The 72089-nt window shown below is 43.7% G+C and overlaps 3 non-coding genes and 1 pseudogene across 3 annotated transcripts; 1 reads left to right on the forward strand and 3 right to left on the reverse strand.

Moving 5' to 3' along the window:
- Window positions 1–2239: 2239 nt before the first annotated feature.
- On the reverse strand, window positions 2240–2354 carry LOC136752014 (U5 spliceosomal RNA). The gene has a single exon (XR_010817196.1). It is a non-coding gene; the product is annotated as a U5 spliceosomal RNA (small nuclear RNA).
- A 13924-nt stretch (window positions 2355–16278) lies between these two features.
- On the reverse strand, window positions 16279–16385 carry LOC136752073 (uncharacterized; annotated as a pseudogene).
- An 8221-nt stretch (window positions 16386–24606) lies between these two features.
- On the reverse strand, window positions 24607–24721 carry LOC136752123 (U5 spliceosomal RNA). The gene has a single exon (XR_010817286.1). It is a non-coding gene; the product is annotated as a U5 spliceosomal RNA (small nuclear RNA).
- A 17329-nt stretch (window positions 24722–42050) lies between these two features.
- Window positions 42051–42165, forward strand: LOC136752000 (U5 spliceosomal RNA). Its single transcript, XR_010817182.1, has one exon. It is a non-coding gene; the product is annotated as a U5 spliceosomal RNA (small nuclear RNA).
- Window positions 42166–72089: the final 29924 nt, after the last annotated feature.

A 72089-nucleotide genomic window follows, 5' to 3' on the forward strand; every position in this document is an offset into this window, starting at 1 on the left:
TCCCAAATCACCGCACTACAGATCATATTTACACCCTACACACCCTCATAGACAAACACGTCCACTAAGAAAGTAAAGGCAAAATCTTTGCCTGTTTCATTGATTTCAAAATGGCATTCGATTCCATTTGGCACGAGGGACTTTATTACAGAATTCTTCAAAGCGGTGTAGGGAGTAAAGTCTATGATATTATAAATACAATGTACACCGAAAACAAATGTGCAGTAAAAATTGGCAACAAAAGAACAGAATTCTTCACTCAGGGGCGGGGAGTGATGCAGGGCTGCAGTCTGAGCCCAACACTGTTCAACATCTACATCAATGAGTTGGCAACGGTGTTGGAGCAGTCTGATGCCCCTGGCCTCACCCTAAATGACACAGAAGTCAAATTCCTGCTCTATGCGGATGACCTAGTCTTGCTGTCGTCCACAGAACAGGGGCTTCAGCAAAACCTTGCACTGCTAGAGCAGTACTGTTAGTCCTGGGCCCTGGCAGTAAACATGAAGAAGACAAAGATCATGATTTTCCAAAAAAAAATTCCTCAGGGAAACAAATACCACTTCACGCTAGGCAACACTACCCTAGAACACACCTCACACTACACTTACCTGGGCCTGACTATTAGTGCGTCAGGGGGCTTTAACCTGGCAGTGAAGGCACTCAAAGACAAAGCAAGAAGAGCTTTCTACGCAATCAGATTGTGAATGGGATATTAATGTTATAGAATCTTCTTCTGTCTCAAACTAATTGACAGTGTGATCCAGCCCATTGCGCTGTACGGTAATGAAGTATAGGGTCCACTCAGTCAACAGGACTACACTAGGTGGGACAAACATCCAATAGAGACCCTGCATGCTGAACTCTATAAAAACATACTGCTGGTGCACAAAAGCACACCAAACCACGCATGCAGGGCAGAATTAGGCCGCTTCCTTAAACCTCATTAATGTAAAGAAAAGAACACTGAAATTCTGGATGCACCTGAAGAAAAGTGAGTCAGACTCACTCCAGTACAAGGCCCTCCAAACCCAAGAGCTCAGCCCTGAAAAGAGTCCACTGAGTCAGCTGGCCCTGAAGCTCACGGCACTGACCCTAATAATAATACTGCGAACAGAGACCAGCTTCAGGTCAGCACTGCTTACCTGCCCCCAATCAGAGTCAACCAAATCATAAAGATAACCAAAACCTCCTATCTGGAACATTGGAACAATTAAACCAAATCCCAAAGTAAACTGGATTGCTATCGGGCCCTAAACAGAGAATACACCCTGGCAGAATATCTCTTCACTGTCAGAGATATGAAGCAGAGATGGATCCTGACCAAGTACAGGCTCAGTGACCACAGCCTGGCCATAGAGACGGGCCGACACAGGCAGAGCTGGCTGCCCAGAGAGGAGCGGCGCTGTGGTCACTGCGAGACAGGAGAGGTCGAGACGGAGATGCACTTCCTCCTCCGATGCAATAAATATGCCAAATTAAGGGACACGTTCTATAATAAATTCATAAATATTATAAAATCATTCTCTGAATTGATGAATGAAAAAAAAAAAGCTATCCTCCTGGGGGAGGGACACACAGCCCCCCTGGCCGCCCAATATGTAGCCGCCTGCCACAGCCTGAGGGGCTCACTGTGAAAACATGACATACATGAGCACCAGCTGTAACCTGATAACTATAAAGTAAATGTACATGTCTATTAAGATTTAATTTATAAATTATAATGTTACTGTTTCATTTTTTTTGTTTCTTTTTTCTTACCTTTTATTATTTTTCAATGTATGTATATATCAACTGCTTTGGCAACACTACGAATCTGTTTGTCATGCCAATAAAGCAACCTTGAATTGAATTTAATTTAATTGAATTGAGAGACAGAGAGAGACAGACAGACACTAACACAGCCACCCACCCCCTCACACACACTCTATCTCTCTCTCTCTCACACACACACACACACATACACACAACCAGCAAGACACACAGAGCTAGCCAGCTCAGCGATGACATCACAAACCTCTCTCTGAGCTGACTGCTATGACATCACAGAGCACGTTCATTCCGTTGCTTGCCATCTGTCAACTACTCAGTCATTGCCAGCCAGACTGCCTGGCTGGCTGGATGGGGGGGCTGTTTGCTGCTGCTGCGTACCTTAGCAAGCTTATCTGCTTGACCGGCCTTCCTCCTCCTCCGCCCACATGCCCACCTATGCCCAATCTGCTGTTCACCTGGATCACAGCTCCGCGCCAACAAGGCAGAGCCTCCCAAGAATGGTACAAACTCATCCACGTTCCCCTCCATGGAAAGCTTTAGCAAAAGGCAATAGCGTTATAAGTAATGAAGAGGAACCCGAGTCCAAGACGCTTCCGACCAGCCATACATATTTGTGTGTATTAAAGATCACATTTTATTACATTTTGTTTTTCTGTACTATATTACATCTTATTGTGATTTATAATTATATTGTTTATTGCTTTGACAATACAAATGCACTGAATTGAGAGAGAGAGAGACAGAGAGAGAGAGAGAGAGAGAGAGAGAGAGAGAAAGAGAGATAGAAAGAGAAGTGCTAGGGCACATCTGTAACATAAACTAGGGAACATTCGTCACATGCTTAGGGAACATACATATCATACAGGGAACATTTGTAAAATGAATTAGGGAACCTTTGTGACATACTAAAAGGACATATACTGGTAAGATGTTGGGCACATTTGAAACAACAAAAATGGCATTTGGTTATTTATTAGGGACATTAATACTAGTCTGTGCAAATATCTATGCATATTCCAATGTTTGCTGCAGGACTTACAGATTGAGTGAGGGGGTCAATATGTTTGATTCAGAACTAACCACTGATTCCTCAATTTTGTTTTAAACATAATTTAAAAGAAAAGTGGGCTATACATTGGTCTGGAAAAAAGGAGCAGTGGTCCCTAAGACAATTCTTTTAGTTTTTTGACACAATTCCTAAAACCCATTTTCTGTAAAATATGTTATCAACTTGCATTAATAGATCATCCAAAGTACAATCATACTAATCATGAAAATGTTCATATTATTACATTCTAAGGGTTCTAGTCTATTGTGTATTGTATTTATTATCAGGCCCTTCTCTTATGTTTTACAGTTGTTATTATTATTCCGTACAATACAGGGATTAAATTAAGCATTTTAACCACAAAGTATTGGCTACAGTTATGATGCCTACTTCACTGTTCATATGCATACAGTTTCTGAGGTCTGGACCACTGCACAGTAGTCCCTGGAGTTGTAGTCCAGACCACTGCAAAATTCATGCTGAAGTGATCTGGATCACCACACAATGGCCCAAGGACCACTACATACTTGGATTTCATTTTTTTTGTGTAATCCATGTTGCAATAGCACCTACCATGTTCCTTTGTGGTGAGCTGGTTAATTCTGTTCTGGGAAAACCACAATCCTGCAGGTTTAATAAGTCTCTCTACACATCAGTCCCTGAGTACCTTCAACCAATGGTCATTTTGACCAATTAAGCCCAAGAATTTAGTCAATTAAGTTGTCAAGGACTACCCAGTAAAGACGTTAACTCACGACTAGGTCACACTGTGAGCTCTCCAGAGCAGACATTACACTGAGCTCAGTGTGAGCTCACTTAGCGCTTTTCCACCGACATGGTGCCGGTGCTGGAGCCCAAGTTGCAGTTACAAATACAATGCCGAGCACAGCAGTGCAGCGCCACTACTCCTCTCTATCCAGAACACAAAGACGTGCGTCACTCTAACCTGTCCGGCTTTACAACATGCGACTCAAATAATATGTTCTTGGGGGAACAACATAACACATAGCGATTCCTCCCTGCTATAAAGTAAAATAATGTATACGGTGTTTCTAATTTCTTTCACGATACCTTTTCATATATATTTATATTTTTCAATATTAAACTAATGTCACAGTAATACCAATGAGCTTTAACAATGCCGAAAATTTTAATGCGTTTATCTTTAATAGTGAAGATATTGTATAGATGTATATCTTTCATATACACAAATAGAACTGAAACTTTCAGACAATCCATGAAAATGTAATGTAAACATTTACACTTCTTAAAAATTCTATATATCAATTATATTCATAACCCTAACCCTATCACTAACCCTAACATTAAGTTACAATTGTTCCCTAAACACTTTTCCCAATTTTGCAGGATCAATAAAGAACTGTCAAGATTTTTTAAACTTTTACTGACAAACATAGTTAATAGCAATGTGATATAACTTTACGGAAAATAATAATCTGTATATATTTAATTGTTTTGACAATGTTAAGATATAATGCATCTTTCACATAGGGAACATTTGTAACATGATAGGAAAAACAAACAAATGATGTAACTTTGAAAATATTCAATATTACAGCATACAGTATAATCAACACAGAACTTTGTCTATACTGAAAAGCTGTTGACATTTGAAAAGTGACAGAGGTTTGAATTTGAAAGTATCAATTCATAAAAGATACAATGAGCAGGAGCAGGAGCTGTGCGATCCATTACCCAGAGCACCTGAAGAACGCTCAGGCCAGGAAGAGTCTCAAACAACACATACTGAAGGACAACCCAGAGACTCTCAGAGCCGACTTCTCTCAGACTGGAGACCAACAAGTCACCAGCAACCTGGTCTTCTACACCGAGCACACCGACGCCTGGCACGCTGCCATCTGTCAACTGTACAGGCACATTAAAAAGAGAGGCATCAGTAAAAGAAGGCAGGTGTCAATCAGTGAGGAGGACGACCCAGACACCTCCATGCTGACAATCAATCTGTACCACACTGGAACAGTCTTAATACAGGGCAGCGAGGGCAGCCTGGGCACCTTTGAAAATCAGTTCCACTCACTGAAAACGCTGGCTGACAGAGAGAAAAAGGAGAGACGTGTCCAAAAGAGCACAGACGCAGCCACACAGGAGGAGAGTCCAGCCCCACACTGCCCTGCCAACGGAGGGGAGAGCGCCGCGCCAGAGAACAGCGAGGAATCCACACGCATCCCAGCGCAGGACACCCCTCAGACACCAGACACAGTGTCCCAGCTGAGGGAGAACATGTCCCTGCTGGAGGTGGAGCTGATGGAGCTAAAAGAGCTGGTGCTGGCCAAGCTCACAACCTCCAACACCACAGAGCAGCTAACAGACCAGCTCAACAGAGTCCAACACGAGCACAAGGTCACAGTGAGGGAGCTGAGGGAAGAGGTGAGGGAGCTGCAGCAGGACAGGGAGGCCATGAGGAGGGAGCTGACGGCCCTGAGAGAGGAACTGCAACGCAGAGACAAGACAGTGCAGAGCCTGAAGGAGAAGTTATACAAATTCACTGCCCACAACAACTAGCCCTCATGAAACCCAGCAGTGCACAATGTGCAGAGCCCTCCCACCCCAATGTCATCCAGACATACTGACTCTCACACAACACACCACTCACACACTGCATCCAACACACACCCTGAGCCTGACACACACACTGCACCCAACACACACACACAACCCGACCCGAACACACAGAGTGCACCCAGCACACACACACACCCTGAGCACGACACACACAGTGCACCCAACACACACACACACCCTGACTCGGACACACACACTGCACCCAGCACTCACACACACCCTGAGCCCGAAACCACTCACAAAACCTGCGCACCACACACACAGGCTGAACCAAACACAGATGAGACCCCCTCACGCAGAAAGACAACCATGAAGAAGAACACTGAAGTAGCCCTGCTGATAGACTCAAATGGCAAACTCATAAATGAGAGGCGGCTCTTCCCTGATGGCAAGATCTCCAAGGTCTGGTGTCCGACCACAGAGAGGGCCATTCAGCAGCTGTCCGAGAAGAGCCTCGGCTCCCCCAGCCATATTATTATACACACAGGCACAAACGACCTGAGGACCCAGGAGGACAAGGTGGCCAGCTCCATCAGAAGAGTGGCGGAGAGGGCCACCCAGACCTTCCCCCACGCCAAAATCATCATCTCCACCCTGCTGCACAGGAAGGCCTTCCACCCCAACACCATCCACATGATCAACGCTGAGATCTCTCGGGGATGTGCTCTGATACCAAATGTGCACCTGGCACACCACCCCACTCTTGGGGCCCACAGCTTGTTTGACAACGTCAATCTCCACAAACAAGCAGTGAGCGTCTTCGCAAAGACACTCAAAGACATTGCCCTGGGCCGAAACCCAGCCAGCCCCCCACATGGCCACAGAAGGTTCTCCAGCACCCACACCACCCAGAACAACCCCGAGCCAATCAGGAGAGCGGCCCCTGGGAGCCCCCGCCCTCCACCTGCACACCACCTTCCCCAGCCCGGACACCGCAGACCCCAGCCTGGATACGCCCGACCACAGAACAGCAGACCCAGAGTGGAGCCCATCCAGAACATGCACAGAGCAGCCCAGCAGCACAGACAGCGCAACTAAGCAGCAGCGCTCAGCAGAGTGGCCGACACCGACACCGGGGAGCTGCAGGAGATCCGACACCTGCTCAACCTCATCTGCACCCGACTGATAAGATTAGTAACTGTGCATAACAAAGAAACCACTGCAGGAGGTGACTAGCTATTACCACATCCGAAAATCACCGCTGTATAAATGTAGTTATATATTGATATATATGGACATATTTTCAAAAAATGATGTAGATATATGGATGCTTACATATATGTGTATATATGTAGATATATGTGTGTATGCGTATGTATATAGGAGTGTAAGTCAGGAGTTTTTTATTTTTAATTTTTTTAATTTATTCGTTTCCTATTTTTACATATCATCAGTATTACTATTTATTTATATGTTTACTTTCCACCTCACACATTTCCAGATATATCTCATTCCAAAGGAGTATATAAATTGCTTAATTAGAGTAGAAAGAAATGCGATCCCTATCTATCACCATGTGGAACATCCAGGGCCTGGGCTCCTCAGTGTTCGGGCTGAAGAACACAGACCTGGAGTTCAGAGATAGAGTGAGAGACAAGGATGTCATCATCCTGCAAGACACATGGTGTCGGGCAGACGTGTCCAGTCACTGTCCCTCAGGCTACAGAGAGGTCATAGTGCCCTCCCTGAAGAAGCCCTCCGTCAGACACGGCAGGGACTCCGGGGGCATAATAATCTGGTACAAAGCAGAGCTCAGTGACTCCATACAGCCCATCAAAACAGCAGAGTCACACATATGGCTTAAAATAAGCAAATAAATAATTTCTACACAAACCGATGTGTTCCTGTGTGCCGTGTATGTTCCCCCCTCAGAATCCCCATATCACAATGAGGAGATCTTCCCCAACCTCCAGACTGAGGTCTGCCACTTCCAGGTCCAGGGAAGTGTGCTGATCTGTGGGGACCTGAACGCCCGGACAGGCAGCCTGCCTGACTTCACCAGCACACAGGGAGACAGCCACATATTCGGCCACACCCCCTTAAACACCCCCATCAGCTCCCTCAGACACAGCCACGACAGGGGAGTGAATAAAAACGGGCAAAAATTACTGCAGCTCTGTCAGGGACTGGGCCTGTATATCGTGAATGGCAGGATCCGGGGAGACTCTCTGGGAAGATACACCTACAGCTCAGCTCTTGGCAGCAGCACGGTAGACTATGCCATCACAGACCTAGACCCCTTCTCTCTCAGTGCATTCACCTCTATCAGACCACAGCCAAATCACTGTGTTCCTGAAGAGGACAGAGCAAAGCAGCAGCGCTCACACACAGCCCAGCAAGCTGTACAGCCTCGGACACTCCTACAGATGGGCTCCACACAGCACACAAGAGAACCAGAAAGCAATTGGAAATCAATACATCCAATCACTAATACACACCTTTCTGGTCACCCCAAATCAACATAGTAAAGAAGGAATACATCTGGCTATAAAATACTTAAATCATATATTTGAAAAAGCAGCTTTACAGTCAAAATTGAAAATTAAAAAGAACATCCCAACAAAATACAAAGAGGAGAATTGGTTTGATAAGGAGTGCAATAGAATAAGGAAGGAACTGAGGAACGAAGGAACACATAGATCAAAAAGTACAACACACTCGAAAGCAACTGACAATAATCGAAGAGTCCATTAACACAAATTGATTCTGGGAAAACTGGAAAAAATGTAATAACACTTGAAGAATTGGCCATTCAAAATAGAGATTTTTGGAAAAACCACTTTGAAAGACTTTATGAAAACATTCACCACACTGAGAAATCAGCTCAGCATGACATCAGTGTGAAACTAAAAAGAATGGAATTGGCATTTAAAGACACCCAGAATCCCCTGGACTCAACTATTACTGAGCAGGAGTTGCAGGAGAAGCTGCGCGCCCTGCTGCCCAGGAAAGCATGCGGGGCTGATGGCATCTCCAATGAGATGCTGAAACACAGCAGCCCTGAGCTACAGCAGGCCCTGCTACGGCTGTTCAACCTGGTGCTCAGTGTGGGCCACTTCCCTGACAGCTGGCATAAAGGACTGATCACCGCAATTCATAAGAGTAGAGACAAATTGGACCCTAATAACTACCGGGGCATCTGTGTGAGCAGCAACCTGGGGAAGGTGTTCTGCAGAATCATTAACGCCCGGATACTGGCCTTCCTTACCGAGCACAGTGTCCTGAGTAAGAGTCAGATTGGCTTCCTCCCAAAACACCGCACAACTGATTATATTTACACCCTACACACCCTCAATGACAAACACGTCAACCAAAATAAAAATAAAATATTTGCTTGTTTCATAGATTTAAAAAAAGAATTTGATTCATTCCGGCACGAAGGTTGATTTTACAAACTTCTCCAAAGTGGTGTAGGGGGTGAAACATATGACATCATCAAATCAATGTATACAGGAAACGAGTGCGGAGTTAAAATTGGCAATAAAAGAACAGAGTTCTTCACTCAGAGGCGTGAGGTGAGGCAAGGCTGCAGTCTGAGTCCAACGCTATTCAATATTTCATCAATGAATTAGCCACAATGCTGGAGCAATCTGCAGCCCCCGGCCTCACTCTACATGACACAGAAGTCAAGTTCCTGCTCAACGCAGATGACCTGGTGCTGCTGTGGCCCACAGAGCAGGGGCAGTACTGTCAGACCTGGGCCCTGGCAGTAAACATGAAAAAGACAAATACCATGATATTCCAGAAAAAGGCCAGGCCTCAGGGAACTAGGTACCACGTCACTTTAGCAAACAGCACCATCGAACACTGCACCCACTACACATACCTAGGCCTCACACTCAGCTCAACAGGAAGCTTCAACACGGCGGTGAAGACACTGAGAGAGAAAGCACGCAGGGCCTTCTATGCCATAAAGAGACACATTTGCATAAAAATATCTGTACAAATCTGGCTAAAAATATTTGAATCCATAATCCAGCCCATTGCTCTCTATGGCAGTGAGGTGTGGGGTCCTCTCACAGGGCAGGAGTTTGCTCAATGGGACACACACCCAATAGAAACCTTGCATAAAAATATCCTACAGGTGCAAAGGAAAACACCGAACAACGCATGCAGGGCAGAATTAGGCCAATACCCATTATTAATCAACATACACAAAAGGGCAATTAAATTCTGGCTCCATCTAATAAACAGCGACACACACTCCTACCACCACAAGGCCCTGCAATGCCAAGAGCTGAACCCAGAGAGGAGCCCCCTCAGCCAGCTGGTCCGCAGGCTCACTGCGCAGACACACACCGACACCGGCCAGCCTCAGGACAGCAACACACACATGCACACAATCAGAGTCAACCAAATTATCACACAGCACAAAGAAAACTACATCACCCATTGGGAAACACACACACAAGCACAAAGTAAACTGCAGTGCTATCGGGCCCTAAAAAGACACTACACATTGTCAGAAAACCTTAAATTAATAACGAACGAAAAACACAAAAGGATCCTGACCAAATACAGGCTCAGTGAGCACAGCCTGGCCATCGAGACGGGCCGACACAGGCAGACCTGGCTGCCCAGAGAGGACAGGCTGTGTCCCCACTGCCAACGCCGAGAGGTCGAGACAGAGCTGCACTTTATTCTAAAATGTGAAAAATATAAACATTTATGAGCAAAATTTGTCCCCAAAATAGCAGATCTCTATAAGAGATTTCCAGACCTGCCAGACTCGGAGAAAGTGCCAGTCCTTCTGGGAGAGGAGACCAGCTGCATATTACTGGCAGCCCAGTATACAGCTGCCTGCCACAGCCTGAGGGACACAGTGGATACTCAGTCCACACACAGGGGACACCCCTGGACACAGGCAATGACACCTATGCTACACCCAATTTTTACTATCAATATCAGTTTTATGTCTCTCTGAACTATGATTGAATTTTATTAATTGAAATTAATCAGTTACCTGTTTTTAACATACATATTGTGTATTTATGTATGCAAATGTACATATATATGTTCAAAACTGTTGTTTGTCACCATTGCTTTGGCAATACTTCTTTTTGGTCATGCCACTAAAGCATGTTGAATTTGAATTTGAATTTTGAGAGAGAGAGAGAGAGAGAGAGAGAGAGGGAGAGAGAGAGATAGAGTGTGTGTGTGTGTGCGTGTGTGTGTGTGTGTGTGCGTGTGTGTGTGAGAGAGAGAGAGAGATACTGTGTGTGTGTGTGTGTGTGAGTGGGAGAGTGGGTGGCTGTGTTAGTGTCTGTCTGCCTGTCTGTCTGTCTCTCTCTCTCTCTCTCTCTCTCTCTCTGTCTCTCGCTCTGTAGATGCATCATAGGGAACATATGTAACAATCTCTCTTTTTGTTTACCAAAAATGTGAATGAACATATTTCAAGTGGGTTTTGCCTTGGTTGGAAACGTTTTAAGATGATTTATGAAGTGTAAATTGGAAAAGTCTATAATTCTCCGTAGTTTTCAATGTATGTGCCATTCAGTAGCGTTCATGTTTCAGATGTGTCCTATGCAGTGGTAGTGTCAGTAAAATGTCAGTAAATCTTTATTTTAGCAATAATACTGGGGAACAAATGCAAATAGAGGGTCCTCACTTTGTATCTAATTTACCAACAACGTTTAAAATTAGGTCTTGCGAAGCTGCAACAAATGCTGTATAATCGTATGTGTGTTCATTCACCACGTGCTAAAGTCTGATAGCTTTGATTATATATATTTTTTCTCATGAACAACAAATGCTATTTGCTTGATTTTAACAGAGTATGTCATAAATTCCATTATTATGAAGCCTGCCAAATTGTATGCTGTAATATTAAATATATTCAAAGTTACATCATTTGTATGTTTTTCCTATTATGTAACAAATGTTCCCTATGTGATAGATGCATTATATCTTAATAATGTCAAAACAATTAAAGATATACGGATTATTATTTTTGGAAAAGTTATAACACATTGCTATTAACTATGTGTGTCAGTAAAAGTTTAAAAAATCCTTACAGTTTTTTATTGATCATGCAAAATAAGTGTTTAGGGATCATTTGTAACTTAAAGTTAGGGTTAGTGTTAGGGTTAGGGTTATGAATATAATTGATATATAGAATTGTTAAGAAGTGTAAATGTTTACATTCCATTTTTCATGGACTGTCTGAAAGTTTCAGTTCTATATTCGGTTTGGAAACCATTTTTTTCTATTTGTGTATATGATAGATATACATCTATACAATATCTTCACTATTAAAGATAAACAAATTATTATTTTCGGCATTGTGAAAGCACATTGGTATTACCTATGTGTATCTTTAAAAGTTTAAAATTCCTAAAGGTTCTTTATTGATCTTGCAAAATAAGCTTTTAGGGAACATTTGTAACATAGAGTTAGAGTTAGCCACTGGGTAAGGGTTACATCTTACACAAGGGTTACACAAGTGCCGGAATGAGGTCAAGGACTCTGCTGTTTTGACTTCGGTGGTGGAATGACCTGCCCACCAAAATCAAAACAGCAGAGTCCTTGACCTCATTCCGGCGCTTACTCAAGACGCATCTCTTCCGACCGCACTTGTAATATTAGTCCTCTATCCCTGCTAGATAGCACGTCAGCTTATTATGCTCCTCTCGTTCTTGAATGTTTTCCTCCTTGCTCCCTTTCCTGTAGCCCTAGTCTGTAACCCTACATCTTGAGAGCACTTCCGTCCAGGATGTAGGAAGTCTTTTAATGTACTTGTGTAAATTGTAATTGGAATTTTTTAAATGTATTTTGAATTGCGATATTTTTTAACTAAGTTGAATTTGTAATGATTGATGCCTTGTACTTCTCTGTATTTTTGCACTTATGTTGTAAGTCGCCCTGGATAAGGGCGTCTGCCAAGAAATAAAAATAATAAAATAATAATCTTCAACAGTAAGTTTATTCATGTTAATTTTTCTCTTCAATGTTAAAGAACAGAATTAACCAGCTCACCACAAAGGAACATGGTAGTTGCTATTGCAACATGGATTACACAAAAACATTGAAATCCAAGTTTGCAGTGGTCCTTGGGCCATTGCGTGGTGATCCAGATCACTTCAGCACGAATTTTGCAGTGGTCTGGACTACAACTCCAGGGACTACTGTGCAGTGGTCCAGACCTCAGAAACTGTATGCATATGAACACTGAAGTAGGCATCATAACTGTAGCCAATACTTTGTGGTTAAAATGCTTAATTTAATCCCTGTATTGTACGGAATAATAATAAGAACTGTAAAACATAAGAGAAGGGCCTGATAATAAATACAATACACAATAGACTAGAACCCTTAGAATATAATAATATGAACATTTTCATTATTAGTATCATTGTAGTTTGGATGATATATTAATGCAAGTTGATAACATATTTTACAGAAAATGGGTTTAAGTAATTGTGTCAAAAAACTAAAAGAATTGCTTTAGGGACCATTGCTGCATTTTTCCAGACCAATGTATAGCCCACTTTTCTTTTAAATTATGTTTAAAACAAAATTGAGGAAGCAGTGGTTAGTTCTGAATCAAAACATATTGACCCCCTCACTCAATCTGTAAGTCCTGCAGCAAACATTGGAATATGCATAGATATTTGCACAGACTGGTATTAATGTCCCTAATAAATAACCAGTTTTCAATGTATGTGCCATTCAGCCGCGTTCATGTAACAGATGTGTCCTATGTAGTGGTAGGGTCAATAAAATGTCAGTAAAACTTTATTTTAGCAATTATGGAGGAAGAAATAGAAATAGAGGGTCCTCACTAAATATCTAATTGACCAACAATGTTTAAAATTAGGTCTTGCGAAGCTGCAGAAAATGCTGTATAATTGTATGTGTGTTCATACACCAGCTGCTAAAGTCTGATAGCTTTTGAAGACTCTGTATAGGCTTTGGGATCAGTTCTTCTGAACATGTACCGGTGTAGATTGGACTTCAATAGGAGGAAATGACACAATAAAGACATATATGAGCCGTGCAGGCGGACAGTCTTAGTGCCCACGCAGGCTCTTCATTGAGGAAATCATTGACTGAACACATTTTTTTTTTAAATTTGTTTTCCTGAGGTATCTGGGAATCATTATTGAAATCAATTAAAATGCTTATTTTCTAAAAATATATTTTATTAGGAAAATATCTTAACTTATTAACTCAAATAATGGAGCGAAATATGTGTATAAATAGTAATAATACATGTCAATAAATATAACTTGAATTGTCTAGTAAAAAATTAGGAAAAGGAGAAAGAACAGATGTTAGGATACAGAGTGATGTTTTCAGAGGGTCTGAGCGATGTTGATGAAGGTTTGAGGACGTTGACAAGGGGTTTAAGAGTCGATGAGGCTTGGGAAGCTGTAAAAAGGGAGTTTGGTATGTGTGAAAAAAATGTGCTGACACTTTCAGCACAAGAGTTTTGATGGCGATTGAATGGAATATGAGGGAAAATAAGGAAGTTACTTAAGGTATAACTTAATTTTAAATAAATAAATAATTGAATGAGATATAGTTTAAAATCTAAAGTCATGAAAGTGTATGGAAATAATGCTTTCCCAAACAGAAATACCCTATTAATCAGGAAGGGATTCACCCCCCCAAACAAAACAAAAAAAAAAAAAAAAAAAAAAAAAAAAAAGGGGGGTGGGGTTGGGGCAGTGAAAGTGTCTGTGAGGTCAACTATGATCATTTACCTAACAACTATTAACTTTGTTGTTGAAAGAGCTGCTGTAATAATTATTAAAATAGTCTTAGATATATAAGTCAGATAAAAGCAAAGAGATAAGCGCATTGTTTTGAAAGTTTGACAGCTCCACACAAGAAAGAGTATTTACACTAGGTAGTAAAGTTGATTCAGTAACACAGGAGATATGATGCTGCTGACGACAACTGAGTGCTGTACTGAAATAATCTGTGAAAATTTGGGATCAAGATTATTATTATGAATTGTCCCTTTACTGGAAACCTCATAGATTGTGTGAATGTCAACTACTGTCCATGTGATAGAGATGCCTTTTATAAGGAGGATCTCTGATGTTGTGCGAACCACACATTGTGTCTTCAGATGACCGATCTATTCCACATGGCAGATATGCACATTATGAATCGTGTCCTGAAGGAATCGATGTCTGACCCGTGGTGGCAGAGGTGCATATGGAGAAGACGCTGGTGTTCTCATTGAGACACAGTAGGCCGAGGGCGCGGCTTTAAAGACAGCCTCACGGCATCTTGAACAGACCAATGTTGAGGTCCTCAACGCTGAAGTGATGCTTGACTTAATGGAGAAATAAGTTAAAATACTGAAATTAAAGGTTGTCCAGATTATAGGAATCTGCAATACATTGTGAAAACAGCTCAAATGACATCTGCAGTAGCATATATTCTTGTATTGGTAGTTAATTTATAATGTACTTTTGGTGGAGATGTCAAATTACTCAAATGAATAGAATAAGAGTCATGAAGTAAGAATAAGTCCATTGCCCTTCTCTTGAGAGGTATGGAATATACAATGTTTATCAATTAAAAAGCATCAGAAATATATGTGAATGACTGAATTTGTAATAATAACATGTTTGCTGACTTTTGTATTCCTTTAGAAGCAAAACAATGTATGTATTATGTAACTGGGGATTGACCTTTATGACCTGGGGCAGGATGAAATATAATTTGAGATACACAGTAAAGCTCCAGGAAATTGTAGGTGGCCACTGCAATTTCCATAAAAGAGCTCAATATTCAATAAGGTGTAGTTATGACATAATTGTTTGCCCGACCAGGCAAATAAAAATACATTCCTATCCCCTGATTATTTGAATACCTCGCTGTACATACATACACACCTCGTAGGTGGCAGGTTGGGATAAATGGGAGCTGAACACGCAGCACTATACCACCTGCCCCTCCGGAGGAAGAAATTATTGTAACTGACAAACACGATTATTTTGGCTTCATTTTGCTTCATTTCTATTACCAAAAAGGAGGGAATGAAGACTCTGTAAAGGAAGTTGAAGAAAGTGTTTTGTGATAATTATATAATGTTTTATATTAATACTAGCATTAGAAGTAGTTTTGTTTACAGACTGAGCAGATTAGATTCAGCAGGACAAGTAAAGGGTCAACAAGGTTGGTTTGTTAGAAACTCCTGTCAGTAATGAAAGATTACACAGTGCCGAAATAGCCTACAGATGTCTGCTGTTAATTTGTATATGACTTAATCATTTCTCCAGATAGGGAGGAATTGTTTTTGTTAAAGAGCGATTGACAATAGGTAAATGATGACCGTGGGATCGCATCTTCCTAGTGCACATCAAAGACGGACATCTGCTTTGGATCCATCACCTCTTCACGGGAGGACAGATCGTAAACGGAGCCAGACCTGTATCTTCTGATTGGATGAACGGCCATAAGATGTTATGTCATTTTTCCTATAAAGTTGTACTCATGTCTGTAAATATTAAGTCTCACTGAAGGAATTATTCCTGACGTGGGGCTTCCGAGCGGCTCGATTAAAGTACTGTTTGCTTTATCTCAGCGACTTCTCCACTTATTTCTAAGATGGTTCAACACACACAGCCAGCAAGACACACAGAGCCAGCCAGCTCAGCGATGACATCACGAACCTCTCTCTGAGCTGACTGCTATGACATCACAGAGCACGTGCATTCCGTTGCTTGCCGTCTGTCAACCACTCAGTCACTGCCAGCCAGACTGCCTGGCTGGCTGGATGGGGGGGCTGTTTGCTGCTGCTGCGTACCTTAGCAAGCTTATTTGCTTGACCGGCCTTCCTCCTCCTTCGGCAACATGCCCAGCTCTGCTTGATCTGCTGTTCACCTGGATCACAGCTCCGCCCCAACAAGGCAGAGCCTCCCAAGAATGGTACAAACTCATCCACGTTCCCCTCCATGGAAAGCTTTAGCAAAAGGCAAAAGCATTATAAGAGGAACCCGAGTCCAAGACGCTTCCGACCAGCCATACATATTTGTTTGTATTAAAGATCACATTTTATTACATTTTGCTTTTCTGTACTTTATTACATCTTATTGTGATTTATAATTGTATTGTTTATTTTCCATATATATGTATGTATGTATGTATGTATGTTTGCATGTCCAATTGCTTTCACAATACAAATGCACTGAATTGAGAGAGAGAGAGAGAGAATGAGAGAGAGAGAGAATTGTGTGCAAATATCTATGCATATTCCAATGTTTGCTGCAGGACTTACAGATTGAGTGAGGGGGTCAATATGTTTGATTCAGAACTAACCACTGCTTCCTCAATTTTGTATTTGAGTAGAAGTGAAGAAGCACAGCAATAATAATCAGCCCCGAGGAGACTGTGTTTCTAAACCCTATTTAACATCACAATCAAACTCATTCCACGTCTACACACAGCACAGATACATTGAAAAAACAAAAAACACGAAATCACATGTAGAAAACCAGAAACGAACATACAAGTATACGAATATGCTAAGATCAGCCTTTTATTTGTATTTATTTGTATTGATGCATTAAGGGATTTACACCGATTTGCTATTTCAGACACTTTCACTGTATTGACTAAAATACAGGATTAGTTCACATGCATTCGTCACCATGCACACAGTTCACATTTTCATTCATTTTGTGGCGTATCTTTACTTTTATTCTTATTTAAAAAACAATTGGCTAGCCTATTGATTATGGATGCGACTGTTTTGTTGGTTTTTGTGGCACAATTGTGGGCAGATCAATAAACTGTTGGACCATCTCAGGTGATGTTAATGCTTTGATGGGATATTGTGCTTATTGATGAAGTCTGTGATGAAGGTCTAAAATCACTGTTGCATTGTCCCTGTTGCCAGACACACAGCAATGCTCCTATGTTTTGAAAGTCACCCTGGATAAGAGCGTCTGCTAACAAATACATAATAATAATAATAATAATAATAATAATAATAATAATAATAATACATCGTCGGAACTGCTGGCGTGTGATAGCTCGCAAAGCACATCAGTGTAACAGATCTTACTGTGTATTTGATCTTCTCTTACTGTAGAATATGAATGTTTTGTGTAACTCGCCCTGTGCTAAGAAAATGAATTTATTCATGCACAAACCAACCCGGGACACATGACTCGTAGGGGCACTGGATTCAGCGTGACACCGGACCAGATAATGACCATTTCATTAACAAACAACATATCTGTCCAATCTACACTCACCTAAAGGATTATTAGGAACACCATACTAATACTGTGTTTGACCCCCTTTCGCCTTCAGAACTGCCTTAATTCTACGTGGCATTGATTCAACAAGGTGCTGAAAGCATTCTTTAGAAATGTTGGCCCATATTGATAGGATAGCATCTTGCAGTTGATGGAGATTTGTGGGATGCACATCCAGGGCACATCCAGGGGGTGCTAAATATCCTCTATGTAAATTAGATAGTCAACTCAGTCTAATTTACATGGGAACATTTGTGTTGCCCAAAATGGTGCATTATGGAAGTTGCATGCAGTTTCTGTGTTTTTTTTTCCCTCTCTACATAATGGAAAACCTGCATAATTTCTTATTCCAGACTCTTCTCTTTTAAAAATAATTGCTTATTTACAATAATTAGAACAGAAATAACTATTTAGAAGAATTATAGCTTTTTAAATAATTATGTAATAACATACTGTATATATATAATTATCAATTATAAAATTTGGTAAATGTTAAATAGAAGATTTAATGTAAAGGTTTTTAAATGTCCTCTTTACTTAAAGAGGAAACCGATATGAATGTGTGCAGCGCATACTCTTGATAGTACAGTATAGGAGCGTACAGTACAGCAGACTGACGGATAACAGTAATGGCTGTTATGTTTTTTGATTGGATAACAGAATTTATTTAAATATAAGCAATGGACAGTTCGTTTGTAGCCACTGGTAGCCTCTGGTAGCCCCTGGTAACCTTGTCTGTATGTCCAGAAGACCAAAAGGGACCTGTCCTCTTATCGGTTCCTAGCCAAATTCGAAGGGACCCCCACTTCATAATTACATTATCATAAAGCACCCAAGTCATGGTGGTGGCAAAATGCTATTGGTTGGAAGGAAACCTTATAAAAGGGAAAACAAAGAGAATTTGAGTTCTCTTAACTTCTTCATCCTGCAACGAGACACAAGACAGAGCTGGAGAGGAGACAGAGAGAGACACACTGCTTCCTGCCTGACCAGACTGGCCTATAAGCTGTACTGTGAGGAGAAAGAAGAAAATGGGTATTATCTGTTTCTTACTGTAATCCAGCAGAACATCTGTGACTTGACCACATCTTCCCTCTAAAAAGAATCTTAAAAGAGAAACCAATTGACCTATGAGTTTTCAGTTCAACTATTTATTTAGATTGACTGAAAAAACGAGCATTGCTTATTGTTTATTAACAATTATTATTGCTCGGTTATTTGGCTTCACGGCTGTGCTGTCACCACCGTTGTTATTATTGTCTGTGTCTATTTGTGTTTTTAGTTATTATCTTTGATAGCTAATCCGACTCTGTTCCGTCCGCGCTCCGGGGCTCCGGTGTGCTTCGGTTTCGGCTACAAATTGCACACTTTCAAAATAATAGTTCTGTTTATTGTAGCGTAAGGTACACTTATAAATTTCAATTCAAGTAGTGAATTTATAGTATCACCTTATCACGAATCCTGGAATCTTGTAGAACTCAATTTCTGTAATTATTGGACGCAGACTCCAATTCCAAAGATATAAATTGTCAAATTTATTCAAAAACAAAGACTAAATGTAGCACTACACTAATTATACAAAAGGGCAAAACTAATTAACATTCATCTCTAGATCAACAACTCAAAGACAAATCACTTCCTTGACCAAATCAAAGACCATGTGATCGCATATGATAACACAAATCGTTAAACAAAAAAGGTTATAAACACATTGACCACAATACTGGTTAGTAAGACGAAGGTGAGTCTCTCATTAGTATTGTTAGTCAGACATTAAATAACTATGCAGGATAGTATTTATGTCAGGTAACTTCTCGTTATATATATATATCAGTCTCATTTACGTAGGTGCCGAGAAAGATCCTATCATTACTTGTTACCACAATTTCCCTTAACTGATTATTATTCAATGATTAAGGATAGGCAGGGCCACCTATAATCTGGTGTCTATTAACTTGTGTCAATTTCAGACTAAACAGTTAAACAGGAATGAGAAGATATTTCTCGGCATTGACAGATTTTATTTCTAAAATTATCAACAAAACAGTTTAATGCAACACACATTTATATTGAAGAAAACTAAATGATATTACACATTAGAGAGTTATGAATCACAGATTAACATTTCTAATTTATTTCTCAAATGTCATGAATGATGAACTCCAAACTGTTAAACTTATCTGAACTTCGTCGCAGAGAGGCCTCTCTGGCTTCGGGCTCAGATAACAGCACACGGCACGAGGTCCGTGTGGTTTGGAACAAAGGCAGTCCGGTCCGGCTTTGTCCAAGAACTTCCACTCAATCGATGCAACTGGAAGTTGGGGTTTCGCAAATGTAGAGTCTTTTCCAAACCGATTTTCCACTGGTTTGAAGGCTCCAAGGTTGTGCACAAAATCTTCTTTGTAAGCAGGGTTTCCACCATAGTTACTTGAAGACAAAGTCTTTGAGGAAAGCAGGGCCCTGTTTGTTCCAAGGATCGAGTTTCTTAAGACTCAGTAGCTATTTAAATGACTGACACTTTCGTATTCAGTCGACTTAGTCAATTGTCCAGCTGTAAAACTCCACTGATCAGGTGGGCACAGGCGGTCAGTGCAGTCTGTAAAGTTCTTTATTTAATAAAGTCCTTTAAAAGAATTCTTCGTACGGCTCAATCTCCTTCTCCCAGTTTAACTCTTCTGTTGCTGGCAAAGACTTAGTTGGTTTCTGGTTCTGGTTCTGGCAACAGAGCTATAGGTTGAGCTGTGGCAGCGAGTTTCTGGTTCAGGTGAGAGAGAGAGAGAGAGAGAGAGAGAGAGAGAGAGAGAGACCGTGTGCTGTTCTGTATACGCCTGTCAGATCAATAGGTGATTGGTTCTTGAGTTTGTGAGATTGGATTTCCAGTTCAAAGAGTTATGTTACCTACAGGCCCACTTCTCCAGACATCCCACAGCAGGATTCCAAACTATTTGGCCTATTTGTGGTGCCATCCTCCCCAAAACTGTCACTTTGATGTACACCAGTTCCAAGCTGATGAGTTAAGAATATCTGATAACTTGGGGGGGAGAGGTCAGTGCTTCAGCTCAGAGCAAAAATGCTCTTATAAAAATACACCCAACATAATGCTACAGTGTTTATTAATATCTATGCCCCCAATGCTGTGAGAGACAGACTGTCAGTGTTTTCGGTGCTCAGCAAAGCGCTAGCAGACTGTGGGGCTGAGGAGATCCTGGTTTTGGGGGGGTGATTGGAACTGTACTGTGGACTATAGATTAGATATCAATCATTTGGAGCCCAGTCCACAGTGGGCAAAACAGCTGGAAGGTAATACACAGTTGCACAATCTGGTCGATGTCTGGAGGAATGCCAACCCAAAGGTGAAACAGTACACCTGGGTGAGGCCGGGTTCTAGCATTATGTCGCTAGCCAGGCTGGATAGATTTTATACCTTTAGACATCATGTCAATCTGATCGGTGGCTGCCATATCACCCCCACCTGACCACTGACCACTGTCTCATCACTGTGAGTGCCACCCTGCCTCCTGTCCGGCTGCGCAGTGCCTACTGGCTTTTCAATAATAGCTTGCTGCAGGACAGGATTTTTTGTCATTCTTTTCTTTTCTTTTGGCAGAGATGGAGATCAGAGCGCCCTAGGTTTGCCTCCCTGAGACAGTGGTGGGACATTGGCAAGGTTCAGACCAGGCTCTTCTGCCAGAAGTACACTGAGCATAGGACTGACAGCTTGAATGAATCTAAGAAGGAGTTAGAAGGAGAGATTCAGGTGCTCCACCGAGCCTTGGACTCTGGAGATTCGGGGGCATTAGAGGACCTCAAAGCTATGCAGCAGGCATTGTCAGAGCTGCTAAGGACGCGGGCTCGAGGAGTAATGGTGCGCTCGCAGTTCCAGAGCCTGACACAGATGGATGCGCCCATCAAGTTCTTCTTTGGGATAGAATGCAGGCGGTAGCAGAACAGGGTGATGCTCTGCCTGAGGACGGCTGAGGGCCGTGTGCTGCAGGATGGGCAAGAGATGTGTAGTCATGCCGCCCCGTTCTATAGGGAGCTGTACTCCGCAGAGCCAGGCAGCCTGAAGCAGCAGCAGTTTCTGCAGGGTCTGCCTAAGTTTCCACAGGATGGGGTCAAGGTGCTGGAGGCCCTACTAACTCTGGCAGAGCTGACCTGCGCAATGCAAGAGCTCAATAAGGGCTGGGCACCGGGGCTGGATGGGCTCACTGTGGAGTTTTTCTCAGAGTTTTGGACTGAGCTGGGCCCGGACCTGCTCTCAGTGCTGCAGGAGGGCCTGTGAGCTGGGCTGCTGCCCATTAGCTGTCGTAGAGCTATTCTGACCCTGCTGCCCAAGAAGGGGAATCTGTCCTCCATTGTGAACATGAGGCAAGTGGCGCTAATGTGTCAGGACTATAAGATCCTGTATAAGGCTCTGGCTAAGCGGCTCAGAGACATCATGCCGGCCGCAGTGCCTGTTTCAGGTGCTGAGAGCAGTTGGTGTCGGCCCGCGGTTCGTTGAATTTATTCAGCTGCTGTACTGTCGTGTGTTTAGTGTGCTGAAGATCAATGGTGGCCTGAGTGAGCATATCCACATCCATCGAGACATCAGACAGGGCTGCAGTCTGTCAGGGATGCTATACTCCTTTTCTATCGAGCCCCTGCTGCACAGGCTGAGGCAGTTGCTAGCCGGGCTGTCCATCCCTTGTCACCCAGAGCAGGCGGTCAGGGTGTCGGCCTATGCTGCTGAGACACACAGTCTGGCAGGCGAGACGTCCAGGTCATTGTGGGAGTGTCTGGAGGAGTTCAGCAGGGCATCCTCAGCCAGGGTCAACTGGGGCAAGAGCAGCGCTCATCTGGTTGGGGTGTGGGAGGTTTTTGCACCCCCTGCCCTCCCTGCGGGGCTGCAGTGGTCTCACTCAGGCCCTCGGGTGCTGGGTGTGACTTTGGGCGAGACGCAGGAGAACTGGTCTGGCCTGCTGGAGAGGGTACAGGGCCGGTTGAGGGCATGGCGCTGGCTGCTGTCCCAGCTCTCCATTAGGGGGTGAGCAATTGTTATTAATATCTTGGTGGCCTCCATGCTCTGGCACACTTATGCATGTCTGGACCCCCCACCGGCCCTGGTGTCCCAGATACAGACCCTGCTCCTGGATTTCTTCTGGGACGGGCTGCACTGGGTGCGCAAAGCAGTGCTGTACCTGCCGCTCCAGGAGGGGGGACAGGGGTTGGTAGATCTGTTAAGCAGGCTGAGTGCCTTTCGGCTGCAGGCAGCTCAGAGGCTCCTGTACCCTCCCGATCCCCAGTGTCTCCCGCCCTGGACACTTGTTATGACAGACACATGTTTTTACTTAAGACACGTCCCCATATACTTCCTTCCCTGCCTGTTTTTTAGAGTACTGTTTTAGAGGTGTGGCAGCGCATCTCCCTGGGTAGGGGGCTGGGGGGCAGCAGTCTGTATTGGCTGTAAGAGGAGCCACTGCTCTGGAACCCCGGTTTTAGCTGTCCACTCCTGCTCTCCAGCAGCCTCAGGTCAGTCCTGCTTAAGGTCGACGTGATCCGGCTGAGGGATTTGTTGGATTTTAACAGGGGACAGTGGGTTGGTGCCGACAGCCTGGCTGCCAGGCTGGGTATGAGGTCACTGAGAGTCGTAACCAGATTTCTCTGGGCAGTACAGAACGCCCTTCCCATAGGCGCTGTGGAGCAGCTTTTCCAGGCTCTCACGCAGCACTGCTGGCCCAAGGACCCTGACACCGTCTTTCCCCTTGTTTGTCTGTGTCTCTCAGTCCCCCCTAGCTCATCAGGCCGCCTTCTGTCGCCTCACAGTCTCTGTAGTGTGTCTGTCTCCACAGCTCAGCATCAGCAGCTCTATCAGCTCAGTGTGAGGGAGCTGCACCATCAGCAGCTGCAGCCCCTCCCTGACACCCCTTGGAGGGAGCACCTGGCTCTGGGGGAAGATGCCTGCCCGGCCTGGAGGAGCCTGAACAAGCCCCCGCTTCTGCATGGCTTCTGCATGGTGTCATCGCAACAAACTCTTTTGCACATACACTGGACCCCTAAGTGAGCGACACCTGCCCCCACTGCGGGGAGAGAGAGACACTTTTTCACTGTTTCTGCCACTGCCCTAGATTAGAGTTGCTGTTCACTGCACTGGAGAGCCTGTTCAAGCAGCTGGGCCTCCTATTCTCAAGCACTGTGTTTATTTTGTGAGTCCAGTACAAGCAGCGCCACAGACATGTTTGTCAGTTAGCAAACTTTCTAGTGGGGCAGGCTAAGCTGGCTATCCTGAGCAGTAGGAGAAGTCAGACTTAGCGGGTGCAGCAACAGTGTGCACTCTCCCTCTTCAGGTCTCTCGTAAGCTCCAGAGTGCGACTGCATTACAATTTCTACAGCCTGACGGGAGACCTGGACACTTTTCTGCAGATGTGGGGTGTCGGGGCTGCCCTCTGTGCCATATACTTTGGACATTTAAACCAACTGGTTTAATTCACTTGAATATTTTATAGGTAGCACGTGTGTAGTGGTGTTTATTGAGTGTTTTTAGAATAGGCTGTGTTTTTATGTTGGGAGTTTTTTTCATGTCTTTTATGTGTTTCTAGTTTGTTTTAATTGTTTTTTTTTAGTAAAATAAAGGTGTTAAAAATCAAAAAATCTCTCTCTCTCTCTCTCTCTCTCTCTCTCTCTCTCTCTCTCTCACACACACACATACACACAACCAGCAAGACACACAGAGCCAGCCAGCTCAGCGATGACATCACAAACCTCTCTCTGAGCTGACTGCTATGACATCACAGAGCACGTGCATTCCGTTGCTTGCCATCTGTCAACCACTCAGTCACTGCCAGCCAGACTGCCTGGCTGGCTGGATGGGGGGGCTGTTTGCTGCTGCTGCGTACCTTAGCAAGCTTATCTGCTTGACCGGCCTTCCTCCTCCTCTGCCCACATGCCCACCTATGCCCGATCTGCTGTTCACCTGGATCACAGCTCCGCCCCAACAAGGCAGAGCCTCCCAAGAATGGTACAAACTCATCCACGTTCCCCTCCATGGAAAGCTTTAGCAAAAGGCAAAAGCGTTATAAGTAATGAAGAGGAACCCGAGTCCAAGACGCTTCCGACCAGCCATACATATTTGTGTGTATTAAAGATCACATTTCATTGCATTTTGTTTTTCTGTACTTTATTACATCTTATTGTGATTTTTAATTGTATTGTTAATTTTCCATATGTATGTATATATGTATGTATGCATGTATGCATGTATGCATGTCCAATTGCTTTTAAAATACAAATGCACTGAATTGAGAGTGAGAGACAGAGAAAGAGAGAGATAGAAGTGCTAGGGCACATCTGTAACATAAACTAGGGAACATTAGTCACATGCTTAGGGAACATTCATAACATACAGGGAACATTTGTAAAACGAATTAGGGAACCTTTGTGACATACTAAAAGGATATACTGGTAAGATGTTGGACACATTTGAAACAACAAAAATGGCATTTGGTTATTTATTAGGGACATTTATACCAGTCTGAGCAAATATCTATGCATATTCCAATGTTTGCTGCAGGACTTACAGATTGAGTGAGGGGGTCAATATGTTTGATTCAGAACTAACCACTGCTTCCTCAATTTTGTTTTAAACATAATTTAAAAGAAAAGTGGTCTATACATTGGTCTGGAAAAAAGGAGCAGTGGTCCCTAAGACAATTTTTTTAGTTTTTGGACACAATTCCTAAAACCCATTTTCTGTAAAATATGTTATCAACTTCCATTAATAGATCATCCAAAGTACAATCATACTAATCATGAAAATGTTCATATTATTACATTCTAAGGGTTCTAGTCTATTGTGTATTGTATTTATTATCAGGCCCTTCTCTTATGTTTTACAGTTGTTATTATTATTCCGTACAATACAGGGATTAAATTAAGTATTTTAACCACAAAGTATTGGCTACAGTTATGATGCCTACTTCACTGTTCATATGCATACAGTTTCTGAGGTCTGGACCACTGCACAGTAGTCCCTGGAGTTGTAGTCCAGACCACTGCAAAATTCGTGCTGAAGTGATCTGGATCACCACGCAATGGCCCAAGGACCACTGCAAACTTGGATTTCAATGTTTTTGTGTAATCCATGTTGCAATAGCACCTACCATGTTCCTTTGTGGTGAGCTGGTTAATTCTGTTCTGGGAAAACCACAATCCTGCAGGTTTAATAAGTCTCTCTACACATCAGTCCCTGAATACCTTCAACCAATGGTAATGTTGACCAATTAAGCCCACGAATTGAGTCAATTAAGTTGTCAAGAACTACCCAGTAAAGACGTGAACTCACGACTAGGTCACACTGTGAGCTCTCCAGAGCAGACATTAGACTGAGCTCAGTGTTAGCTCACTTAGCGCTTTTCCACCAACATGGTGCCGGTGCTGGAGCCCAAGTTGCAGTTACAAATACAATGCCGAGCACAGCAGTGCAGCGCCACCTCCTCTCTATCCAGAACACAAAGACGTGCGTGACTCTAACCTGTCCGGCTTTACAACATGCAACTGAAATATGTTCTTAGGGAAACAACATAACACATAGCGATTTCTCCCTGATATAAAGTAAAATAATGTATAAAGTGTTTCAAATTTCATTTACGATACCTTTTCATAGATATTTATTTTTTTCAATAATAGACTAATGTCTCAGTCTTCCCCCACTTTATTTAAAACGTCCTCATTTCTTAATTAAATAAATCATACAGTTTTTCTAATGTTACATTTTTTTTATATATATATATATATACACTTTGTTTTTCCAAATGATAAACTGATGTTGCAGTAATTTAATCACAATAGATGTATATCAGTACAATAGGAACTTTTTTTTTTTTTAAGAATGACAAATTAGAAGCCATTACTGAATTGAACTGTAATGTAACATGAAAACAGGTATGTACTACGAAATAACTAAATCTTTAAACTTGTCAGGTTTCATAACTTTACGACCACTAGGTACATCCAGCAGGTAATGCCACAGGAGTCTGCCGTCGCTGAGGTAAGACACAGTCTCTGGGTGCACTGTGACTTGGGCATCCCGAAGGCTGGAAGAATGGGTGACACCTAGGCATGGCTCAAGTGCTAGAACAGGCTGTGGAACAACACCTGGAACAGGTAGCATATCCCTCTGGACAGGAGCTGTGGAAGAAAGAAGAGAGAGAGACGGCATCGAGTGATGACTGGAGCTCGCTGGAACTGGAAATGGGTAAGGGACGTCTCCAGACAAAGCCGTCAGTGTTGATGGCGGACTGACAGGTGCATCATCAGGATCTCTAAACAGCTGTGGAGGTGCTTCTGGATGAGCAGGTAAGTCAGACCAAGGACCTTTGTATGCCTTCAGCAGATTGTAATATTCAATCCATGATTTGGATCGTGGATCTTTTGGGTCAGTGATTTCATAGGTCACGCCAGGACAACCGTCTTTATCCAACCTCTTCAGAACTCTATATGGCCCTTTCCATCTAGGAGTAAGTTTATTCCTTTGATTGGCAGGATCATCAAGGAAAACAAGATCACCTTCAGCATAGGGGTTAAAAGCAAGCTTTTGATCATAGTGAGTCTTTAGCAGTAGTTTAGATTCTTTCGACTACTCAGCGGCCATGTCAAAAGCATGTGACAGGCGGTTAAAGACATCCTGGGCATAAGCAGCTGGTGTGCCCGGAGTTGCTTGAGTAGTGAATGAACTGCAGTTCAACAAAACGTCCACAGGCAGACAAGGTTCCCGATCATGAGCAAGGAAAAATTGAGTATATCCAGTACTGGAATGTACACTTGAATTGTACGCAAGTTCCACCTGTGAGAGGTATTTGTCCCATTCTCCTCCATTTTGGTAGATGTATTTAGCTAATTGGTCTTTTAATGTCCGGTTCAGTCTTTCCATCATGCCATCTGATTGGGCATGGTACGGAGATGTTCGTGTCTTCTCAATTCCCAACTTGCTACACAGCTGCTTCACCAGATCAGACTCAAACTGTCTGCCCTGGTCAGTGTGGATGGACTCAGGTATACCATGTTGACGGATGAAGTCTTCAAACAAGCATTGAGCTACACTTGTTGCACGCTGATCTTTTAAAGGAAAGAGATTCACATAGCATGTAAAATCATCCATTACAACAAGAACATACCTGTTGCCTTGAGAAGTGACTGGTAGCTCAGTGAGGTCAGCAGCAATTTTCTGGAATGGACGATCCACCACAATAGGTTGTAAAGGAGCTCTAGCTTTTGGTGTTGGAGCACTGCGAGTCTGACATGTTAAACACTCTGTACAGAAGTTGTAAATGTCACATGACATGTAAGGCCAATAGCAGATTTTTCTGGCTCTCTGCAAAGTTCGTTCAGTCCCTAAATGTCCACTGAAGACATTTCCATGTAGGTAAGTGAGGTCTGTCTGAATGAGGGATTCAGGAAGAACCAATTGGTAAGTATAGGCTTTCTGCAGAAAGGTTTTAATTTTTTGACAGAGGATCCCATTTTCCAAAGTCAGGCGAGGAAACTCATACCAGAGCTTTTTCAGAGCTGACGGGGAGATTTTGATTCGTCGTGCAGTAGGTCTTCGGTTATCCATTTCTTTCCATTTCATCACAGTTCTCAGAATGACATCCGCTTGTTTGTTTCTGCTTCAGTTCATCAATGTCTATTGCTAAATCTTCACAGGTTTGTCTTACAGGAACAGTTTGTTCAGGCTGTAGTTCAGAAGACCAACTGTTTTGCATGTCAGTAGATGACATACTTTTCTGTTTCTGTGAGGTGACAAGTAAACACTGCACTCCCTTACTACTCTGAGAAATGTCCGGTCTTCTGGATAAAGCATCAGCGTTGGCATGCTGTGCTCCTTCCCTGTGAATAATTACACAGTCGTACACATCCAGTTCTAGAATCCAACGTCCCCTTCTTCCTGTGGGATCACCATCAGCTGGACTTTTCTTCAGACTCAGCAATGGTTTGTGGTCTGTGACAATTTTAAATGGGGTGCCAGACAGAAAGTGCCTAAAGTGCCACACAGACCAGATTATTGCCCAGAGTTCAAGATCATATTTAGACCATTTTTTCTCTGAAGGAGTGAGGGTGAGGCTTGCGTATGCAATCACTCTTTCTTTTCTGTCTTGAACCTGAGTGAGCACAGAGCCAATTGCATTCTGAGAAGCATCGGTGTAGAGTAAGAATGGTAGAGAAAAATCTGGATAGGCCACTACTGGATGTTCAGTTAGAGCACACTTCAGAGAGTAAAAGGCATCTTCACATTCAGGGGTCCATTGAAAAACAACTCCCTTCTGAGTGAGCAAATGCAGTGGTGCAGCTTTTTGGGCAAAGTTTTTAACAAATCGTTTGTAATAGGAACAGAGACCCACAAAAGCTCTCACCTCAGTAGGTGTTCTTGGTGCTGGCCAATCTTTCACTTTGTCCAACTTCGTGGAATGTGGTCTGAGACCACCCTTGGTGATTACATGTCCCAGGAAAGAGACTTCATCCTGTGCAAGCTAACATTAACTGGCCTTCAGCTTTAGTCCTGCCTTTCAAAAGCGAAGAAAGACATCTTCCAAACTCTGCAGATGTTCAGGAAAGGTTTTGCTAAAAACCAAAACATCATCCAAACAGATGAGGCAGATCTTCCAGTGTAGACCATGAAGCAAAAGCTCCATTAAACGTTGGAAGGCAGGTGGTGCATTGGTCAGTCCCATTGGCATGACCTTAAAATGGTATAAGCCGCTGCCGGTGGTAAATGCGGTCTTCTCCCGGTCTTCTGATGCCAGCTGAAATTGCCAATAACCACTTGACAGGTCCATGGTACTAAACCAGCATGCCCCTGCCAGGCTGTCCAAAGCTTCAGAAATCCGTGGTAAGGGATGCGAGTCCCGTATGGTGACAGGGTTTAATTTCTTGAAGTCATTGCAAAATCTGTAGCTGCCGTCCTTTTTCTTGACTTAAACAACAGGTGAAGCCCAAGGGCTGCAGCTCTCCTCAATGAGGTCATGGGCCAGCAACTGCTGAACTTGTTTTTCTATTTCCTGCTTCAAAGCTGGAGAAGTCCTGTATGCATGTTGGCGGATCGGTAGGGCATCTCCAGTTCGAATGTGGTGCTTTACAGCATCTGTGCAGCCATAGTCATGTTCATGTGAACTAAACGCATCACAATACTTCAAAAGTAAGTTCTCCAGCTGGTCCATTTGTGGATCACTCAATTTAGACTGACTGAAGTCCACTGTGGGTAACTTTGTGCCTTCTGTCTTCCTGATATTGTGCACAGTAGCCTCAATAACCTGGAACTCTTCACCTCCCTGATTTATCAGAGAGTAAAAATTTCCCAGTGGTGTGTTACTTGGGACATGGCAGTCGTCATTGGTAGGATTCATGACACCAACGGTTGTTAATCCTTTCGTCGCTGGAGACATTGTTCTGGCAACAAACAGACCTGGGTAGTTGCATGCTTCAGGTTCCAGTATTCCTAAGTAATTTGGAGTTGAGATTTGATTTTCTGTAAATGGCTGCAACTTTGCCATGATATTCATCTCAGTCATTGCAGGAATGTAGATTGGCACAAATGTCACAGCATTGCAACAAAGAGGTGTGATTTGCTTAGAAAACAACAGTGGGACTTTCCAGTTCCACAACTGTAGTTGTCCTTGTACATCAATCACTGCATGGTGTTTCTGCAGAAAATCCCATCCGATTATGACAGCTTGATTGGAATTTCTTATCACTTGAACATCATGAAGAAAAACCTCCTCTCCAAGTCTAATACTAATGGTTAGTGTTCCAAGAGTATCAAGGCACTCACCAGTCACTGACCTTGCCAACACGTATGTCTTTCTGATGGACTTTGTCTTCAGTGCTGGAATTGACATTCTTAAATTTTCACTGATCAAAGAAATTTGTGAACCAGTATCAATGAAGGCTTGAACAGCAGTGTCTTCAATAACAGCAAAACAATATGAAGTTGGAGAGTCGTTTAACGCTGAAGCTTCAGACTCTGGGCCCCTGTAATTCAATGTAGCAGCTACTTGGCCCGTAGCACCTGCTACCACTTGTTTCCCTGATAGGTGGGATCCTCAGAATCAAAGCAAAGATGACGTTTGCTGTATCTGCAATCAGGCCTTCTCTCATGGTGATGTGGACTGGGTGTTCTCCTGGTGTACCTGTCCCTTGAGTGTGAGTAGGATGCAGATGGACTACGAGAATATCTTGAACTGCAGTGCTGATCAGGGTGAGATGAGTGATAGCGATTGCTAGGACTGTTAGTTATTGAATAGTAACGGTTGCTTGGTGATGGAGACCACCTTTCATATTTTTGCCTATGTAGGGAATGATGTCCGGGTCTTGGTCCAGGAGACATGTTTCTATAAAGGCGAAGAAACATCTCGTTGTGATCTAGAGGAAGAATTATACCCATCAGGGGATGCTTTTCGTGATGCACGATATTTCTCTTGTTTCATCCATTCTGGAGAGGGCTGACGGTCCTTTTTCCCCTCTTTGTACTGGCTGTGCACATGTTTGAGATTTTCTTGCTGTTGCTTCAACTGGCTCACCTCTACTCTGAGTGCTTTAACATCTGCAGTTAAATCTGCAATAGCTTGTAGTAATTTGGGGGATTCCTCTGACGTAGATGAAATGGACTTGCTTGACACCATAGCTGTTAGGATATTTCCAGATTTACATATAGATGGTTGTTCCAGAACCTTCTCATTTATTGTGCTTTAGAAATGTGAAGAGGCAGTTCTTAATGCTTCCTGACCCGCTCCCACTTGCAAGCCATTTTTAGGGCTTCCTCCAATCTACTTGCACCATGCTCATAACACTTTGCCTGCAGCACTGGGTCTAAACCAGCAACAAAACGTCTAAAACGCTCCATTTCAATAGCTGGCTGTCCGTAATTGGGAAACGCCTCTTGCACAAGTCTGCTTACTTCGGCTGCATAAACTTCTAATGCTTCTTTAGGCTGACGGGGTCTTGCATTAACAAAAGTTTGAAAATGCAGTAGGTATTATTTTCTTCCAAAGACTTATTTTAATTTGTCTACTGTTTTAGCATAGTCTTTTTGCATTTCAGAGGGTAAAGAAACCCAGTATGGCAGTGCATCAGCACTTAAACGTGTTGGTACAATTGTTGCAAGATCCTGGTGCTGTTTGTGCAGCTTTTACAGCCAATTCCAGACGCGTGTTCCACAGAGAGAAACTTTCTTTATCCTTCCCATCTCCGTGAAAGCAAGGAGGCAGCTCAACACGATCATGTGTTACTCTGTCGTATTCGTGCGTCTTTCTGCATTAATCGCTTCATTTTCATTTGCTGCGTCAACATTAATCAATCTGTCTATCGGATTTTCCATGTTTTTTTTTTTTTATACTTGTGTAACTTAGCTATTTGCGGTTAATTGACTTGACATAGCTGTTTATTACTTTCGTAAGTTTTTTTAATTATTATTTTCCGATTTTAACAGTACAGTTCACTCACCACTGACATGGTTTTGTCTCAGTCACCCGCAAGCACAGCTCACTGCATCCGGCCTCGGTAGAGAAAAAACTAAAGCAAACAATATCCCTCGCTGCCGCCAGTCTGTAAACCGTGAAACGAGTCTCTTCGGAGGTAGACATGTTGTTTGGGGTTCAGTTTACATCAGGACTCCTTGACACAATTTATTGTTCCTGGCACTTTTGTTTATGTCTCTTATGAACCGAGTTGCAGGTACAAATACAATGCCGAGCACAGCAGTGCAGCGCCACTACTCCTCTCTATCCAGAACACAAAGACGTGCGTCACTCTAACCTGTCCGGCTTTACAACATGCAACTCAAATAATATGTTCTTGGGGGAACAACATAACACATAGCGATTCCTCCCTGCTATAAAGTAAAATAATGTATACGGTGTTTCTAATTTCTTTCACGATACCTTTTCATATATATTTATATTTCTCAATATTAAACTAATGTCACAGTAATACCAATGAGCTTTAACAATGCCGAAAATTTTTATGCGTTTATCTTTAATAGTGAAGACATTGCATAGATGTATATCTTTCATATACACAAATAGAAAAAACGGTTTCCAAATCGAATATAGAACTGAAACTTTCAGACAATCCATGAAAAATGTAATGTAAACATTTACACTTCTTAACAATTCTATGTATCAATTATATTCATAACCCTAACCCTAACACTAACCCTAACTTTAAGTTACAATTGTTCCCTAAACACTTTTCCCAATTTTGCAGGATCAATAAAAAACTGTCAAGCAATGTGATATAACTTTACGGAAAATAATAATCTGTATATATTTAATTGTTTTGACAATGTTAAGATATAATGCATCTTTCACATAGGGAACATTTGTAACATGATAGGAAAAACAAACAAATGATGTAACTTTGAAAATATTCAATATTACAGCATACAGTATAATCAACACAGAACTGTGTCTATACTGAAAAGCTGTTGATATTTGAAAAGTGACAGAGGTTTGAATTTGAAAGTATCAATTCATAAAAGATACAATGAGCAGGAGCAGGAGCTGTGCGATCCATTACCCAGAGCACCTGAAGAACGCTCAGGCCAGGAAGAGTCTCAGACAACACATACTGAAGGACAACCCAGAGACTCTCAGAGCCGACTTCTCTCAGACTGGAGACCAGCAAGTCACCAGCAACCTGGTCTTCTACACCGAGCACACCGACGCCTGGCACGCTGCCATCTGTCAACTGTACAGGCACATTAAAAGGAGAGGCATCAGTAAAGGAAGGCAGGTGTCAATCAGTGAGGAGGATAACCCAGACACCTCCATGCTGACAATCAATCTGTACCACACTGGAACAGTCTTAATACAGGGCAGCGAGGGCAGCCTGGGCACCTTTGAAAATCAGTTCCACTCACTGAAAACGCTGGCTGACAGAGAGAAAAAGGAGAGACGTGTCCAAAAGAGCACAGACGCAGCCACACAGGAGGAGAGTCCAGCCCCACACTGCCCAGTGAACGGAGGGGAGAGCGCCGCGCCAGAGAACAGCGAGGAATCCACACGCATCCCAGCGCAGGACACCCCTCAGACACCGACACAGTGTCCCAGCTGAGGGAGAACATGTCCCTGCTGGAGGTGGAGCTGATGGAGCTAAAAGAGCTGGTGCTGGCCATGCTCACAACCTCCAACACCACAGAGCAGCTAACAGACCAGCTCAACAGAGTCCAACACGAGCACAAGGTCACAGTGAGGGAGCTGAGGGAAGAGGTGAGGGAGCTGCAGCAGGACAGGGAGGCCATGAGGAGGGAGCTGACGGCCCTGAGAGAGGAACTGCAACGCAGAGACAAGACAGTGCAGAGCCTGAAGGAGAAGCTATACAAATTCACTGCCCACAACAACTAGCCCTCAAGAAACCCAGCAGTGCACAATGTGCAGAGCCCTCCCACCCCAATGACATCCAGACATACTGACTCTCACACAACACACCACTCACACACTGCACCCAACACACACACACAACCCGACCCGAACACACAGAGTGCACCCAGCACACACACACACCCTGAGCACGACACACACAGTGCACCCAACACACACACACACCCTGACTCAGACACACACACTGCACCCAGCACTCACACACACCCTGAGCCCGAAACCACTAACAAAACCTGCGCACCACACACACAGGCTGAACCAAACACAGATGAGACCCCCTCACGCAGAAAGACTACCAGGAAGAAGAACACTGAAGTAGCCCTGCTGATAGACTCAAATGGCAAACTCATAAATGAGAGGCGGCTCTTCCCTGATGGCAAGATCTCCAAGGTCTGGTGTCCGACCACAGAGAGGGCCATTCAGCAGCTGTCCGAGAAGAGCCTCGGCTCCCCCAGCCATATTATTATACACACAGGCACAAACGACCTGAGGACCCAGCAGGACAAGGTGGCCAGCTCCATCAGAAGAGTGGCGGAGAGGGCCACCCAGACCTTCACCCACGCCAAAATCATCATCTCCACCCTGCTGCACAGGAAGGCCTTCCACCCCAACACCATCCACATGATCAACGCTGAGATCTCTCGGGGATGTGCTCTGATGCCAAATGTGCACCTGGCACACCACCCCACTCTTGGGGCCCACAGCTTGTTTGACAACGTCAATCTCCACAAACAAGCAGTGAGCGTCTTCGCAAAGACACTCAAAGACATCGCCCTGGGCCGAAACCCAGACAGCCCCCCACATGGCCACAGAAGGTTCTCCAGCACCCACACCACCCAGAACAACCCCGAGCCAATCAGGAGAGCGGCCCCTGGGAGCCCCCGCCCTCCACCTGCACACCACCTTCCCCAGCCCGGACACCGCAGACCCCAACCTGGATACGCCCGACCACAGAACAGCAGACCCAGAGTGGAGCCCATCCAGAACATGCACAGAGCAGCCAAGCAGCACAGCCAGCGCAACTACGCAGCAGCGGTCAGCAGAGTGGACGACACCTGCTCAACCTCATCTGCACCCGACTGATAAGATAAGTAACTGTGCATAACAAAGAAACCACTGCAGGAGGTGACTAGCTATTACCACATCCGAAAATCACCCCTGTATAAATGTAGTTATATACTGATATATATGGGCATTTTCTAAAAATTATGTAGATATATGGATGCTTACATATATGTGTATATATGTAGATATATGTGTGTATGCGTATGTATATAGGAGTGTAAGTCAGGAGTTTTTTATTTTTTATTTTTTTAATTTATTCGTTTCCTATTTTTACATATCACCAGTATTACTATTTATTTACATGTTTACTTTCCACCTCACACATTTCCAGATATATCTCATTCGAAAGTAGTATATAAATTGCTTAATTAGAGTAGAAAGAAATGCGATCCCTATCTATCACCATGTGGAACATCCAGGGCCTGGGCTCCTCAGTGTTCGGGCTGAAGAGCACAGACCCGGAGTTCAGAGATAGAGTGAGAGACAAGGATGTCATCATCCTGCAAGAGACATGGTGTCGGGCAGACGTGTCCAGTCACTGTCCCTCAGGCTACAGAGAGGTCATAGTGCCCTCCCTGAAGAAGCCCTCCGTCAGACACGGCAGGGACTCCGGGGGCATAATAATCTGGTACAAAGCAGAGCTCAGTGACTCCATACAGCCTATCAAAACAGCAGAGTCACACATATGGCTTAAAATAAGCAAATAAATAATTTCTACACAAACCGATGTGTTCCTGTGTGCCGTGTATGTTCCCCCCTCAGAATCCCCATATCACAATGAGGAGATCTTCCCCAACCTCCAGACTGAGGTCTGCCACTTCCAGGTCCAGAGAAGTGTGCTGATCTGTGGGGACCTGAACGCCCGGACAGGCAGCCTGCCTGACTTCACCAGCACACAGGGAGACAGCCACATATTCGGCCACACCCCCTTAAACACCCCCATCAGCTCCCTCAGACACAGCCATGACAGGGGAGTGAATAAAAACGGGCAAAAATTACTGCAGCTCTGTCAGGGACTGGGACTGTATATCGTGAATGGCAGGATCCGGGGAGATTCTCTGGGAAGATACACCTACAGCTCAGCTCTTGGCAGCAGCACGGTAGACTATGCCATCACAAACCTAGACCCCTTCTCTCAGTGCATTCACCTCTATCAGACCACAGCCAAATCACTGTGTTCCTGAAGAGGACAGAGCACAGCAGCAGCGCTCACACACAGCCCAGCAAGCTGTACAGCCTCGGACACTCCTACAGATGGGCTCCAGACAGCACACAAGAGTACCAGAAAGCAACTGGCAATCAAGACATCCAATCACTAATACACACCTTTCTGGTCACCCCAAATCAACATAGTAAAGAAGGAATACATCTGGCTATAAAATACTTAAATCATATATTTGAAAAAGCAGCTTTACAGTCAAAATTGAAAATAAAAAAGAACATCCCAACAAAATACAAAGAGGAGAATTGGTTTGTTAAGGAGTGAAATAGAATAAGGAAGGATCTGAGGAACAAAGAAACACTTAGATCAAAAAGTACAACACACCCGAAAGCAACTGACAATAATCGAAGAGTCCATTAACACAAATTGATTCTGGGAAAACTGGAAAAAATGTAATAAATTAAAACCTGAAGAATTGGCCATTCAAAATTGAGATTTTTGGAAAAACCACTTTGAAAGACTTTATGAAAACATTCACCACACTGAGAAATCAGCTCAGCATGACATCAGTGTGAAACTAAAAAGAACGGAATTGGCATTTAAAGACACCCAGAATCCCCTGGACTCAACTATTACTGAGCAGGAGTTGCAGGAGAAGCTGCGCGCCCTGCTGCCCAGGAAAGCATGCGGGCCTGATGGCATCTCCAACGAGATGCTGAAACACAGCAGCCCTGAGCTACAGCAGGCCCTGCTACGGCTGTTCAACCTGGTGCTCAGTGTGGGCCACTTCCCTGACAGCTGGCATAAAGGACTGATCACCGCGATTCATAAGAGTGGAGACAAATTGGACCCTAATAACTACCGGGGCATCTGTGTGAGCAGCAACCTGGGGAAGGTGTTCTGCAGTATCATTAACGCCCGGATACTGGCCTTCCTTACCGAGCACAGTGTCCTGAGTAAGAGTCAGATTGGCTTCCTCCCAAAACACAGCACAACCGATTATATTTACACCCTACACACCCTCATTGACAAACACGTCAACCAAAATAAAAATAAAATATTTGCTTGTTTCATAGATTTAAAAAAAGCATTTGATTCATTCTGGCACAAAGGTTTATTTTACAAACTTCTCCAAAGTGGTGTAGGGGGTGAAACATATGACATCATCAAATCAATGTATACAGGAAACGAGTGCGGAGTTAAAATTGGCAATAAAAGAACAGAGTTCTTCACTCAGAGGCGTGGGGTGAGGCAGGGCTGCAGTCTGAGCCCAACGCTATTCAATATTTACATCAATGAATTGGCCACAATGCTGTAGCAATCTGCAGCCCCCGGCCTCACCCTACATGACACAGAAGTCAAGTTCCTGCTCAACGCAGATGACCTGGTGCTGCTGTGGCCCACAGAGCAGGGGCTGCAGCAGAACCTGGCACTGCTGGAGCAGTACTGTCAGACCTGGGCCCTGGCAGTAAACATGAAAAAGACAAATACCATGATATTCCAGAAAAAGGCCAGGCCTCAGGGAACTTGGTACCACGTCACTTTAGCAAACAGCACCATCGAACACTGCACCCACTACACATACCTAGGCCTCACACTCAGCTCAACAGGAAGCTTCAACACGGCGGTGAAGACACTGAGAGAGAAAGCGCGCAGGGCCTTCTATGCCATAAAGAGACACATTTGCATAAAAATACCTGTACAAATCTGGCTAAAAATATTTGAATCCATAATCCAGCCCATTGCTCTCTATGGCAGTGAGGTGTGGGGTCCCCTCACAGGGCAGGAGTTTGCTCAATGGGACACACACCCAATAGAAACCTTGCATAAAAATATCCTACAGGTGCAAAGGAAAACACCGAACAACGCATGCAGGGCAGAATTAGGCCAATACCCATTATTAATCAACATACACAAAAGGGCAATTAAATTCTGGCTCCATCTAATAAACAGCGACACACACTCCTACCACCACAAGGCCCTGCAATGCCAAGAGCTGAACCCAGAGAGGAGCCCCCTCAGCCAGCTGGTCCGCAGGCTCACTGCGCAGACACACACCGACACCGGCCAGCCTCAGGACAGCAACACACACATGCACACAATCAGAGTCAACCAAATTATCACACAGCACAAAGAAAACTACATCACCCATTGGGAAATACACACACAAGCACAAAGTAAACTGCAGTGCTATTGGGCCCTAAAAAGACACTACACATTGTCAGAAAACATTAAATTAATAACGAACGAAAAACACAAAAGGATCCTGACCAAATACAGGCTCAGTGAGCACAGCCTGGCCATGGAGACGGGCCGACACAGGCAGACTTGGCTGCCCAGAGAGGACAGGCTGTGTCCCCACTGCCAACGCCGAGAGGTCGAGACAGAGCTGCACTTTATTCTAAAATGTGAAAAATATAAACATTTATGAGCAAAATTTGTCCCCAAAATAGCAGATCTCTATAAGAGATTTCAAGACCTGCCAGTCTCGGAGAAAGTGCCAGTCCTTCTGGGAGAGGAGACCAGCTGCATATTACTGGCAGCCCAGTATACAGCTGCCTGCCACAGCCTGAGGGACACAGTGGATACTCAGTCCACTCACACAGGGGACACCCCTGGACACAGGCAATGACACCTATGCTACACCCAATTATTACTATCAATATCAGTTTTATGTCTCTCTGAACTATGATTGAATTTTATTAATTGAAATTAATCAGTTACCTGTTTTTAACATACATATTGTGTATTTCTGTATGCAAATGTACATATATATGTTCAAAACTGTTGTTTGTCACCATTGCTTTGGCAATACTTCTTTTTGGTCATGCCACTAAAGCACGTTGAATTTGAATTTGAATTTTGAGAGAGAGAGAGAGAGAGAGAGATAGAGTGTGTGTGTGTGTGTGCGTGTGTGTGTGTGAGAGAGAGAGAGATACTGTGTGTGTGTGTGTGTGTGTGTGTGTGTGTGTGTGAGTGGGAGAGTGGGTGGCTGTGTTAGTGTCTGTCTGCCTGTCTGTCTGTCTGTCTCTCTCTCTCTCTCTCTCTCTCTCTCTCTCTGTCTCTGTAGATGCATCATAGGGAGCATATGTAACAATCTCTCTTTTTGTTTACCAAAAATGTGAATGAACGTATTTCAAGTGGGTTTTGCCTTGGTTGGAAACGTTTCAAGATGATTTAAGAAGTGTAAATTGAATAAGTCTCAATTCTCCGTAGTTTTCAATGTATGTGCCATTCAGTAGCGTTCATGATACAGATGTGTCCTATGCAGTGGTAGTGTCAGTAAAATGTCAGTAAAACTTTATTTTAGCAATAATACAGGGGAACAAATGCAAATAGAGGGTCCTCACTTTGTATCTAATTTACCAACAACGTTTAAAATTAGGTCTTACGAAGCTGCAACAAATGCTGTATAATCATTCACCACGTGCTAAAGTCTGATAGCTTTGATTATATATATTTTTTCTCATGAACAACAAATGCTATTTGCTTGATATTAACAGAGTATGTCATAAATTCCATTATTATGAAGCCTGCCAAATTGTATGCTGTAATATTAAATATATTCAAAGTTACATCATTTGTAGGTTTTTCCTATTATGTAACAATTGTTCCCTATGTGATAGATGCATTATATCTTAATAATGTCAAAACAATTAAAGATATACGGATTATTATTTTTGGAAAAGTTATAACACATTGCTATTAACTATGTGTGTCAGTAAAAGTTTAAAAAATCCTTACAGTTTTTTATTGATCCTGCAAATTAAGTGTTTAGGGAACATTTGTAACTTAAAGTTAGGGTTAGTGTTAGGGTTAGGGTTATGAATATAAATGATATATAGAATTGTTAAGAAGTGTAAATGTTTACATTCGATTTTTCATGGACTGTCTGAAAGTTTCAGTTCTATATTCGGTTTGGAAACCATTTTTTTCTATTTGTGTATATGAAAGATATACATCTATACAATATTTTCACTATTAAAGATAAACGCATTATTATTTTCGGCATTGTGAAAGCACATTGGTATTACCTATGTGTATCTTAAAAAGTTTAAAATTCCTAAAGGTTCTTTATTGATCTTGCAAAATAAGCTTTTAGGGAACATTTGTAACATAGAGTAAGGGTTAGCCACTGGGTAAGGGTTACATCTTACACAAGGGTTACACAAGTACCGGAATGAGGTCAAGGACTCTGCTGTTTTGACTTCGGTGGTGGAATGACCTGCCCACCAAAGTCAAAACAGCAGAGTCCTTGACCTCATTCCGGCGCTTACTCAAGACGCATCTCTTCCGACCGCACTTGTAATATTAGTCCTCTATCCCTGCTAGATAGCACTTCAGCTTATTATGCTCCTCTCGTTCTTGAATGTTTTCCTCCTTGCTCCCTTTCCTGTAGCCCTAGTCTGTAACCCTACATCTTGAGAGCACTTAGCTTTCACCGTCCAGGATGTAGGAAGTCTTTTACTGTACTTGTGTAAATTGTAATTGGAATTTTTAAAATGTATTTTGAATTGCGATATTTTTTTGCTAAGTTGAATTTGTAATGATTGATGCCTTGTACTTCTCTGTATTTTTGCACTTATGTTGTAAGTCGCCCTGGATAAGGGCGTCTGCCAAGAAATAAAAATAATACAATAATGATCTTCAACAGTAAGTTTATTCATGTTAATTTTTCTCTTCAATGTTAAAGAACAGAATTAACCAGCTCACCACAAAGGAACATGGTAGTTGCTATTGCAACAAGGATTACACAAAAACATTGAAATCCAAGTTTGCAGTGGTCCTTGGGCCATTGCGTGGTGATCCAGATCACTTCAGCACGAATTTTGCAGTGGTCTGGACTACAACTCCAGGGACTACTGTGCAGTGGTCCAGACCTCAGAAACTGTATGCATATGAACACTGAAGTAGGCATCATTACTGTAGCCAATACTTTGTGGTTTAATGCTTAATTTAATCCCTGTATTGTACGGAATAATAATAACAACTGTAAAACATAAGAGAAGGGCCTGATAATAAATACAATACACAATAGACTAGAACCATTAGAATATAATAATATGAACATTTTCATTATTAGTATGATTGTAGTTTGGATGATATATTAATGCATGTTGATAACATATTTTACAGAAAATGGGTTTAAGGAATTGTGTCAAAAAACAAAAAGAATTGCTTTAGGGACCATTGCTGCATTTTTCCAGACCAATGTATAGCCCACTTTTCTTTTAAATTATGTTTAAAACAAAATTGAGGAAGCAGTGGTTAGTTCTGAATCAAAACATATTGACCCCCTCACTCAATCTGTAAGTCCTGCAGCAAACATTGGAATATGCATAGATATTTGCACAGACTGGTATTAATGTCCCTAATAAATAACCAAATGCCATTTTTGTTGTTTCAAATGTGCCCAACATCTTACCAGTATATGTCCTTTTAGTATGTCACAAAGGTTCCCTAATTCATTTTACAAATGTTCCCTGTATGATATGTATGTTCCCTAAGCATGTGACGAATGTTCCCTAGTTTATGTTACAGATGTGCCCTAGCACTTCTCTTTCTATCTCTCTTTCTCTCTCTCTCTCTCTCTCTCTCTCTCTCTCTCTCTCTCTCTCTCTCTCTCTCTCTCAATTCAGTGCATTTGTATTGTCAAAGCAATAAACAATATAATTATAAATCACAATAAGATGTAATATAGTACAGAAAAACAAAATGTAATAAAATGTGATCTTTAATACACACAAATATGTATGGCTGGTCGGAAGCGTCTTGGACTCGGGTTCCTCTTCACTACTTATAACGCTTTTGCCTTTTGTTAAAGCTTTCCATGGAGGGGAATGTGGATGAGTTTGTACCATTCTTGGGAGGCTCTGCCTTGTTGGGGCGGAGCTGTGATCCAGGTGAACAGCAGATCGGGCATAGGTGGGCATGTGGGCGGAAGAGGAGGAAGGCCGGTCAAGCAAATAAGCTTGCTAAGGTACGCAGCAGCAGCAAACAGCCCCCCCATCCAGCCAGCCTGACAGTCTGGCTGGCAGTGACTGAGTGGTTGACAGACGGCAAGCAACGGAATGCACGTGCTCTGTGATGTCATAGCAGTCAGCTCAGAGAGAGGTTCCTGATGTCATCGCTGAGCTGGCTGGCTTAGTGAGTCTTGCTGGCTGTGTATGTGTGTGTGTGTGTGAGAGAGAGAGAGATAGAGAGTGTGTGTGTGTGTGTGTGTGAGAGAGAGAGAGAGAGATAGAGAGTGTGTGTGTGTGTGTGTGTGTGTGAGAGAGACAGAGAGAGAGATAGATTTTTTGAATATTAACACCTTTATTTTACTAAAGAAATACTAACAAAACATTTAAAACAAACTAGAAACACCTAAAAAACAATAAAAAAACACAGCCTATTCTAAAAACGCTCAATAAAAACCACTACACACGTGCTACCAGTAAAATATTCAAGTGAATTAAACCAGTTGGTTTAAATGTCCAAAGTCAATGGCACAGAGGGCAGCCCCGACCCCCCACATCTGCAGAAAAGTGTCCAGGTCTCCCGTCAGGCTGTAGAAATTGTAATCGCACTCTGGAGCTTACGAGAGACCTGAAGAGGGAGAGTGCACACTGTTGCTGCTGCGCTCAGTCTGACTTCTCCTACTGCTCAGGATAGCCAGTTTAGCCTGCCCCACTAGAAAGTTTGCTAACTGACAAACATGTCATTGGCGCTGCTTGTACTGGACTCCCAAAATAAACACAGTGCGTGAGAAAAGGAGGCCCAGCTGCTTGAACAGGCTCTCCAGTGCAGTGAACAGGGTATCTAGGGCAGGGAATCTAGGGCAGTGGCAGAAAGAGTGAAAAAGAGTCTCTCTCTCCCCTCAGTAGGGACAGGTGTCGCTCACTCTGGGGTCCAGTGTATGTGCAATAGAGTTTGTTGCGATGACGCCATGCAGAAGCCATGCAAAAGCGGGGGCTTGTTCAGGCTCCTCCAGGCCGGGCAGGCATCTTCACCCAGAGCCAGGTGCTCCCTCCAGGGGGTGTCAGGGAGGGGCTGCAGCTGCTGATGGTGCAGCTCCCTCACACTGAGCTGATTGAGCTCCTGACGATGAGCTGTGGAGACAGGCACACTACACAGACTGTCAGGCGACAGTAGGCGGCCTGATGAGCTAGGGGGGACTGAGAGACACAGACAAACAAGGGGAAAGACGGTGTCAGGGTCCTTGGGCCAGCAGTGCTGCGTGAGAGCCTGGAAAAGCCGCTCCACAGCGCCTATGGGAAGGGCGTTCTGTACTGCCCAGAGAAATCTGGTTACGACTCTCAGTGACCTCATACCCAGCCTGGCAGCCAGGCTGTCGGCACCAACCCACTGTCCCCTGTTTAAATCCAACAAATCCCTCACGTCGGATCACGTCGACCTTAAGCAGGACTGACCTGAGGCTGCTGGAGAGCAGGAGTGGACAGCTAAAACCGGGGTTCCAGAGCAGTGGCTCCTCTAAAAGCCAATACAGACTGCTGCCCCCCAGCTCCCTACCCAGAGAGAAGCGCTGCCACACCTCTAAAACAGTACTATAAAAAACAGGCAGGGAAGGAAGTATATTGGGACGTGTCTTAAGTAAAAACATGTGTCTGTCATAACAAGTGTCCAGGGCGGGAGACACTGGGGATCTGGAGGGTACAGGAGCCTCTGAGCTGCCTGCAGCCGAAAGGCACTCAGCCTGCTTAACAGATCAACCAACTCCTGTCCCCCCTCCTGGAGCGGCAGGTATAGCACTGCTTTGCGCACCCAGTGCAGCCCATCCCAGAAGAAATCCAGGAGCAGGGTCTGTATCTGGGACACCAGGGCCGGTGGGGGGTCCAGACAGTCATAAGTGTGCCAGAGCATGGAGGCCACCAAGTTATTAATAACAATTGCTCTCCCCCTGAGGGAGAGCTGGGGCAGCAGCAAGTGCCATGCCCTCAACCGGCCCTGTACCCTCTCCAGCAGGACAGCCCAGTTCTCCTGCGTCTCCCCCAAAGTCACACCCAGCACCCGAGGGCCTGAGAGAGACCACTGCAGCCCCGCAGGGAGGGCAGGGGGGGCAGAACCCTCCCACACCCCAACCAGATGAGCGCTGCTCTTGCCCCAGTTGACCCTGGCTGAGGAGGCCCTGCTGAACTCCTCCAGACACTCCCACAATGACCTGGATGTCTCGCTGGCCAGACTGTGTCTCAGCAGCGTAGGCCGACACCCTGACCGCCTGCTCTGGGTGACAAGGGATGGACAGCCCGGCTAGCAACTGCCTCAGCCTGTGCAGCAGGGGCTCGATAGAAAGGAAGTATAGCATCCCTGACAGACTGCAGCCCTGTCTGATGCCTCCATGGATGGGGATAGGCTCACTCAGGCCACCATTGATCTTCAGCACACTGAACACATGACAGTACAGCAGCTGAATAAATTCTGCGGCCGGCATGATGTCTCTGAGCCGCTTAGCCAGAGCCTTAGACAGGATCTTATAGTCCTGACACAGCAGCGCCACTGGCCTCCAGTTCACAATGGAGGACAGATTCCCCTTCTTGGGCAGCAGGGTCAGAACAGCTGTACGACAGCTAATGGGCAGCAGACCAGCTCACAGGCCCTCCTACAGCACTGAGAGCAGGTGAGCCCATCCAGCCCCGGTGCCCAGCCCTTATTGAGCTCTTGCATTGCGCAGGTCAGCTCTGCCAGGGTTAGTGGGGCCTCTAACCCCTTCACCCCATCCTGTGGGACCTTAGGCAGACCCTACAGAAACTGCTGCTGCTGCTCCAGGCTGCCCGGCTCTGCGGAGTACAGCTCCCTACAGAACTATGTGGCATGACTACACATCTCTTGCCCATCCTGCAGCACGCGGCCCTCAGCCGTCCTCAGGCAGAGCATCACCCTGCTCTGCTGCCGCCTGCATTCCAGCCCAAAGAAGAACTTGATGGGCGCATCCATCTGTGTCAGGCTCTGGAACTGCGAGCGCACCATTGCCCCTCGAGCCCACGTCCCCAGCAGCTCTGACAATGCCTGCTGCATAGCTTTGAGGTCCTCTAATGCCCCCGAATCTCCAGCATCCAAGGCTCGGTGGAGCACCTGAATCTCTCCTTCTAACTCCTTCATAGATTCATTTAAGCTGTCACTCCTATGCTCAGTGTACTTCTGGCAGAAGAGCCTGGTCTTAACCTTGCCAATGTCCCACCACTTTCTCAGGGAGGCAAACCTAGGGCGCTCTAATCTCCATCTCTGCCAAAAGAAAAGAAAAGAATTACAAAAAATCCTGTCCTGCAGCAAGCTATTATTGAAAAGCCAGTAGGCACTGCACAGCCGGACAGGAGGCAGGGTGACACTCACAGTGATGAGACAGTGGTCAGTGGTCAGGTGGGGGTGAAATGGCAGCCACCGATCAAATTGACATGATGTCTAAAGGTATAAAATCTATCCAGCCTGGCTAGCAACATAATGCTAGAACCCGGCCTCACCCAGGTGTACTGTATCACCTTTGGGTTGGCATTCCTCCAGACATCGACCAGATTGTGCAACTGTGTATTACCTTCCAGCTGTTTTGCTGACTGTGGACTGGGCTCCAAATGATTCCTATCTAATCTATAGTCCACAGTACAGTTCCAATCACCCCCCCAAAACCAGGATCTCCTCAGCCCCACAGTCTGCTAGCGCTTTGCTGAGCACCGAAAACACTGACAGTCTGTCTCTCACAGCATTGGGGGCATAGATATTAATAAACACAAAGGTCCTTCCCCCACTCTCAGCCTTTACCATCAACAATCTTCCACCAACAAACTCTGTTTTCTTAAAATAATCCATTTTAAAAGTGTGTGAAAATAAAATCCCCACTCCCCCACTCACACTAGACCCTTGGCTAAACACACTCTCTCCTTTCCACTCCCGCTGCCACTCACACTCATTCACACTGTCTAAGTGCGTCTCTTGTACAAATAAAAATTGAGACATAAAAAAACATACTATTAACCATTATCATTAGATTGCAAAGCAGTCCTGACAACACTCTTTCCACTTCTTTAACCTGTAGCACTCCGGCTCACTAAACTCCGCGAGTGCCACATCCTGCAGGATCACTTGTGCAGATGCCAGGAACTGCTTTGCATTAGGGAAGAAGTTTTCTAAAACTATGTTCCTCTTCCCCTTGGTCTCTCTTAAAAAATCCTTCATGCGTTTAGCACTGTATCCCGCAGTGTCAGTGGAGGTGGGCTCGCCCTGGGAGTCAGCGATGTCCCCCTCAGCAGTGCTGTCCGAGTCTGCCCTCTCCACAGCCGCAGCACTGCACTCAGACTCCCGGCGCCGCAGCCGGTCGGCCACCTTGGGTTGAGACGGCAGGTTCCCCCAGACAGACTCCCCTGACTGTGAGTCCCGCCGCACCACAGGCCCCACACCGCCTTCAGGATCCTCCTCACCAGCCGTCCTCGCAATATTCGCCTTTTTAGACAACTGTATCAACGGCCTCAGAAGACGGGGCAGACTGCTTCTGCTGTCTTTTCCTGGGCACTTTAAACCCGTCATCACTGGCTAAGTGTTCAGTCTTGGTGGCGGCCGCATCAGCAGCAACAGCAGCTCCCTCCTCGGCTAACTGAGCCCGTGGCTGCTCTGCATTCTCACTGCTAGCAGCTTCCCCACTAGGCTCCCCTACTCTGTCCCCACCGAGGCCAGTAGCGTTTGCCACCGCCTCCCCCTCACCGCTCCCCCGGCCAGCAGAGCCGACACCAGACAGCCCTGCCTGCTCCTCACCTTCCTCTCGCCCGGCCGCCAGAGCCTCTCCCTGAGGGCAAGAGCGACTGATGTGCCCCTGTGCCCCGCACCTCAAACACCTCATGGTATCAGTTGACACGAACACCACGTACACTAACCCCTCGATCTTAAACTTCAGAGACAGGCTTAACTCATCGGCGCCGTCCGCCAGCACCATGAAACCCTGTCTGCGGTAAGAGAGGACGTGTTTCAGCTCCGGGGCGCTGCAGCCCAGCAGCACCCTCCTAATGTCGCAGGTGAGCCGGCCATAGCGACTCAGATCCCCCACCAGCAGATCGTTGCTCAGGAATGGGGGCACATTGGAAGTAACCACCTTTACAGACGGGGTGGCCAGAGGGAGCGTGGGCAGGAAGGTCCCCTTCACTGTGACCCCCTCCTCCATCACATCCTTCACCAGCGCCTCAGAATTCAGGAAAACCACAATGCCCTTATTCATTCGAGCCGCAGAGACGATGTTCTGGAAGCCGACCTTCCTTCCGATCTCCATCGCACAGTCCTCTACCGACACCTACTCCTGGGACACGAGTATAAACCCGTGCTTTCGGGTCAGCGTTTCGTAATTAAATGAAGGGAGGGGTCTGCCCGCCCGCAATGCCATGCTGATCTAAATCGAAAAACAACCCCCTAAACCCGAATCATTTAAAACCAACAAACGATTAAAAGTATCTATAAAAAAACAAGAAAAGGAAAGAAAAAGAGTAGTAAAGACACACACACACACTCTGTCCAAACAAACCTCCCACCACCACTGACTCCCCCATACACTCCCAGCATGCAGAGAGAGAGAGAGAGAGAGAGAGAGAGTGTGTGTGTGTGTGTGTGTGAGAGTGGGTGGGTGGGTGGCTGTGTTAGTGCCTGTCTGTCTGTCTTCTGTGTCTGTCTCTCTCTGTCTCTGTCTCTCTCTCTGTCTCTCTCTCTCTCTCAATTCAGTGCATTTGTATTGTCAAAGCAATTGGACATTCAAACATACATTTATACATACATACATACATACATACATACATACAAACATATATATGGAAAAGAAACAATAAAATTATAAATCACAATAAGATGTAATAAAGTACAGAAAAACAAAATAAAATCTTTAATACACACAAATATGTATAGCTGGTCGGTAGCGTCTTGGACTCGGGTTCCTCTTCATGGAGGGGAACGTGGATGAGTTTGTACCATTCTTGGGAGGCTCTGCCTTGTTGGGGTTTTGCTGTGATCCAGGTGAACAGCAGATCGGGCATAGGTGGGCATGTGGGCGGAGGAGGAGGAAGGCCGGTCAAGCAAATAAGCTTGCTAAGGTACGCAGCAGCAGCAAACAGCCCCCCCATCCAGCCAGCCAGGCAGTCTGGCTGGCAGTGACTGAGAGGTTGACAGACGGCAAGCAACGGAATGCACGTGCTCTGTGATGTCATAGCAGTCAGCTCAGAGAGAGGTTTGTCATGTGATGTCAACGCTGAGCTGGATGGCTCTGTGTGCCTTGCTGGCTGTGTGTATGTGTGTGTGAGAGAGAGAGAGAGAGAGATAGAGTGTGTGTGTGTGTGTATGTGTGTGTGAGTGGGTGGCTGTGTTAGTCTCTGTCTCTCTCTCTGTCTCTGTCTCTCGCTCTGTAGATGCATCATAGGGAACATATGTAACAATCTCTCTTTTTGTTTACCAAAAATGTGAATGAACGTATTTCAAGTGGGTTTTGCCTTGGTTGGAAACGTTTTAAGATGATTTATGAAGTGTAAATAGGATAAGTCTCAATTCTCCGTAGTTTTCAATGTATGTGCCATTCAGTAGCGTTCATGTTACAGATGTGTCCTATGCAGTGGTAAGGACAATAAAATGTCAGTAAAACTTTATTTTAGCAATTATAGAGGGGATCAAATGCAAATAGAGGGTCCGCACTAAATATCTAATTTACCAACAACATTTAATATTTGGTCTTGCGAAGCTGCAAAAAATGCTGTATAATCGTATGTGTGTTCATACACCAGCTGCTAAAGTCTGATACCTTTGATCTCATATTTTTTTTCTCGTGAACACCAAATGCTGTTTGCTTGATTTTTACAGATTATGTCATAAATTCTGTCATAAAGCCTGACAAACTGTATGCTGTAATATTGTTACATCAAAGTCACATCATTTGTTTGTTTTTCCTATCATGTTACAAATGTTCCCTATGTGAAAGATGCATTATATCTTAATAATGTCAAAACAATTAAAGATATACGGATTATGATTTGTGGTAAAGTTATAACACATTGCTTTTAACTATGTGTGTCAGTAAAAGTTTAAAAAATCCTGACAGTTTTTTATTGATCCTGCAAAATAAGTGTTTAGGGAACATTTTTAACTTAAAGTAAGGGTTAGTGTTAGGGTTAGGGTTATGAATATAATTGATATATAGAATTGCTAAGAACTGTAAATGTTTAAATTCAATTTTTCATGGATTGTGTGAAAGTTTCAGTTCTATATTCGGTTTTGAAACTGTTTTTTTTTCTATTTGTGTATATGAAAGATATACATCTATACAATATCTTCACTATTATAGATAAACACATTTTTATTTTCGGCATTGTTAAAGCACATTGGTATTACCTATGTGTATCTTTAAAAGTTTAAAATTCCTAAAGGTTTTATATTGATCTTGCAAAATAAGTGTTTAGGGAAAATTTGTAACATAGAGTTAGGGTTAGCCACTGGGTAAGGGTTACATCTTCAACAGTAAATTAATTCTTGTTAATTATTCTCATCAATGTTAAAGAACAAAAAGATCTATTATGTGTGTCGATAAAATGCTGATATTGCATAACGTTTGCTTGTGTATTCTGCAAAACACATAATTATGGAATATATGTAACATATGTGTTACGATTTTGCCATAGACGCGGTATGAGTTTGATTGTGATGTTAAAGACACAGTCGCCTCGGTGCCGATTATTATTGCTGTGTTTCTCCACTTCTACTCCACACTTGGGAACGCCCACATCCAATGACGTCAGCGTTCGATTCCAAAACCGGTGGAAAAGCGGGCCGGTTCACAAACAGATCAGCTGGATCCCAGGCCGAGCAGCGGCTCTGGCTCCATCACCGGCACCATGTCGGTGGAAAAGCGCTAAGTGAGCTCACACTGAGCTCAGTGTAATGTCTGCTCTGGAGAGCTCACAGTGTGACCTAGTCGTGAGTTCACGTCTTTACTGGGTAGTCCTTGAAAACTTAATTGACTCAATTCTTGGGCTTAATTGGTCAAAATTACCATTGGTTGAAGGTACTCAGGGACTGATGTGTAGAGAGACTTATTAAACCTGCAGGATTGTGGATTTCCCAGAACAGAATTAACCAGCTCACCACAAAGGAACATGGTAGGTGCTATTGCAACATGGATTACACAAAAACATTGAAATCCAAGTTTGCAGTGGTCCTTCGGCCATTGCGTGGTGATCCAGATCACTTCAGCACGAATTTTGCAGTGGTCTGGACTACAACTCCAGGGACTACTGTGCAGTGGTCCAGACCTCAGAAACGGTATGCATATGAACACTGAAGTAGGCATGATAACTGTAGCCAATACCTTGTGGTTAAAATACTTAATTTAATCCCTGTTTTGTACTGTAAGATATTATTTGTTAGAATGTATTTTTCTATGGGAAATTCTATACCATCTGGTTTGGTAGAGGAAACAGACCTCCTCCCTTTCATCTGGTAGCCCCTGGTATCCCCTGGTAACCCTGGTAACCCTATCTTTATGACCAGAGACCAAAAGGGACCTGTCCTCTGATTGGCTCTTAGCCAAATTCAAAATGACCCCCCACTTCTAGATTACTTTAGCATAAGACATGTCATGGTGGTGGCAAAATGCTATTGGATGTAAGGAAACCTTATAAAAGGGAAAACAACGAGAATTTGAGTTTTCTTTTAACTTTTTCATCCTGCAACGATAAGACTGAGCTGGAGAGGAGAGACAGAGAGAGACACACTGCTTCCTTCCTGACCAGACTGGCCTATAAACTGTACTGTGAGGAGAAAGAAGAAAATGGGTATTATCTGTTTCTTACTGTAATCCAGCAGAAGCTTAATATTACTTATTTTCAGGACTATAATTGAATTATATTAGTTTCCTATTTTTGTCAAAATAAATCATTATTGCACATCTGTGACTTGACCACATCTTCCCTCTAAAAAGAATCTTAAAAAAAAAAAAGGACCTATAAGTTTTCAGTTCAACTATTTATTTAAATTGACTGAAAAACCAAGCAATCCCAAATTCTCTTACAGTAAGATTGTAGTTTGGATGATATATTAATGCAAGTTGATAACATATTTTACAGAAAATGGGTTTTAGGAATTGTGTTAAAAAAACTAAAAGAATTGTCTTAGGGACCACTGCTCCTTTTTTCCAGACCAATATATAGCACACTTTTTTTTTAAATTATGTTTAAAACAAAATTGAGGAAGCAGTGGTTAGTTCTGAATCAAACATATTGACCCCCTCACTCAATCTGTAAGCAAACATTGGGATATGCATAGATATTTGCTCAGACTGGTATAAATGTCCCTAATAAAAAAACAAATGCCACTTTTGTTGTTTCAAATGTGCCCAACATCTTACCAGTATGTATTTTTAGTGTGTCACAAATGTTCCCTAATTAATTTTACAAATGTTCCCTGTATGTTATGAATGTTCCCTAAGCATGTGACGAATGTTCCCTAGTTTATGTTACAGATGTGCCCTAGCACTTCTCTATCTATCTCTCTTTCTCTCTCTCTTTCTCTCTCTCTCTCTCTCTCTCTCTCTCTCTCTCTCTCTCTCAATTCAGTGCATTTGTATATTTGTATTTACAAAGAAATTGGACATGCAAACATACATACATGCATACATACATACATACATACATATGTATGGAAAATAAACAATATAATCATAAATCACAGTAAGATGTTATAAAGTACAGAAAAACAAAATGTAATAAAATGTGATCTTTAGTACACACAAATATGTATGTATTTGCCTGTTGCTAAAGCTTTCCATGGAGGGGAACGTGGATGAGTTTGTACCATTCTTGGGAGGCTCTGCCTTGTTGGGGCGGAGCTGTGATCCAGGTGAACAGCAGATTGGGCATAGGTGGGCATGTGGGTGGAGGAGGAGGAAGGCCGGTCAAGCAAATAAGCTTGCTAAGGTACGCAGCAGCAGCAAACAGCCCCCCCATCCAGCCAGCCAGGCAGTCTGGCTGGCAGTGACTGAGTGGTTGATAGATGGCAAGCAACGGAATGCACGTGCTCTGTGATGTCATAGCAGTCAGCTCAGAGAGAGGTTCGTGATGTCATCGCTGAGCTGGCTGGCTCTGTGTCTTGCTGGCTGTGTGTGTGTGTGAGAGAGAGAGAGATAGAGTGTGTGTGTGTGTGTGTGTGTGTGAGTGGGTGGGTGGGTGGCTGTGTTAGTGTCTGTCTGTCTGTCTGTCTTTCTGTCTCTCTCTGTAGTTTTCAATGTATGTGCCATTCAGTAGCGTTCATGTAACAGATGTGTCCTATGCAGTGGTAGGGTCAATAAAATGTCAGTAAAACTTTATTTTAGCAATTATGGAGGAAGAAATGGAAATAGAGGGTCCTCACTAAATATCTACTTGACCAACAATGTTTAAAATTAGGTCTTGAGAAGCTGCAGAAAATGCTGTATAATTGTATGTGTGTTCATACACCAGCTGATAAAGTCTGATAGCTTTTGAAGACTCTGTATAGGCTTTGGGATCAGTTCTTCTGAACATGTACCGGTGTAGATTGGACTTCAATAGGAGGAAGTGACACAATAAAGACATATATGAGCCGTGCAGGCGGACAGTCTTAGTGCCCACGCAGGCTCTTCATTGGGGAAATCATTGACTGAACACATTTTTTTTGAAAATTTGTTTTCCTGAGGTATCTGGGAATCATTATTGAAATCAATTAAAATGCTTATTTTCTAAAAACATATTTTATTAGGAAAATATCTTAACTTATTAACTCAAATAATGGAGCGAAATATGTGTATAAATAGTAATAATACATGTCAATAAATATAACTTGAATTGTGTAGTAAAAAATTAGGAAAAGGAGAAAGAACAGCTGTTAGGATACAGAGTGATGTTTTCAGAGGGTCTGAGCGACGTTGATGAAGGTTTGAGGACGTTGACAATGGGTTTAAGAGTCGATGAGGGTTGGGAAGCTGTAAAAAGGGAGTTTGGTATGTGTGAAAGAAATGTGCTGCCACTTTCAGCACAAGAGTTTTGATGGCGATTGAATGGAATATGAGGGAAAATAAGGAAGTTACTTAAGGTATAACTTAATTTTAAATAAATAAATAATTGAATGAGATATAGTTTAAAATCTAAAGTCATGAAAGTGTATGGAAATAGTGCTTTCCCAAACAGAAATACCCTATTAATCAGGAAGGGATTCACTTCAATTATTATTATGAATTGTCCCTTTACTGGAAACCTCATAGATTGTGTGAATGTCAACTACTGTCCATGTGATAGAGATGCCTTTTATAAGGAGGATCTCTGATGTTGTGCGAACCACACATTGTGTCTTCAGATGACCGATCTATTCCACATGGCAGATATGCACATTATGAATCGTGTCCTGAAGGAATCGATGTCTGACCCGTGGTGGCAGAGGTGCATATGGAGAAGACGCTGGTGTTCTCATTGAGACACAGTAGGCCGAGGGCGCGGCTTTAAAGACAGCCTCACGGCATCTTGAACAGACCAATGTTGAGGTCCACAACGCTGAAGTGATGCTTGACTTAATGGAGAAATAAGTTAAAATACCGAAATTAAAGGTTGTCCAGATTATAGGAATCTGCAATACATTGTGAAAACAGCTCAAATGACATCTGCAGTAGCATATATTCTTGTATTGGTAGTTTATAATGTACTTTTGGTGGAGATGTCAAATTACTCAAATTTATAGAATAAGAGTCATGAAGTAAGAATAAGTCCATTGCCCTTCTCTTGAGAGGTATGGAATGTACAATGTTTATCAATTAAAATGCATCAGAAATATATGTGAATAACTGAATTTGTAAAAATAACATGTTTGCTGACTTTTGTATTCCTTTAGAAGCAAAACAATGTATGTATTATGTAACTGGGGATTGACCTTTATGACCTGGGGCAGGATGAAATATAATTTGAGATACACAGTAAAGCTCCAGGAAATTGTAGGTGGCCACTGCAATTTCCATAAAAGAGCTCAATATTCAATAAGGTGTAGTTATGACATAATTGTTTGCCCGACCAGGCAAATAATAATACATTCCTATCACCTGATTATTTGAATACCTCGCTGTACATACATACACACCTCGTAGGTGGCAGGTTGGGATAAATGGGAGCTGAACACGCAGCACTATACCACCTGCCCCTCCGGAGGAAGAAATTATTGTAACTGACAAACACGATTATTTTGGCTTCATTTCGCTTCATTTCTATTGCCATAAAGGAGGGAATGAAGACTCTATAAAGGAAGTTGAAGAAAGTGTTTTGTGATAATTATATAATGTTTTATATTATTACTAGCATTAGAAGTAGTTTTGTATATACACTGAGCAGATTAGATTTAGCAGGACAAGTAAAGGGTCAACAAGGTTGGTTTGTTAGAAACTCCTGTCAGTAATGAAAGATTACACAGTGCCGAAATAGCCTACAGCTGTCTGCTGAGAATTTGTTTATGACTGAATTGTTTCTCCAAATAGGGAGGAATTGTTTTTGTTAAAGAGCGATTGACACAAGGTAAATGAAGACCGTGGGATCGCATCTTCCTAGTGCACATCAAAGACGGACATCTGCTTTGGATCCATCACCTCTTCACGGGAGGACAGATCGTAAAACGGACCCAGATCTATATCTTCTGATTGGATGAACGGCCATAAGATGTTACGTCATTTTTCCAATAAAGTTGTACTCATGTCTGTAAACATTAAGTCTCACTGAAGGAATTATTCCTGACGTGGGGCTTCCGAATGGTTCGATTAAAGTTCTGTTTGCTTTATCTCCGCGACTTCTCCACTTATTTCTGACACGGTTCTACAACTTGGCATAACGAACGAGGATCTGAACTTGCCTCCACTCCCGGGACCAAAGCAATGGTGAGTACCTTTAAAATGACCACCCTGTATATTTAGATTTGATCTCGTGAATGTGTGAGGCTCTCAGATTGTAATTTAAAGAGAACCTGTGGAGAGGTAGAGGTAAAACAAACAGAAAGGTTGACTGTACAGCGGAGAATCACAGTAGGGTGAACTCCAGGTAAGACAGATCTGTGGGGAGAGATGCCAAGGGAACCGAAAGGTACGACGAGGCCTGCTGAGCCCCAGGTTAAGCAAGGAAATCCTTGTATGCCAGGGCCAGAGTTAGTGGCAGTCAATAACCAGACGGAACCAGAGGTACATAAAGTCCAACGTTATAGCCCCATCGTTGGCAAAGATAGGGTTGGCATTATGGCATTACAAGACGTGTTTATATGTGAATACCTACAAGAGAAGTTTAAAAAACTTCAACTTTAGATGGAAAAGGCAGGATGGGATCCTAACTGGGTTCCCAAACAGCATAGAGAATGGTGGAAGAAGGAAAAGAGAGAGAAAACCAATAAAGCTTCCGTAATTCTTTGTCAATATAGTGCGAAATTAGAGAAGAAACTAATCGCAATGGATGAGGAAAATACAGCAACAATAAAAGAATTAAAAGAGAAAGTCGCTGAGATGCAAACAGAGATAGATAATGAGAAAAGAATTAGAAAGAGGAAGTGAAAAATAAATAATGAACTAATAATGTAGGGAAATGAACCCGACTGGGACGATTTAGACCGAAAAGCCTGGGAACATGAATGCGAAAAATATGGGGGATGTGGGTTTGGTGCTTCTGCCCCTCCACCATGTAAACATTCAGACAACCCCCCTGATAATAGAACAGAGTCTAAACTTTACCCAGATTTGAGTTCATTCAAGTCAGAAAAAATACAAATAGCACCTACAGAGATGCGCACTAGACAACATCTCTCTGCCGACGGACAATTTTACGCATTAACAACGTCGGTGCATCGCCCCTTTACAACCGGAGAGAAACACACAATATTAAGCGAGATTCCAAAACTTAAACCCAATCATGGGAATCTGGACTTCTGGGTAAAATGTAATGAGATGTTAGATGTACACCAAATGCACGCTAGAGACGTACATATAATAATTAAAACTAAATGTACAAGGCCAATCTGGGACAGGTTAACCCAGCAGGATGGTACCTGGATAACAGCTGGAAATGATAATAATAATCGAAGGATCACTCACTTCATCGTGGCTGTAAAGACAGGGAAATTGGGGTTTAGTCTGTGGCCTCGTACAGAAGACAGGAGAGACTTGCTGCGATTATGCGGAACGAAAGTTCACTACTTTTAGAGATCACTCCGGACTGTGATAATGTGATCTGTTTAAAATGATTACAGGAAGGGTTTAGTAAAGCACACCAAGACATCCTCAATATGGGTGTGCCTGTAGGAAACACATATCAGCAGATTGTACAATGGGCTTCAGAGGTAGAAAACAATTAGTAACAATTAATAACACAAAACGGAGGTAAATGTTACAATTGCGGACAAATAGGACATATTGCTAAAGACTGTCGGTCTAAATCAACCCGCCCTAAGTGCACTTTCTGTGGGAGGACAGGGCACACGGGGGACAAGTGCTGGAAGGCAGGCGCTCCAGGCGACACCAAGCGCCCTGCAATCAGACCAAGACAAACCCCGATCAGCCCAGAGGAGACGCGGAGCTTCTGCACATCATCCGAGATCTGACAGAGAAACTCAATAGGAAATAGGTCGCCTCGGCCCCGAGGTCGGTACAGGGGAAGATCCCCGCCTCCACATAAGTGCACTGTTAGGGGTCGGCAGTGTTCAATGTCGGTGGATACAGGCGCCTCTGTCTCGATAACCGATCTCCCCTCCCACTGACTAAACGCAGACTACAGATCTCTGGTGTAGGTGGCGCATGTATCACAGCCACACTCAGCACAGCTCAATTTCTAGAAATAGGCGATCTCCTCATACCAGTGTCTTTTTGGGTTTGTAAAAACCCAGAGGGGACAATATTAGGTATAGATATCCTTAGAGAAGCCGGCGCACTAGTGGATGCTAATAATAATCGCATAATATGGACCAATACACACGGGAATAAAAAGGATACACAAAGATACGCAACAAATTGCGCTAGTATCTCACTCACACCGTCAACACCTCATATATGGCCAGACACACCACTTGGACACGTATGTCAGGCATTTCCTGATGTTTGGGAAACACATAAACAAGATTGTGGTCTGGCAAAAATTGAACCTATAGTTATCCCAGGTCCAGTACACAAAGCACATAAACAGTATCCTATTAAACCAGAAGCTTTTATGGCAGTTCAGACAATTATTCAAACATTGCAACATGCAGGAATAATACACGAAGCGCATTCAACCACTAATTCTATGCCTAATTTGAAACCCGAACACTCTATTTTTACGATCCTAGATATTAGCAATGGATTTTGAAGCCTGCCACTCCACTCTGATTCCTAAGATAAATGTACGTTTACTGTATGCGACAAACAGTACACATGGACTAGAGTGCAACAGGGATTTCACAACAGCCCAACACTCTTCCACCACGCAATGGCCAAGACTTTAGAAGGCATAGATCTGACACCCTGGAATAGTTTCATCATCCAGTACGTGGATGATCTTTTGATTGCATCTCCTGATGAGACTGCACACTTAGGCGCATTAATTACAGTCCTCAGTGTCTTACAAAAGGCAGGATTTAAAGTAAGCCCTAAGAAAGCACAAATAGGCTTAACTAAGGTTCAATATCTCAGACATAACATTTCACAAGGACAAAAATCTATGACGCATAATAGGCAAGAAGCCATTCTAAATATGCCAAAACCACATCATGTTAGGGCTGTGCGTAACGTTATGGGGCTCCTTAATTATTGGCGCACTTTCATCCCTAATTTCACACAAGCCACAGGTCCGATACAGGCGCTAATCAAAGGGAGCCCGGCTCCCTTGGACCCCATAGACTGGGGACATGAACAGGAAATAGCCTATCGTGTAATAAAACAGGCTCTCAGCAATGCCCCCGCCCTCGGGTTACCAGATCATGCTTAACCATTTCACCTCTACTGTTCCCAAGATGGGATCTATTATACAGCAGTTCTGACACAGGAACATGGGGATAGGCAATGTCCCGTCGCCTATTACTCCACAAAGCAACCCATGGTAGCAGCAGGCATGCATCGCTGTATGGCAGCAGTAGACTGCGCCTCTTGGGCAGTGCAGGCATGCGAGCCGATTGTAATGAACACACAGTTGATTCTGCACACAGGACACACATTAGTTTAATTATTACAAACCGGCAAATTGTGTTCAGTCTCCGTAGACGAGCTAGATGGGAAGCTGTTTTGCTCCCCAGAGATAAATCCATACAAATAATAAAAGACACACGAGTAAACCCAGCAGGGGAGGAAGAAGAGCATACATGCTCTGAGCTGGTGCTCCAGGAGGACCACAGTCGCTTCCTAGAAAACCCCCTCACAGACCCTGACTTGGAACGATATGTTGATGGATCCAGGAAAATAATAGATGGAGTCCCCCACACTGGGTGGGCAGTGGTATTGGATGATAGCACCGTCGTAAAATCTGGATCCCTTCAGGACAGTGTTCAGCCCAAGTGGCAGAACTCGTGGTGTTAACTGATTCATTAAAAATAGCGAAAGACATTAAAGTTAACATTTTCACTGACAGTCGCTATGCATTTGGAGTAGTACACGACTATATGGCAACCTGGGAACGTAGAGGGTTTATAACAACAGCAGGAGAAGTAATACAAAATTATGAGTATGTTATAGCCCTAGCTGAGGCAGCACACCTTCCAGAAAAGGTAGCAGTAGTTAAAGTGAAAGCTCATCAGAGTCTTTCTGATGATGGATGCCCGCGCACCTGTGGGAATCACTTTGCAGACCTAGCTGCAAAAAAGGCAGCAGAGACAGGCAGTCATGTGACGTTAGCAGGATTCCCCTGCTCTAGTAAACTTGTGAGCATCCGAGAACCAGAAACTACTGACCTCGCACAGCTACAGAAAAACTGTGAGGAGGATGAAGTACAAGAGTGGGTTAAGGGAGGTGCAGTGCACTCAGACGGTTTGTGGCGAAGTCCTAACTTACAATGTGTATTAGCACCCCAGTGTATTAACTCAACGCTTCTGGACCAGTACCATGGCCCAGCTCACACGGGTCGCAAGGCCATGTTAACTCAATTGCGTGAACACTGGTGGTGGCCTGGCATAGGCAGGGACACTGCGAAGTGGTGTCAACAGTGTATTCCTTGCGCACAAGTAAACCCAGGTAAACCGATCAAAGTCACTAAATCACACCAGCCCCGGCCTTGAGGTCCGTGGGAAAATATTCAAATTGACTTTACAGGACCCCTGACAAAATGTCATGGGAAATCCTATTGCTTGGTAATAATTGACCATTTCACAAAATGGGTTGAGGCTTTCCCCTGCAGGGACTGCTCTGCCATCACTGCAGCACAAGTCCTAGCGACTGAGGTTATTCCCCGATGGGGTGTGCCCCGTCAAATGAACTCAGATCAAGGGATTCATTTCACCGGTAAGGTAATGAAGGAAGCATGTTTACTGCTAGGGGTAAAACAACGATTTCATATACCTTATCACCCTCAGAGTTCAGGCTTAGTGGAGCGCACTAACCGGACACTGAAGGAAAGTTTGGCAAAAGCCCTGTTAACTACAGGTAAGGGATGGACAGTAGCACTCCCCGCTGTGCTGTATAAACTTAGAGCGTCACCTAATCGGAGTACTCAGCTTTCTCCATATGAGTTAATGACAGGGAGAGCTATATGCAACTCCATGCTGGCATCTGGGGTCCCAGTGATCCCAGTGCTCCATTCAAAGACTATCTTAAACAGTATGTAGCACAGCTATGTACACACTTAAAAAAACATAGAACACAAGCACGTGATCTCCAGTCCCTCAGGGACTTGGAACTCAAAGAGGAAATGCCAACAACACTTCCTGAGGTTGGTTCGCAAGTGATGGTTAAAATAATCCCAAGCAGACCAGGGCTTAGTCCCAAATGGACAGGACCGCATAATGTCCTTCTTTCTACAGACACTTCAGTCTGTATTGACGGACAGGAGGGGGGTACAAGATGGAAACATTGGTCACAAGTAAAAAATTATAATCCAGGAGAACTGTGTACTAAACCTTTATCTTTTCTCATTCCTAGGAAAGCAACAGTTGCAGATTTCCTGAATTTTGAGAGACATTCCCCTAACTGGTAAAGGTTTTGTCCCCCTACAGGTACTAAGAGATAATCCAGCATGAAGACGACTGTGTACACTACAGTATTTGGACTGATCTGCCTGTCCTTAGTTGAATCATGGACAGATTTATCCAAATTACACGCACCTATGCAAATGCCCTTAATAAAACAAAATGTTGGGTTTGTTCCCACATTCCACACGACACTAAGAAAGGGGTTCCAATGATCCCCATTCCATTTCTAGTATTTTCTGATTATTCACAACTTAGAGTTGCCTCTAATGTACGATATGCATATGATTATGCCTTAGGCATCACAGGAGAATGGTACCGAAGATGGATCAGAATAGAAGAGATTTTAAAATGCCATATATTGACTTGGCTCACAGTAACAAAGGATCTGTGTATGTTTCATACTATAACCAAACCATGCAATCCCAATTTATAGGTAATAGCACTTGTAATCACACTGTGGCTATCGATGGTTCTGACTTTAGGTATCAGACTTGTCGATTTTACGCCCCATGGAATGGGACTTATTGGATATGCGGCTTGCGGGCATATTGGGAACTTCCTTGTAAGTTCACAGGTTCTTGTTATTTAGGATTTGTGGTGCCAGCTTTGCGCCACACTGAAGATAAATACCTTCCAGATATAGAACAATTTACTCACCCTAAACGTGAGATAGGGGAAGGAGACAGGTTTGCTTCCATACTATTTCCTATGTATGGAGTCGGAAGAGCAATAAAGGAAATCAGATTAGTAGCTGGTATATTAGAAACATTAAGTATTTCTACAACTGAAGTTCTCAGCAATTTAACAACTGAAATAGTGGCTATGCAAACTGTTGCCCTCCAGAACAGGCTAGCTCTAGATTTACTGCTAGCAGCACAAGGAGGGACATGTGCCATTATAGGGCAGGAATGCTGTACTTACATACCAGATAACTCTGAACACATTGGTAATCTTATAGAGCACATTAGGACAGCAACTACAAAGATACACCAGTCCTCCGGAGGAAAACCCCTCTGGGGATGGCTTGCTGATACCTTTGGTAATCTGGGTATGATTGTGTTACAAGGATTGATATCAGTAGTTAATATTCTGCTATGTCTGTAAGTTTCTTTTTTATTTCTTAAATACACTGTCTCAAAAACTTTGTAAACCTCATAATGTATCTACTATGGTTACAGCTGCAATTAAAACACCCTCGTTGGCAGACTTTCTCTAAATTTCTACTAAACGACACCGTCCCTCACTCGGGAGGAGCAAAACTCACACACCCATTGACACAAATCTTATTCTATCCCCTTGGTTCTGGAGGCTCCATGTGACTGAGGACAAATGGATTTAGTATCAAAGGCAATAAACCTCATGACTCAAGGAAAACCAAAGGATGCATTGGAAAGATACTATTACAAAGGTCACTCAGCTCCATGAGACGCCTTCAGGACATTCTGTACATCCACACTTAGGGGCACACACTTATCGCTCTCCCCGACAGCAGGGACACCCTTACACTCGCCGTACACACATATACACCCCACGGGGAAGGGTTGGGATGAAGGAGCTGCAATCCTCAATCAAGAAGCGTCAAATCTTCCTAACCCCTAAGGGGATTTACTTGTAACTGACAAACATAACTTTTTGGCTTCTTTCCGCTTTGCTCTATTGCCAAACAGCAGGGAATGAAGACTCTGTATAGGAAGTTGAAGAAAGTGTTTTGTGATAATTATATAATATTTTATATTAATACTAGCATTAGAAATAGTTTTGTATATAGACTGAGCAGATTAGATTTAGCAGGACAAGTAAAGGGTCAAGAAGGTTGGTTTGTTAGAAACTCCTGTCAGTAATGAAAGATTACACAGTGCCGAAATAGCCTACAGATGTCTGCTGTGAATTTGTTTATGACTTAATCATTTCTCCAGATAGGGAGGAATTGTTTTTGTTAAAGAGCGATTGACACTAGGTAAATGACGACCGTGGGATCGCATCTTCCTAGTGCACATCAAAGACGGACATCTGCTTTGGATCCATCACCTCTTCACGGGAGGACAGATCGTGAAACGGACCCGGACCTGTATCTTCTGATTGGATGAACGGCCATAAGATGTTACGTCATTTTTCCTATAAAGTTGTACTCATGTCTGTAAACATTATGCCTCACTGAAGGAATTATTTCTGACAGTGGAGCTTCCGAGCGGCTCGATTAAAGTTCTGTTTGCTTTGTCTCCACGACTCTCCACTTATTTCAGACACGGTTCTACAGGGTGAATGTGGAGTCCATTGTTCCGGAATTAAAACAGTTTGTTAACTCGGCACAAGCTCTGTTGCGGGGCTCTGCGGAGCTTGAGAATCCGGAAAGGTTTAGATTGAGAATACAAAAAAAAAAACTAGAAAACAGTGTTGCCCTGCAGGGCCTGAACAACGGAAAGGCTCCAGGACTGGACGGGCTGCTGGTGGAGTTCTTATAAGACTCTGTGGCCAGTACTGGGGATGGACTTACTCAGTGTGTGTGAAGAGGGTGTGCTGGACGGTGAGCTGCCATTGAGCTGCAGGAGGGCAGTACTTACACTGCTCCCTAAAAAGGGTGATTTATGTTAAATCTCCAACTGGAGACCTGTGTCATTGTTGTGCTGTGACTTTAAGATCTTGTCAAAGGCCCTTGCCAACCGTCTCAATCCAGTTATGGGATCCCTAGTGCACCCAGATCAGACTTATTGTGTCCCACAGCACTCTATATTTGATCATATTTTTTTGGCGAGGTACCTGATGTCGGCATCCAGGTTGTTTGGCTTTCAAGCAGGTTTGATCTCCTTGGATCAAGAAAAAGCATTTGATCGTGTGGATCATAAGTATTTGTTCCATAACTTGGAAGCTTTTGGTTTGGGCCCTAATTTCTTGGCACTTATTAAATGTTTGTATAATAATGTTTTTAGTGTGTTAAAAATCAATGGCGGGTTGAGTACCCCATTTCCAGTGCAGAGAGGGATTAGACAAGGCTGCTTGCTATCGGGAATGCTGTATTCCTTGTCCATAGAGCCTCTCTTGCACACGCTGAGGACTGTGTTGACTGGTCTGAGCATCCCGTCCTGCAGTGTGGTGTGTGTTCGGTTGTGTGCATATGCAGATGATGTGTGTGTGTGTGTGTGTGTGTGTGGTAGGGGACTGGGACGTTGTGCTTTTGGAAGAGAGCCTAGAGAGATATGGGCAGGTGTCATCAGCAAGAGTTAATTGGATGAAGAGCAGTGCGGTGCTGCTCTGGGAGTTGGGGGGCGGCAGCCCCTGGGTTTGCAAGCTGGGCTGCAGTGGAGTAGTGGGGAGTTAAAGTGTCTGGGGGTGTTCCTGAGGGGAGAGAAGGCAAAGCAGAGGAACTGGGAGAGGATAGAGGAGCAAGTACAGGAGAGGTTGGGGCGCTGGCGATGGCTGCTCCCCCAGCTCTTGTACAGAGGGAGGGTGCTGGTCATTAATAATCTGGTGGCTTCAATGCTGTGGCACAGGCTAGTGTCTGGAGCCGCCAGCAGGTGTGCTCACCAGACTCCAGAGGATCCTGCTCCATTTCTTTTGGGACAGGCTGCACTGGATCAGGCAGAGTGTGTTTTTTCTGCCAGTAGCAGAAGGTGGGCAGGGACTTTTAGACCTGACCAGCAGGGTGGCAGTGTTCAGGTTACAGACAGTTCGGAAGCTGCTGTTCTCAGAGGCTGTAGCTGGACAGGCAGTTGTTTGTGACAGACATTTCTCAGTTGGATCTCAGAGGGGTTCCACTTTTTTACCGTAGTGTTTTGAAAGCGTGGTGGCTAGTGCGGGTGCGAAGAGACATGGAGAGGTTGGGGGCTTATTGGCTTTTGAGAGAGCCGTTGCTGTGTAACCCTGCACTGCGGCTCCCTGTGTTGGAGTCTCAGGGCTTGCACAGCAGGCTGGTTAAGGCAGGTGTGACCAGGCTGGGGCAGGTTGTGATGGGGAGGGGGGGTGGCTGGATGAGTGTGGAGGCCTTGGCAGGAAGGCTGCAGGTGGACTCAGTGCGAGTGGTAGGGGTGTTGCTGTCTCAGTAGAGTGTGGCCCTGCAGGAGTAGGGGCTGGGTGTACAGGGGGAGGTTTGGATGGGCAGCAATGAATCCGATAGACAGAGGCTTTTCATTGAGCTGAAGCTTTCCCCTTCCATGTGACTCAGGCAGGATAGGCCAGATCTGAATTTACAGATGAAGGAAGTCTCCGATGTTGTTTTCTCTAGTGCCAGTAATAAGACGCTGTATCAATTTGTATTGAAAACGACTAATTTTGCACAGTTAAAAGATGTCCTTGATTCACCCTGGAGAGGGAAGCTGCTATTTGAGAGTGCAGTTCGCCCAGCTTGGGGAACCCTGTATACAGCCCCCCTGAATAAGAGAGCTGGGGATTTACACTGGCACTTAGCAGTGAATTCCTTTCTGTCCATTATTGATCATGATGTGACTGATGCCTGTGTGTTTTGTGGTCAAACGAAAACTGTTGCTCACCGTTATTTAGACTGTAATAGATTACAACCTTTATTTCTATGGTTAAAAGTTCCTTTTTCAACTCTCATTGTGTTTTTCTCCAAGGGTGTTTGTGTTCGGTATAAGTGCTATTGTTCAACTGAAAGACAAGGTCAAGTTAACCAATTTTTTGATAGGGCAAAAAGAGTAGGAAACGGAAATTGAGTAAGCATGTCTTTTGTGAGGTTTTGACTGTTTTTAAAATTAGTGTAGCTGTTCAAATCACTGTCGATTATGAATACCACAAAACAATGTGTAGTGTGGATCAGTTTGAGAAGGTATGGTGCCTTGATAGGGTTCTCTGCCTGGTTGGGAATGAGGGTTTGGTTTTAAATATATAAAGAGTGATGTCTGTTCTGTTTTTATGGTAATTGGATAGTTGTTTAACAGCTGCATTTTTTCGAGGCTGCATTGTTTTAATTATTTAATGCTTATTGTAGATTTTGTGTGTTGAATGATGCACTTTTGTAATAAAGTACATTTTAAAGTAAAAAAAAATCTCTCTCTCTCTCTCTCTCTGTCTCTCGCTCTGTAGATGCATCATAGGGAACATATGTAACAATCTCTCTTCTTGTTTACCAAAAATGTGAATGAACGTATTTCAAGTGGGGTGGGAGCTGACCTGCGCAATGCAAGAGCTCAATAAGGGCTGGGCACCGGGGCTGGATGGGCTCACCTGCTCTCAGTGCTACAGGAGGGCCTGTGAGCTGGGCTGCTGCCCATTAGCTGTCGTACAGCTGTTCTGACCCTGCTGCCCAAGAAGGGGGATCAGTCCTCCATTGTGAACTGGAGGCCAGTGGCGCTGCTGTGTCAGGACTATAAGATCCTGTCTAAGGCTCTGGCTAAGCGGCTCAGAGACATCATGCCGGCCGCAGTGCCTGTTTCAGGTGCTGAGAGCAGTTGGTGTCGGCCCACGGTTCGTAGAATTTATTCAGATGCTGTACTGTCGTGTGTTCAGTGTGCTGAAGATCAATGGTGGCCTGAGTGAGCCTAGCAGTCTGTCAGGGATGCTATACTTCCTTTCTATCGAGCCCCTGCTGCACAGGCTGAGGCAGTTGCTAGCCGGGCTGTCCATCCCTTGTCACCCAGAGCAGGCGGTCAGGGTGTCGGCCTATGCTGCTGAGACACAGTCTGGCCAGCGAGACGTCCAGGTCATTGTGGGAGTGTCTGGAGGAGTTCAGCAGGGCCTCCTCAGCCAGGGTCAACTGGGGCAAGAGCAGCGCTCATCTGGTTGGGGTGTGGGAGGGTTCTGCCCCCCCTGCCCTCCCTGCGGGGCTGCAGGTGTCTCTCAGGCCCTCGGGTGCTGGGTGTGACTTTGGGGGAGACGCAGGAGAACTGGGCTGGCCTGCTGGAGAGGGTACAGGGCCGGTTGAGGGCATGGCACTGGCTGCTGCCCCAGCTCTCCTTTAGGGGGAGAGCAATTGTTATTAATATCTTGGTGGCCTCCATGCTCTGGCACACTTATGCATGTCTGGACCCCCCACCGGCCCTGGTGTCCCAGATACAGACCCTGCTCCTGGATTTCTTCTGGGATGGGCTGGACTGGGTGCGCAAAGCAGTGCTGTACCTGCCGCTCCAGGAGGGGGGACAGGGGTTGGTAGATCTGTTAAGCAGGCTGAGTGCCTTTCGGCTGCAGGCAGCTCAGAGGCTCCTGTACCCTCCAGATCCCCAGTGTCTCCCGCCCTGGACACTTGTTATGACAGACACATGTTTTTACTTAAGACACGTCCCAATATACTTCCTTCCCTGCCTGTTTTTTATAGTACTGTTTAAGAGGTGTGGCAGCGCTTCTCTCTGGGTAGGGAGCTGGGGGGCAGCAGTCTGTATTGGCTGTTAGAGGAGCCACTGCTGTATAACCCCGGTTTCAGCTGTCCACTCCTGCTCTCCAGTAGCCTCAGGTCAGTCCTGCTTCAGGTCGACGTGATCCGGCTGAGGGATTTGTTGGATTTTAACAGGGGACAGTGGGATGGTGCCGACAGCCTGGCTGCCAGGCTGGGTATGAGGTCACTGAGAGTCGTAACCAGATTTCTCTGGGCAGTACAGAACGCCCTTCCAATAGGCGCTGTGGAGCGGCTTTTCCAGGCTCTCACGCAGCACTGCTGGCCCAAGGACCCTGACACCGTCTTTCCCCTTGTTTGTCTGTGTCTCTCAGTCCCCCCTAGCTCATCAGGCCGCCTACTGTCGCCTGACAGTCTGTGTAGTGTGTCTGTCTCCACAGCTCAGCGTCAGGAGCTCAATCAGCTCAGTGTGAGGGAGCTGCACCATCAGCAGCTGCAGCCCCTCCCTGACACCCCCTGGAGGGAGCACCTGGCTCTGGGGGAAGATGCCTGCCCGGCCTGGAGGAGCCTGAACAAGCCCCCGCTTCTGCATGGCTTCTGCATGGCGTCATCACAACAAACTCTATTGCACATACACTGGACCCCAGAGTGAGCGACACCTGCCCCTACTGCGGGGAGAGAGAGACACTTTTTCACTGTTTCTGTCACTGCCCTAGATTAGAGCTGCTGTTCACTGCACTGGAGAGCCTGTTCAAGCAGCTGGGCCTCCTTTTCTCACGCTCTGTGTTTATTTTGGGAGTCCAGTACAAGCAGCGCCACAGACATGTTTGTCAGTTAGCAAACTTTCTAGTGGGGCAGGCTAAGCTGGCTATCCTGAGCAGTAGGAGAAGTTAGACTTAGCGGGTGCAGCAACAGTGTGCACTCTCCCTCTTCAGGTCTCTCGTAAGCTCCAGAGTGCGACTGGATTACAATTTCTACAGCCTGACGGGAGACCTGGACACTTTTCTGCAGATGTGGGGGGTCAACTGGTCAACCAACTGGTTTAATTCACTTGAATATTTTACTGGTAGCACGTGTGTAGTGGTTATTATTGAGGGTTTTTAGAATAGGCTGTGTTTTTTTAATGTTTTTTAGGTGTTTCTAGTTTGTTTTAAATGTTTTGTTAGTATTTCTTTAGTAAAATAAAGGTGTTAATATACAAAAAATCTCTCTCTCTCTCTCTCTCTCTCACACACACAGACACACATAGACAAAGCCAGCAAGACACACAGAGCCAGCCATCTCAGCGATGACATCACGAACCTCTCTCTGAGCTGACTGTTATGACATCACAGAGCACGTGCATTCCGTTGCTTGCCGTCAGTCAACCACTCAGTCACTGCCAGCCAGACTGCCTGGCTGGCTGGATGGGGGGGCTGTTTGCTGCTGCTGCGTACCTTAGCAAGCTTATTTGCTTGACCGGCCTTCCTCCTCCTCCGGCAACATGCCCAGCTCTGCCCGATCTGCTGTTCACCTGGATCACAGCTCCGCCCCAACAAGGCAGAGCCTCCCAAGAATGGTACAAACTCATCCACGTTCCCCTCCAATACAAATGCTCTGAATTGAGAGATAGAAGTGCTAGGGCACATCTGTAACATAAACTAGGGAACTTTCGTCACATGCTTAGGGAACATTCATAACATACAGGAAAACTAATTAGGGAACCTTTGTGACATACTAAAAGGACATACTGGTAGGTGTTGGGCACTGTGGAAGGAAAGTTAGAATTCATTCCCTCATATCAATTCTACTCTCTTGTATACTTAAGAAAGATAAGGTCAAGCCAGGAGGACAGGCCAGAAGGTAGCTTGTTTTCTGTTCGTTATTTACGATGTGGACCTTGGAGATATTGTCAAACAGTATGATTGAAGTGCCTGCCCCCTAATCCATGTGTTGACCTATTAACTCTGATATATATTCTGCTTAGCTAACTCTCTAATGATAATATAGTAATGACTCTGTGATTGTAACCAGATCTTTGTTTTTTGTGTATAAAAGCCTCTGACTTTTAAATGAAGGCAGAGCGACTTTGGGATCTTCTTGATTCAATGTTCCTCTCCACGCTGCGTGTATTAAAGGCATTGCAACGAACGTTCCAACCTGATTGAAGATGGTTTTTCTTCCACATTACATGGCGACGAGGATGGGATTGCTAACCCTGACAGAGAGGACTGGAATGGCCAGACCAATGACCAGCAAAACCGCGCCAGCAAAATAGAAAAAGGAAAGGAACCTTTTTGAAAAATTCCCTACTGCGGTGCTTTGCTTTCACTTGTCTGCTCGCCTGGCCCTCTGACGATCAGGTATCGCAATCTATATTTTATTAAACGTTGTTGCTTGCCTTATATCAATTACTTGAGGCAGGAAATGTTTTCTTGCTTGTTAAGAAACAAAGTTTCTTAGTGTTACCATAGACTTGACTGTGTCTTCTTGTTTATGAAGTAATAGGACTGTGTCTTCCTATTTAACCTGGGTTGCCATGAACTTGACTGTGTCTTCTTGTTTGTGAAGAAACAGGACTGTGTCTTCCTGTTTGGGTTCCCGTAGACAAAAGTGTGTCAGTAAAACTGCAGGGTAGGTTTGACCTACAATTAGAAAAAAAAAAAATTTTCAATATCTGATATGCCGGTGATAATATAAATGCACGTGTTTTGTAGAACCATAAATGGTAAATGAAGAAACGTCATGAAGTTATATACAAGTTATATAAATGCAAACATATTGAAAAACATGTTTGTTATTATTCGTATATAGGATTTACTTTAATTTGTGTTTTGTTTTGTTATATTTTTATTTCTTTTTACTTTTTTTCTTTTTTCCCCTGTCATTTTGTTATTATTTTGTGTGCTTGTATGTCTAGGTAGTTGTGTACAAAACGTTACATAGAAAATGCGTGGTAACGGCTCCAGTAAAATGGGTGACCCGCCACCCAAAGGTACACGTGTCAGATATATGTATGATAACTATGGAGTGAAGATGTGCGCGATGTGCACAAGTGGTTTGACTGGACAATAGGTGACAGAAAGTTAAGGTTTCCAGAAGATGGGACTTTTGATTCAGATAGACTTGAGCACCTAGAAACGGTTTTGCAAAATAGGAATACAAAACCGGGAGAAGTAAATAGTTATATTTCCCAAAAGTTAGAACCAAATTGGCACTACTCTAAAGCCAATTCTATCGCCCAATAGACTTATTATGCAATATAACCTTTTTTTTTTAAATATGTATTATTCGTTCATTAAAAAGCATTGGCTTTGTTATCACATACATTTTTTTAGAACTAGTTTTTCACTCAATTCCCATATACAATAATACAATACACCATAGTAGCATTATTCAGTGTGTATCCACTTACATCACATTGAAACATCACATATCATTTCACACTTCGGTCACACATCCAAACAGCACAATTCTTTCAATCCAGTAGTCACTCTAATAAACTATGGAAAGGATAGTTTATGAAATGCCCATAGTCCCACCAGACTCTGTATCCTTGTGCTTAGATTTAAAAGAGGTTGGAGTTGTATGACTATTCATGTTTCTTCCCAATCTATTTCCATATTGTTTCTTCAGGCCTTTTCCTCAAAGATAAAATTGTTATTTTTCAGCACCTGAAATCAATCAGAAATGCATTTTTAATAATCTGTCCGTCTATTCCTGGACATCGCCACCCTCCTGTTGTCAATTGGAATCAGCAGAGTTAGTTGGTTTATTACTTTTACCAGAGTATGGTAAGCATCGTATGTTTCCACCATCCCCCTCCCTCCTGTCCGTCCACACACACTGGCATCAGTGGCCATGAGGACGGATTATGGGCTGCAGCACTTAGAGCGGAGGCCAATGTGAGAGGGGAGACTATGCACTGATGTGTCATGGCATGTGAGTAGGGAACCTGTGGACTAAATGTGAGGGAAATTCATTGTTGCTGGTTCCTGTGAAGACAGATAATAGTAGTTATTTTTCTATTCATCTGTATCAACATCAGTATTATTAGCATTAGTAATGTAACTATTCTCGATTTCCCAGGACATTACTGTCGGTTGACAATGTTTCTTGGTTAGTAGTAGTACATCTGTATTTAGTTACAAGGCAGCTCTCTTATCTCTCTCAGTGGGGAGCTGACCTCACAGACACTTTCACTGCCCCAACGCCCCCTCTGAAAACATCACTCTGTATCCTAACAGCTGTTCTTTCTCCTTTCCTAATTTCTTACTAGACAATTCAAGTTATATTTATTGACATGTATTATTAGTATTTATACACATATTTCGCTCCATTATTTGAGTTAACAGATTAAGATATTTTCCTAATAAAATATATTTTTTGAAAATAAGCATTTGAATTGATTTCAATAATGATTCCCAGATACCTCAGGAAAACAAATTTTCAAAAAAATGTGTTCAGTCAATGATTTCCCCAATGAAGAGCCTGCATGGGCACTAAGACTGTCCGTCTGCACGGCTCATATATGTCTTTATTGTGTCACTTCCTCCTATTGAAGTCCAATCTACACCGGTACATGTTCAGAAGAACTGTTCCCAAAGCCAGATTGAACTGATCAATAGTTCATTTCTTACCTACACCTTGTATTTAGGGATCTTATATCTGGGGATTTCAAAAACTCTTCATTGTGGAACTCATAACTACCAAATGACCACACCTTTAATTTCCTGGAGTATCTGGTTATCTATGTATTTATATCTTCACCAAATTTAACTGTTTCCTCAAATTCCCATTACAAAAATTAGCTCTAATTCAATTTTCAACATTTTTTTTTTATTTCTGGTTGGTAAAACTCATTCTAATAGTATTTTTAAGTTTTATTTTCTCCTTCAAAATTATGCAATACTAATTTTAGCTCACTTATTCAATGCTCATAATTTATAATTCTATAGTATCCTTAAAATTCTTACCCTTTGACTAATTCACTCATCTTAAATCCAAGGTCTAATTTTAACTTTTATTTCAGGTATTTTATGCTATGCACCAATAACCAAATATTTTCTAAAATAAGACTATAATATGTCACTATACTGTTTACATTCTCCTGCTATGTGTTTTACATCAGGCTGTCACTCAGGGCTGCACCAGAGTGCTGCTCCTGTGGATTCCTGCCTTTAGTTTTCCTTTAATTTGACTTTACAGAATTTGTCCATAATATGATTTTTAACAAACAAATTATTGTTCTTCTGAGGCTTAGAGAACACCATTACTATTTATTTACTTTATTAGTATTATTAATCTATGTATTTAGTGTATGTTTTGTATTACTTTAACATTATTCTTATAATAGATGCATTATTCATTTCTTATTTCTGATGCTTTGTGCACTCTGTATACAGTTAAATGTCTAAATCCTCATTAATCTGTTGTT

Source organism: Amia ocellicauda, chromosome 6 (assembly GCF_036373705.1).
Source record: "Amia ocellicauda isolate fAmiCal2 chromosome 6, fAmiCal2.hap1, whole genome shotgun sequence".
Lineage (NCBI taxonomy): Eukaryota > Metazoa > Chordata > Actinopteri > Amiiformes > Amiidae > Amia > Amia ocellicauda.